The sequence below is a fragment of the Malania oleifera genome, chromosome 1 (genome assembly GCF_029873635.1).
Source record: "Malania oleifera isolate guangnan ecotype guangnan chromosome 1, ASM2987363v1, whole genome shotgun sequence".
NCBI lineage: Eukaryota > Viridiplantae > Streptophyta > Magnoliopsida > Santalales > Ximeniaceae > Malania > Malania oleifera.
In genome coordinates this window covers 7,873,813-7,945,901 of record NC_080417.1, presented here as the reverse complement: position 1 = coordinate 7,945,901, position 72,089 = coordinate 7,873,813, and the positions used below count along the sequence as shown (strand labels likewise).

The following is a 72,089-nucleotide window of genomic DNA, read 5'->3' as shown; positions in this document are numbered from 1 at the left end:
TGACGAAATCCATGGATATATGGTCCTACTCCTACTCAGGGATGTAAAGTGGCTACAACTGCCCTGTCGGCCTATGCTGCTCAGCCTTAACCTACTGGCACATCATGCACTACTGCACAAATTCGGTAATCTCCGTCTTCATGCCACTCCACCAGAAATACTCTCACAAATCCCTATACATATTAGTACTGCTAGGATGAACCGTGTATAGAGATCTGTGAGCCTTCTTTAGAATCGTTCTTCTGATATCCATATCTACAAGCACACGCAACCTAGAACAAAACCTCAGAGCCTCGTCATAAAAAATGTTAAACTCCTCTCCTTGACCATCTTGTACTTTGGCTATTACCTCTGCTAAATCTGGGTCCTTTTCCTGAGCAGCTTTAATCTTTTCATATAGCGTAGGCTACACAACCAGACTGGAAATAAATTCCTGGTGACCATCCTCCACTAACTCCACCCCGAGCCTTTCCAAGTCCATATGAATTGGGTGTTGAATTACTGCTGCTAACTACATTGTACCTCTTGATTTACAACTCAGCGCATCAACCACCATATTTGCTTTACCTGGGTGGTAACTGATGGTGCAATCATAATCCTTGATGAGCTCTAACCTTCTCCTTTGCCGTATATTCAACTCTTTTTGCGTGAAGAAGTACTTTAAACTTTTATGGTTAGAGAATATCTCGCATCTCTCACCGTACAAGTAATGCCTCCAAATCTTTAGTACATGTACCACTGCAACCAATTCCAGATCATGGGTAGGGTAGTTCTTTTCATAACCTTTCAACTGGCATAAGCTACAACCCTACCATGCTGCATCAACACACAGCCAAGCCCTTTCAAAAACACGTCACTGTAAATTACATAACCATCACCTCCAGATGGATTGTCAGCACTGGTGCAGTGACAAGCTTCTGCTTTAATTCTTGGAAGCTCTGCTCGTATTCATCATACCATACAAATCTAGCATTCTTCTTGGTCAGTCGCGTCAAAGGCCCTAATAGTCTTGAGAATCCCTCTACAAACCGATAGTAATATCCCGCTAGTCCTAAGAAACTCCTAATCTCCTGAACATTCCTTGGCCTTTCCTAATTCACCACTACCTATATTTTATTGGGATCCATTGAAATTCCATTCCCTGATATAACATGCCCAGAAATGCAATTTTCCCTAACCAGAATTCACATTTACTAAACTTGGCATACAATTCCTTTTCCCAGAGTGTAACAACCTCAAAATTCTCACCACTTATTTTTTTTTAAATATAAATTTCTCTGATATCCCTACTATGGAAAACTCAGGCCTTAAGGGCACTGGGGTATTACTGTATACAATATCATACCTATGCAATAGAAACATAAATCACACAACCACATATACCATACAATATTAGAACTCAGTATTTCCATCACATAGTAAAATCTATCTCAAAAATACAAAACTAAACGCCATCTTACCCTGCAACTAGGGTAACCAAGGAATCTTTATCTGCGAGCTTGATCTGCTCGCCTAACTGGCTCACCTGAAAAATGTTAGAATAATAAGGTGAGACGACGTTTAGTAAGTGGAAATATGCTATTACTAGTGTGTGGCGACTAAGTTACATATACTTTAAATAACATCTGAGTTGTAATAAAGGATAAATCTATAAAGCATATCTTACATTTTTTGCAGTTTAAAACATAACTGTATCACATGAGTTTTCTATTTTTCATACTGCTAATATCGTACTATATTATCAAATACTATAAAACTGTATACATATACATAACTGTGCTTTATCCCTAAAACTCTGTATGTTATGATTTGACCCCTCATGACAGGATTATGCGGCCCGTAGGCGGAACTTTACCTGGTCGGCCCTCTAGGAAAGTCACTATACTCTACACTACCTCAGTCTGGTCATACTACATACTCTTCTAGGCGCGGGACTGGCTGCTACCTCATCAAACTGGCCCCCTCAACCCAGCGAATTAGGGAGCTGCATACTCTCCGAGCACAGTTGTCGGTACCCACACACTATTTGAGATATGTGGTTGCACTCTATTTGTATTAGCAATGGTACCGTGCTCTGTATTCTGTATTTGTATCTGTATCTATCTGTAATCTTTTCATAAGGATTTGATACTATATATATACATATATACTCTTTTACTTTTTTCATCATGTTTTCAAAATAACCATAACACTATAATTCTATACTATAAATACTGTATATCTGAACAACTATAGCATCTTGATGCTATACTATATAATCTATTTGTATACTCTGTCTGTATAATATATCTGTTTACTCTGAGTGTTATAGCATTTAGGAAAACATAGCTTTCTATATACAATGTATATACTGATCTGAATAAACATTTGTATACTGTTATATATATCTGTTTGTGTAATTATCTAAATAAAAACTATATATGTATACATATTCTGTCTGTATAAAATCTGTAAATATCTAACTATATCTGCATAACTTGATATACTGAAAAACTGTATAAAATTCCATATCAGATAATATCTACTTAGGCCACACATACTTTAAAAATTCATATTCTGTATAATAACTGGTATACATGCATATATATATATATGTAAAATTTTTGATAACGTAAGTAAATCTCCTAGCATAGCATATTTCCCTTACCTAGTTTCTGAAAAGCCCTCACTGAACTCTGGCCCTACACCCGCGGGGTTCTCCACTCAACATCCTAAAAATGACACCCTCTAGAACAAAATATTAATATTTTCCTGCATATAACAATTTTTATAACTGTAGCGAAAGCATATTCTAAATAAAACACCTTACTATGAATTTGGGATGAATTCCAAACCAACTTCACCAACGATTAGCTCCAGCAGACTTGCAGAGAACTTCGTCAGGAGCGTCGTGGTGACCTCAAATCTTCAATCCAGCGAGAAACGAGGTCGGGATTGAAGAGAGAAGGGGAGAGAGGCGTAGAGAGAGAAATAGAGGGTTTCCTACACAAGTTTCAAGTGAAAAATCCGGGTTTTCACTATTGACGAGTCCTTAAGGAATTTCGTCGATGAACTTCCTCCCTCGTTGACGAATTTCAGACTACCCCAAAAACCTCTCTCGGTATTTTCTCGTCGACGAAACCTGTCCTCATCGACGAGCTCCTCTTATATACTCGTCGACGAATCCCCTGTGTTCGTCGACGAGAACCCTTCTAATTTTTTTCGGTTATTACACTGAGCATCGAAAGTACTAGTCGTAAATGTGTCTCATGCTCCTCAAAACTCCCTGAGTAGATTAGTATATCATCAATAAAAACCACAACGAACTGATCTAGATATTGATGAAACACATAATTCATTAAATCCATAAATATTGCTGGTACATTAGTCAACCTGAACGACATCACCAAAAACTCGTAGTGCCCGTATCTGGTTCGAAATGTTGTCTTAGAGATATCTTCTGCTTTAACCTTCACTTGATGATAGCCTGATCTGAGATTGATCTTATAATAGACCTGTGTACCCTGAAGTTGATCAAATAAATCATCTATACGGGGTAGAGGATATTTGTTCTTAATGGTTACCTTGTTTATCTCCCTGTAATCTATGTGCATCCTCATAGACCCGTCTTTCTTCTTTACAAATAACATTGGTGCTCCCCAGGACGATACACTGGGTCTAATAAACCTTTTATTCAATAGATCTTGTAACTGGTCCTTTAATTCTTCCAATTCAATTGGAGCCATTTGGTAAGGAGCCTTAGAGATCGAGACTGTCCCCGGAGGTAAATATATAGCAAAATCTACCTCGCGATCGGGAGGCAACCCAAGTAACTCTTTTGGAAAAACATTTGAAAATTCCCTTACCACTAGTGTCCTATTAAGTTTCGATTCATTTTCTGACACTTCCTTTACAAAAGTCATAAACCCCTGACCTCCATCTAAGAGTAGTCTGCTTGCTTGCATGGCTGACACTAACTGTGGCAAGGCATGCACACTTGAACCAACAAATACATATTCTTGCTCACCCGGAGGTCTAAAAATTACTTCTTTCTGATGACAGTCAATACTGGCGTGATTAGCTTCTAGCCAATCTATGCCCAATATTACATCAAACCCCTGCATGTCTAATATCATAAGATCGGCTGGTAGTACTTTCACTTGAATAGCTATTGGAAAATTCCTAAGTACCTTCCTAGATCTCACAGTAGATCCAATTAGCATGGCTGCACCCAACTCAACATCTAACAACTGTGCTTCAATCCCAACTAACTTAGCATACCCCAATAAGATAAAAGAATGGGTGGCACCTGTGTCAAATAAAACAACATCTTGATATGGAAAAGCAATAAAGATACCTGTAACAACATCTCCAGCTGCCTCAGCGTCTCCTAGCATCAACACATAAACCCTCGCCAAAGCTACATTCCTATGCTAGCCTCCCCGGGGTGCCTGGTAACCTCCCTGGTAGGGTCTAGGAGCTAGGGCCTAGATCGGAGGTCTTAGGCATGCTCGTGCCATGTGACCAGGTCTCCCAAACTGATAACAGAAGTCTCTCCCAGCCCGACACTCTCCTAGATGTCGCCTCCCACACATCTGACATACAGGGTAGGTCTGCACACCCAGATTCTCATAAGGTCCAGTCATCTGCCTCTAACCTCCCCTATAACGATCTCCTCTCCATGAGCCCCGGCTAGAACCTGCCTAAAAACCCTGAGGCGTGAGCCTCTTTCTCTAACTCTGAGCTTCGATGCCTCTCTACATGCTACTCTCAATAACTGCAACCCTATCCACAACTTCTGTGAATGTCTGAGCCCAAAAATCGACAACCTGTTCAAATAGGTTATGTCTTAGACCTTCTTCAAACTTCCTCGCCTTTTTCTCTTCTTCTAGTGCCAAATGTAGGGAAAACCGAGACAACTCAATAAATCGAGTTGCGTACTGTGATCCTATCATCTGCCCCTGAACTAAGTGCATAAACTCAACTGTCTTTACACTCCGAATGATAGCAGGGAAATATCGCTCGAAGAATAGTTCCTTGAATCGACTCCATGTCACTAGCACTGGATTCGACCTCTGCTCTTCAATCAACTTCACTGATCTTCACCGGTGTTTTGCTTCTCCTGTCAGTTTGAACGTCGCAAATACTACATTCTATTCGTTTGTACATGGATGCACTGCCAATGTCTCCTCAATGTCCTGGACCCAATTTTTAGCCACAATCAAGTCAGAACCTCCAGAAAAAGATGGGGGCTTCATCCGTGTAAACTTCTCAATCGTACAACTACGCTCTTCCAAGCTCCTTGCCATCTCATCCATCACCTGCTAGGTGACGTTAGGCAATACAGCATCAGTATCTCCACCTCCCATACTAGAAGGTCCTGCTCCATCACCCCCAGCATTTGTACCACTACTCCCTGGGTCCATCCTGAAAAGAAAAAGAACACTATTAAATGACCCTATCTCTTGTATAGATCTAATTTATTTCATTCAACTAAAATCTCATATTCACTATTAACTATCCTCCCTGATCTAAATTCAAGATCCAATCCTATAACCTAGACACACGACCCGATAATAGTTTATAGGCTTTCCTGAAATCGTCACCCAAGGATAAACACAAAAACCACCATGGAAATCTTGTACCCAGACTACAGAACAAAACCTCAAATTCTTTCCTATACTCTGGTATTGCTTCCGATATACTCTAGAGTATACAGAACCTAGCAACCTAGGCTCTGATACCAAACTGTAATGACCTGATATTTCATGCATTTTTTTTTTACATATAAATAACTGTAAAATTCCTCTACTTGGATACCTTCTAATAAACCAAACCATCATCATGGTCAGATAGGGACCATGGAAACTCGAACCCAATAAACTACCTAAATAACGGGAAGCAAAATACATACAACCATATCAATATACACAATACCAAAATGTCACAATATTTTTCAAAATACGTATACACAACTATTCCCAAAATACCCTCATTCGGACCTAGGGACTACTAAAAAATGACTTCCCAAAATACTCACCTTACAGACAGGGCAGTACTGCAGTCCTTTGTATCTGCGAGCCTGATCTACTCACCTAACTAGAACACCTGAAAAATGTTAAATCACTGGAATGAGACAACACTCAGTAAGACGAAATATGCTACTAGTAGTGTGTGGCAGGTGAGTTTATGTATTTGTAAAAACTGATTTAGAAATACCATAAATAGCTGAGACTGAGAAAACACGTATAAATAATGTGGAGTATAGCTCATACCTATGTTATTTAACATAAATTGTTTTTCTAAATTTTCTATTCATAATACTTCTAATATATATAGATATATATTCAGATTTACAGAAACCGTAGACATACCTATACAATAACTGAGAAAAGTTCTCTGGATGGATAACTAAAAGTCATGATTTAACCCCTCATGATAGGGTTGTGCGGCCTAAGGGCACGGGCGGGACCTATCATGGCTGGCTGACCAATATAAGTTAACTGAACTCTGAAAGTCATATCGGTCTCCTCAACCCTAACTGATGGGGAGTCTGTCCCCAACATAGGCACGATCGACTGCTGAATATCCACATACTATTTGAGTTATGTGGTTGCACTCTGAACTGAATATAGCTACAGTACCATACTCTGCTGTCTGAATCTAGTCCATAAGGGTCTGATACCATATACATATGTAATTACTATATCTATATTACTATTTTACCATGATTTTGAAATAACCAAAATATTGTAAAACTGACATGATTGTAATAACCCCAAAAAGGGATATAGAAGATTAGTGTAGTGATTCCCAAAAAAAAAAAAAAAATTAATTAATTAATTAATCAGATTTAAAAAAAAAAGAAAAAAAAAGTAATTAAAATTTATTTTTATTTTTATTAATAAAATATATTATTATTAATACTAGTTAAATATATTATTATTATTATTATTATTATTATTATTATTATTATTATAACTCTTCCGAAGCTTCTAGCTTCAGGAGATTTGAATTTTTTTTTTTTTTAGTTGTTTTCTTTTTCTTCTCCTTCTTCTTCTTTCTTCCTGTTACGTGCAAACACACTCTCTCTCCCCTCTCATTCCCTCTCACTCTCTCCTCGATTTCGTGGTGGATTTTCGCCTGATCGAAAATCAGAAGATACCGCTGGACTCTATTCTCCACTGCCGTCATTTCTACCGGAGCGGATTGGTGGTAGGAGCGGCATATACGTATCCCCTGGGATAAGTCAATTTTTCCTTTTTTTCTTTAATTTCTTGCAAATTATAAGCTTGATTGACGAACGAATACCACCACAAGAATATAGGGATGATTCTCTACAAGTATAGTTGAACGGAATTCTCGTGAGGTCGTCGTGGGCAAAACCCCAAATTTGGGGTACAGGGGTTATTAAGGGGCTTATTTTTAATTAATTAATATTAATTTAGAAATGCTAAAATATTGAGCATCTAAGGTTAAAGTAGGATTTCTGAAATTTAGGACTCAGGTGAGCATCGCGGGTGTAATATTGGACCAGCGGGCAAAATTCAAAAAATTAAGTGGGGGTGTTAAATATTAGTTTAAATGTTAATTTGGGGTGTATGGAGCATAGGGAAGGCTAGATGGGTAGTATTTTGAAAAATTAGGTTAATTAATCTAGAAAAAATGTAAATTGTAGGAGTTGAGTTTCGGGCACCAAGGACGTAGGATCTGGGTGTTAACAAGACTCTCAATAAGCCAGGTAAGGGGAATAAATTATAGCAGTATTTTTAGAATTACTATTTAAATTAATATGTGAAAATGTGCTTATGGTATTTTGTCTAGAAATTATTACGATATAAATATCAGATAAATTGTGTGGCATTTGAGTAATTTTAAATTGTGATATTTTGGAATGTGAAAATAATATGTTATGAATATTAGATGAAAACTGTGGGGCACATGACATTTTTTGAAAAATGTGAAATATAACGATGGGTATTTTCTGAGAAAATATTGAAATGAGAATGATTGATGTGATTAGTGAAAAATAATGAAATGTGATATGTATATGCGAGTGGAAATTATTTGCATGAGAAATGAGTTTGTACAAATTACTAGTATGAGTATTTTGGGAAAATGTAAAAATACGTGAAATATGATATATATTATTACGAGATGATGAAATGTGCACAGAAAATGATGAGAATATTTATGTTAAACTGAATTGTGATATACTGAAAAATGATTGATGAATTTCAATATCGCATAATGATTGCAGGTATATGGTAGTGAACCCTGACGGATGGTTGTGATATTGAGCACGATACCGCTGCTAGTGGTTTTAGTGCAACCACACGGACTCTTGGAGCGTGTGGCGTGACAGTCGACTGTGCCATTTTGTAGGGTTGTGGGCCCTTTAAGTCCGGATCAGGGTTATAGGTTGACCAGTCGTGCTACAGATACGATATGTGATATGATATTTGATCTAACCAGGTCGGCCAACAGCGGTTAGATCTAGCCTTCAGGTTGTACAACCTTGACCATGGGGGGAAGCATAACATGGATAGAAAGATCCTCAGGGTGGCCATGAGTTACAGACACGATGTTGGTATTTGATACCAAGGATACTCATGAGCCAAAAAATAAAAATGGAAACAGAAAGTGAAAGAATGATAAAATTGGCTAAAATGAGAAATGAAAGAAATAATGGAAATTGAAAAACAGAGAATGATAAAATTGAGAAATGAAACCGTATGAGTTAATAATATAAATATATAAGGCAAAGTGAAACTTTCTGCCTGAGGGCTTACTGAGTAAGGTGAGTGTCCTGATAGGTATTAGATGTGGTCATACGTGGTTGCATAATGTGTTAGGGCAGAGGGAAGCTACCTGTATGGGCGAGTAATCTTCCCTATTCTCAGTAACTTCGCGGTAAATATGTGTTGGAAATTATTGAATTTGAGAAATGGTTTTAAAGCTTATAAAATCTTGTACTGTATATCTATATGATTATGAGAATGTGTATATCAGTGTATTTTCTCAGATGAAACGATGGTTTGAAAAGTAAAATGTGTTATAACTGATCTCATATGGCCACACACTGTAATAATTTATTCCTTCTTACTGAGATGTGTCTCACCCAAATTATCTAAATTTTTCAAGGAACAGGGATAGACCAAGTGATAAAGCTCCGTGACCATTGGGAGTTGAGACCCTGACACACAGGGCGAGTTCTAGACTAAGGGAGGTGTAATTCCCCTAGTGTTGAGTAGTTTTTGAGTTTGTGATAATGATGTATAAATATGTATGTTAGTACTCTGGATATTGTATTCTGGATGATATAAATACACTGTCTTCCGCTATTAGGTTTTATAAATAAAATGACTTTTTACCCGGTACCCAATGCAGGTCGAGTCGTATGAATGATAGTAGGATTGTTGTCATGGCTGATTTGTGGATGTTGTGGATGACGAGTGATTATTTATTTATTATAAAGAAGAAAAAAATTGTACGAAAATCGGGGCATCATAGTTTGGTATCAGAGCCTAGGTTGTTAGGTTCTGTAGACTTTAGTAGATAGCGGAATATAATACCAAAGTATATAAGTGGATTTTGAGGGAAATAGGAGATGGGTAGATTGAAATGTGAGTTAGTGGTTGTTTGAGGATGAGGTGAAAATTTAGGATTCTATCTTGCAGCCTAGAGACAGGCATATCGGGGTTGTTTCTTTGTTTTTCCTGGGGTGACGATTTCAGGAAAACCATGGATACTACCGCTGGGTCTTATTTCTGAGTGGTAGGACTAAATCTTAAAGGGGGATTAAGGATGTGGATAGAAAAGTAATTTATAAGTTATTATAGTGTATGGGTTGTGTGATAGTGATTGTATACTGAGATTAGCTGTTTCCTTTGCAAGATGGATCCGCGGAACAATAACACGAATGCGGGAGGTGATGGAGTAGGACCTTCCAGTATAGGTGGTGCAGACGCTGACGCAGTGTTACGTAGCGTCACTCAGTAGGTGATGGCTGAGATGGCCAAGAGCTCGGGGGAGCGAAGTTGCACGATCGAGTAGTTCACATGTATGCGACCCCCATCTTTTGCTGGAGGAGTGGACCCACTGGTAGCAAAGAACTGAGTTAAAGACATAGAGGATATACTAGCAGTCCTCTCATGTACAAATGAGTAAAGGGTGTTATTTGTTACATTTAAATTGACCGGGGAAGCAAAGCACTGGTGGAGGTCAATGAGATTACTTGAGGAGCAGAGGCCTGACCCTGTAACGATGACGAGGAGTCTCTTTAAGGAGATTTTCTTCGAGCAGTACTTTCCCACAACGGTCAAGAGTGCAAAGGCATCAGAGTTTCTATATCTAACACAGGGGTCTATGACGGTGCAGCAGTACGCAGCGAGGTTTGTTGAGTTGTCCCGGTTCGCCCCGTATATGGTGCCAGATAAGGAAAGGAAGACGAGGAAATTTGAGGAGGGTCTTAGACATAAATTGAATGAGTAGGCTGTAGGTTTCTGAGCTCAGACTTTCTCAGAGATAATGGACAGAGTTGTGGTGATTGAGAGTAGCATATAGAGAGGTGCAGCAGCCTAGAGCTAGAGGAAGAGGCCTGCGCCTTCTGATTTTTAGGTAGGGCCCAGTCGAGGGCCGTGGAGGAGATATGATAGTAGAGGGGGACGATGACAGGGAGGAGGAGATCAAGCAGTACAGAGCAGATAGGTGCCCTCTCTTTGTCCCAGATGTTTGAGGACGCACCTAGGAGAGTGTCGAGCGAGGAAGGTTGTCTGCTATCAGTGCCATCGACCTGGACATATCGCAAGGAACTGTCAGGCACCACCAATGGTAGCGGCTACTTCTTAACCATATAGAGGAGGCTATCAGGCACCTCGAGGTGTACAACAGAGGAATACAGCACCGGCACAAGTGTATGCACTGATGCCAAGAGATGCTGAGGTGGCAAGAGATGAGGTGACAGGTACGGTTTCAATACTGTCATTTAAAGCTACTGTCTTGTTTGATTCTGGAGCGACTCATTCTTTTATCACTCGGAAATATGTTAAATTGTGTGGGCTTGAGCCTCAGTAGTTAGATATTTGTTTGTGTTGGCCTAACAAGGTCTTTCAATCAGTTTTGGTGATAACAAACAAAGGACAATTTAACTTGGAAAGGTTGAGTTTTTGTGTTTCAGGAAGTATGGATCAAGTGAAGATCAAGTATGGATCAAGTGTGGGTCATCAAGGAAGATAAACTAACAAATAATCCAAAGAGAAACTAAGGCATTTGCAAATAAAGCTAGCTCAAACAAATATCCAAAGAACTTCAAAAGCAAAGAATGAGAATGATCTCAAGCATGACATATAAAGTCTGAGGAAACATATTGTAAGTATTTCAAAGCTAAATATCGTTTGAAATATGTTTTGAAGCTTTCCCAAGAGATTATGAGGACCTAAAGACCTATTTAGGATTATTGAAACAAGTTTTGTAAAAATCAGAATAAGAGTGCAAATCATTTTTAATGGAAAATATTCGTAAAAAATAGTTTTTTGTCTATTCAGATGACTGAACTCACTGTTCAGATGTCTGAAGAATTACTTCAGACATTTGAAGAATAAGCTTAGATGTCTGAAGATTTTCTGGGACAAAACTAAAATAGGCAGTAGCTGTTCAAACGTTTGAACTCGACACTTCAGACATCTAAACTCAACACTTCAGACGTCTAAACCCACTCTTCAGTCATCTGACCCTGTGTCCAGTTCATTTTTTAAAGGGTTTCAAGAACTTCAGATGACTGAACTCGACTCTTCAGTCATCTGAACACTGTTCATCGGGTAAATTTTTTAAAATCTAATATTTTATAAAATAGTTGTTTGAGCTTCAAATTTTCTAACAACTTGGGAAACTCTCTAAGGAAACTTTTGCAACAAGGAAACTTGTTTGAAAGCCTATAAATACATGGTTTTTGTAAATCAAATAACACCAAGCATTGAAAATCTCTCATAAGCTCTCTTGCTCTCAAAGTCTCACCTTGATCAATCTCTTGCAAACTGAAAGTGCTGTGATTCTGATATTGTTGTTCATCAATTCCTGAAGTTAGATTACTGATTTTTCATCTGGAGAAATGGAATTTGGTAAAATCCTTGTTAAGCTTCAAAAGTTTATTTCTTTCTTAATATTTATATTTTGAAGTACATAGTTTCAATTTGTACTTAACCTGCTCTTTGTGTGAGCCTATCTTGTACACCAGCTTCTTGTTATTTTTCTTGTAGATTTTGGACGATTTTAGGCTGTTGGATCGTTGACCAAACAAGGGTATATTGTTTGGAGAAGGTGGGCTTTAGCCTTGGCCAAGGAGTGATTGTAAACATGCGTTGTTCAACCCGGTAACGGAACTACTATAGTGGAACCCTTCGGTATTTTGCCAAGGGGAGGACGTAGGCTGTGTTGAAGCCGAACCTCGTAAAATCCTTGTGTCTTTCTCTCTTCTTTACTTCCTATTTTCTGTACAAGCTGTTGTTGTGTGATTTGAAGTGTAGGTTGCAAGTTCTAAAGTTAGAAATAAATAAAGACTCTTGATATTTAGAAAATACGTTTTGATTAACTGTTTGCGGAAACCCAAAAGGGAGTACGTTGGTTAATCTGCGGAAATCTTGATCAAGAGAAGTGCATACGAAGAGGTTATCTAAAGAAGGCTGTGAACATCTATAGGGAAATTGAGAAAAGTACTAAGATTCTTGCTTGAGTGGTTGAATTGTTTAAGTTTAATTGATTGGCTTGTGAATTTAAATTTCAGTATTTTTAAGTGTGATTATTAGTTATTTACTATGTTTTTCTTGGTGTCATAAGTAAAGCTTAAAAAATATTAAAATTAAAAAGAATCCAATTCACCCCCCCTCCCTTCTCTCTTGGGAAGCTATTCCTAATTTCAATTGGTATCAGAGTTAATTTCTAGAAATTCCTAACAAGAAACTATAAAAAGATCAAATGGCAAAAATTGGAGTAGCACCCTTCAGTGAAGGCCAATCCTCAACCCGTCTACCAATCTTTTGTGGACACAATTATACCTTTTGGAAAAAGAGAATGGAAATATATCTCCAACACATGGATTGGAAAGCATGGGAAGTTATGGATGGAAACCTTATTCCCACTAAGATAGTTGATGGAAAACAGATTCCAAAAGAAAAGAAAGATATGACCAACTTAGATTATAAAATGCTTCAAATAAATGCAAGCGCTATAAATGCGTTATACTGTGCATTAGATGCTAATGAATTTAACAGAGTCATGGCTTGCAAAACAGCTAAGGAGATCTGGGACAAATTAGAAGTAACTTATAAAGGAACAATAGATGTTAGAGACAATAAGATAGACATGTTAACAAGTGAATATAAAGCATTCAAGATGAATTCTGATGAAACAATATCAAGCATGTACACCAGATTTATCCACATAATAAATTCCTTCAGCGCCTTATGGAAAACTTATACTACCTACGAAATGATCAAAAAAATTCTAAGAGGCCTTCCCTCCATATGAGAACCAAAGGTTACAGCTATCACAGAAGGTAGAAACCTCAAGGCCACTTCTTTAGATGAACTTATAGGCTCACTTCTTACCTATGAAATGGCCTTAAAAGAAAGAAATCCTGAACCAAAGCATAAAAGATCCATTGCACTAAAAGCATCTAGTCACAGCACTAGTGAAAAGGAAAGTGAAACAAGTGACTTTAATCAAGATGAATTAGCATTCATTACTAAGAGACTAGACAAATTCTACCGAAGGAATAAAAGGTTTTCTAGAAAGTACAATGAAAAGAAACCCGAAAAAGGAGAGACAAGTAGGATAGAAAATAAAGGTAAGAATGAACCACCAATATGCTATCATTGCAAGAAATCAGGGCATATCAAACCAGACTGTCCATTGCTCAAGAAAGACAAGAAGAAAAAGAAGGAAGCTATGAAGGCTACTTGAAATGACTCTAGCTCTAGCGAAATAGAAAACGAAACAAGTGGACAAGAGATGGCAAATATGTGCTTCATGGCGAATGACGAAGAGGTAAATTCTTACTACTCTTCAACCGAATCTCAAAATGAGTCTTGTGATGAGTCGTGTGATAGTTTGTCTTCTTATAAGGAATTACAAGCTAAGTTATTCTCACTACATAAAAGATTCATAAAAAATTCTAAGAGAAATATAACTTTGAAAGATCAAAATAAAGAACTAGTGAAGCAACTTGAATCATTCAAAGCTTTTGAAGAAGAAAAAATTTCTTATATTAAGAAGTTGGAAGAAGAAATAAATATAGCAACACAAGAGTTAGGTAAAACTCATAAAGATAATTTGAATAAAAAGGATCTAGAAATAAATGAACTCAAAAAGGCAGTTGAGGATAAAGAAAAGATTATCTATAACTTTACCAAAGGTAAAGAAAATTTTGAAAAGATGATTGAATAGCAAAGACTTCATGGGAACAAAGAAGAAATAGGCTACAATAGTAAAGCAAATAAAAGGAATAAAAAGTTATATATGGGATACTTTGTTAAGGAAGTTAAGTACTATGCTAACACTTCATCAACAACAAATATGAACACACCACTTGCTATATGTGTGAGACAAAAGGTCATGTAATGTTTAATTGCACATTAAAAAGAAAGTATGTTAAAGTTCAAGGAGAATGGAAAGCCAATATTGGAACAAATAACAAAATAAAGAAAGTCAAAAGAATTTAGGTTCCAAAAACTAACACATAGTATCCTTCATTGTAGGTTTGTTTTAGGACTACAACGTTAACAAATAAATGGTACTTGGACAGCGGGTGCTCAAGGCACATGACCGGTGACAAGACCAAGTTCACTACATTAAAACAAAAGGATGGGGGATATGTCACCTTCGACGACAATGCCAAAGGTAAAATCATTGGCATCGGAAAAATTGGTAAAGAACCTTCACTCACTATAGATAATGTGCTATTAGTAGAAGGATTAAAACATAATTTTTTAAGTATTAGTCAATTAAGTGACAAAGGATTCGAAATAATCTTTACGAAAGAAAAATGTGTTATCCAAAATCCTAAGAACAAAGAAACTCTATTTATAGCTCATAGAATAAAAAATGTCTATTGCATAAATCTTGAGAAAGTAGTAAATCAAAACATAACTTGTTTGACAGCAATGAATGAAGTAAGTTGGTTATGGCATAGGAAACTAGGACATGCAAGCATGAACCTACTATCCAAATTATTAAAGAAAAATCTTGTAAAAGGTCTACCAAATGCTAAATTCATAAAAGACAAGATGTGTTATGCATGTCAAAAGGGAAAACAAGTAAAAACAAGTTTCAAAAAAAAAAAAAAAAAACATATCCACCAAAAGACCCCTAGAACTCTTGCACCTAAACTTATTCGGTCCAACTAGAACCTTAAGCTTAGGAGGCAAACAATATGCTTTTGTAATAGTAGATGATTATTCAAGATTTAATTGGGTAATATTTCTAGCAAACAAAGATGAAGCTTGTAACCTATTAATAACCTTATGCAAGAAATTACAAAATGAGAAAGGCTATAATGTAACAAGCTTTAGAAATGACCAAGGTAGAGAGTTTAAAAACAAAGAAGTTGATAAATTTTGTAATGAATATGGAATAAATCATAATTTTTCAGCACCTAGAACTCCTCAACAAAATGGAGTTATAGAAAGAAAAAATAGAACTCTACAAGAAATGGCAAGAACAATGCTGAATGAGAATAATCTGCCCAAATACTTTTGGGCAGAAGCTGTAAATACAGCATGCTATATTGTAAATAAGGTATCAATAAGATCAAAAATAGATAAAACATCATATGAATTTTGGAAATGTAGAAAACCTAATATTTCCTACTTTCATATATTTGGATGCAAATGTTTTATCCTTAACACTAAAGATGATTTAGGAAAGTTTGATGAAAAGTTGGATGAAGGTATCTTCCTAGGCTACTCTACAAATAGTAAAGCTTATAGGGTTTATAATAAAAGAACTTTTACCATTATGGATTCAATACACATAAAATTTGATGAATCAAATAATCATGACATTAAAGATAAGAAAGATGAAAAAGAAGATACTCCACAAAAAGAAGAAGACTTTGAAGTAAAAGAAGAAAATAATAATGACACTCCAAATGAAAACCTTACAGAAAATCTGAAACTTCCTAAAGAATGGAAATATGATAAAAATCACCCAAAAGAACAAATTCTTGGTGAAACATCAAGAGGAATAACCACTAGAGCCTCTTTAAAAAATATTTGCAACCATTATACCTTTTTATCTCAAGATGAACCCAAAAATATTGAAGAAGCCTTAAATGATGACTCTTGGATTATAGCTATGCAGGAGGAACTAAATCAATTTGAAAGGAGTCAAGTGTGGGAACTTATACCTAAACCCAAAGATAAATCAATCATAGGAACTAAATAGGTGTTTAGAAATAAAAATGATGAAAATGGAGTAGTTGTAAGAAATAAAGCTAGGCTAGTAGCACAAGGGTATAATCAAGAAGAAGGAATTTATTACAATGAGACCTTTGCTCCTGTGGCAAGAATGGAAGCAATTAGGATGCTTCTAGCTTATGCAGCCTATAAGGATTTTAAGTTATATCAAATGGATGTAAAAAGTGCATTCTTAAATGGATATAAAAATGAAGAAGTGTATGTCAAACAACCTCTAGGTTTTGAAAATTCTAAAAATCCAAACCATGTATTCAAATTGACAAAAGCTCTTTATGGTTTGAAACAAGCTTCAAGAGCTTGGTATGAGAGGTTAAGTAAATTTCTACTTAAAAATGAATTCACAAGAGAAATGGTTGATAGTACTTTATTCATTAAATCCAAAAACAAAGATATGTTAATAGTTCAAATATATGTGGACGATATTATATTTGGAGCTACAAATGAAGATCTATACAAGGACTTTGCCACGTGTATGCAAAAAGAATTTGAAATGACTATGATGGGGGAGCTAAATTATTTTCTAGGATTACAAATTAAACAAGCTAAAAACGGAACATTTATAAAATAAACTAAATACATCAAAGACATGCTTAAAAAGTTTGATATGAACCAAAGTAAACCCATAGGAACTCCTATGAGTACATCCACAAGCCTTGATAGAGATGAAAAAGGAAAACAAGTAGACATAACACACCATAGAGGAATTATTGGTAGTTTACTATATTTAACTGCTAATAGGTCTGATATTATATTTAGTGTGTGTATGTGTGCTAGATTTCAATCAGCACCCAAGGAATCCCACCTAACAGCCGTTAAGAGAATTCTTAGGTACTTGGTCAGATCACTTGATCTAGGTTTATGGTATCCAAAGGACACTGATTTTAATATGATAAGTTACTCCGATGCTGATTATGCCGGATGTAAGATTGATAGAAAAAGTACAAGTGGCACATGTCACTTTCTATGACAATCCTTAGTATCATGGTTCTCAAAGAAACAAAATTCTATAACCTTATCAACTGCCGAAGCTGAATATGTGGTAACCAGAAGTTGTTGTGCACAAATCTTATAGATGAAACAACAATTAAAAGACTTTAATCTAGATTATAAGACAATACCAATAAAGTGTGATAATACAAGTGTCATAAATATATCTTAAAACCCAATTTCACACTCAAGAACTAAACATATAGACATAAGACATTATTTTTTGAGATATCATGTTCAAAAAGAGGATATAATTCTTGAATTTATAAATACAAGTGATCAATGGGCTGACATATTTACAAAACTCCTAAGTGAAGAAAGATTTATACATATTAGGAGAGAACTTGGGCTAATCCATAGCAGAGAAGTATATTAAAATACATAAATAAATAAAATTTTCAGCACTTCGGTCGTCTGAACTCCTCACCCCAGATGACTGAACACTTTAGCAAACAGGTTCAGATGACTGAACCTGGGACTTCAGACATCTGGGAGGCCACTGCCTCATCAAATTCTGAACTTTAAAATCTTCAGACGACTGAGGTTATCTTCAGTCATCTAAAGTCGCAGTGTTTAAATATAACTAACAAACTAAACCCTAATTTCAGACTTCTGAAGTTGATTGCTCCACTCATCTGAACACCTTCCTTTCCATCGTTTCTTATTTTCACTTCAATCCAAAGCTTCTATCCTTCAAAGATTCAATCCGCGAAAACTAGGGCATCTCATTCTCATACCCTCATGCCTCGAATCAAGCAAATTGCCAACAAAGGTTCTTCATCGAGGAAAGATGCTCAAAACCTTGACAAGTGGCTTGTGGCTCCTCGAGCTCGAATTTGTTATCGTACTTCACTCAGTACAGTAGAACCAATCTTAGGTAAAATTCTGGATGTTTCATTCTTCAATACTGAGTTTCCAGATATCCTTCCTTTATTTCATGTCATTGGTTGGTTTGATTTCATCACTTAACAACCCAAAGGATGTTTTCCCCATCTTGTCAAAATTTTCTATGCTAATATGACAAATGAAAATGCGATTATTTCTTCGAAAGTTAAAGGAAAGAAAATTTTGCTAAATTCTAAAATATTGTCTCCAATTTTTAAAATTACTCTTGGTGATTTTAACTGTCCCATGTTTACTCAATCTTGGATTCTAGAACAATGATTCACTCCTGAAACTTTTCTTCCAATGATCATGGAAAATGAACCTATCTATTTTGGGCATCCTCCGTTATACAAACAATTAAGCTTAAAAGGCCAAATTCTACACAAACTCATTTCAAACAATATCCTACCTAAACAAGGCTCTTTTGATCATCTTTCCTATATTGAATGTTTTGTTCTTTGGTGTCTTCTTAAAGGAAAGAAACTAGACTTGGCTAGTTTAATCATTAGATGGATGTGGACCAAACTAGAATCTTCTCAAGTTGTTCTTCCTTATGGAGGAATTCTTACTCTTCTCTTTAATCATCTTCATGTTACCAATAGTTCTGAATTCTTCATAAAAAGAACCCAATATGATCTTTTCAATGAGACTTCCCTAAAGCAAATGAGGTATGACAAGGAGAGTTTAGGATGGTACTTGAAGTCAAAAAGGACTCAACATGCAACATCAGCCTTAGCAACAGCCTCAGGTTCAGCCTCAGCCTCAGCCTCAGCACCAGTATCAGCAGCAACACAATCTTCTTCTACACAGGACCTTGGTTCATCTCATGACACACCTTCATGGTTCTTATCCTTCCAAAAGGATTTCTCCAGATTTTCATCTAAAGTACGCATTGTACTTCAAAACATTAAATAAAAAGTCACATCACTTGATAAGCGGGTCACTCATATAGAACAATATCAGGCCAAATCTTTTAAAGGAAGTGATCCCATGGATATTAGCTCAACTCCTCAAAGTGGACATGATGATTCTGATAATGATGCTACTGAAAATGAAGGAGATTCTGAAGGAGAAGGTAACCAAGAAGATGAAACCAATACTGAAGAAGAAGGAACCCAAGAAGAAGAAGAAGAAGAAGAGTAAGGAGATGGCTCTGAAGAAGAAGATTAGGATAGTTAGAAACTACCTAGCCTAGGTCACTATGAAACTTTTTGTCTGTAATAAAGTATCAGGACTTATGTACCTCAAATGTCTATAATCATGATACTATACAGCTTTTTGTGTTACATTTCTTCTATTTGTAAGAATGACTTCTTGATGGATTTTTCATAATCTTATTACTCTTTTTGACTAATGACAAAGGGGGAGAGAGTGTTCTAAGTAAAGATAATAAGCAATATTAGCAGTATCAGCAATAGCAGTAATATCTTACCATTTGGATAAAACATGGATTCATATGAACACATTATGTACATGGATTTTTGATGAACTACATGGCTATCTACATGGTTCCTTGGTTTGCTTATAAATGCCTATAGTAAGGGGGAGTGCTTTATATCACATAAAACCTTTATCTTTACTCCTTGTTTGTCATCATAAAAAAGGGAGAGATTGTTGGCCTAACAAGGTCTTTCAATTAGTTTTGGTGATAACAAACAAAGGACAATTTAACTTGGAAAGGTTGAGCTTTTGTGTTTCAGGAAGTATGGATCAAGTGAAGATCAAGTATGGATCAAGTGTGGGTCATCAAGGAAGATAAACTAACAAATGATCCAAGAGAAACTAAGGCATTTGCAAATAAAGCTAACTCAAGCAAATATTCAAAGAACTGCAAAAGCAAAGAATGAGAATGATCTCAAGCATGGTATATAAAGTCTTAGGAAACATATTGTAAGTATTTCAAATCTAAATATCGTTTGAAATATGTTTTGAAGCTTTCCCAAGAGATTATGAGGACCTAAAGACCTATTTAGGATTATTGAAACAAGTTTGGTAAAAATCAGAATAAGAAAGCAAATCATTTTTAATGGAAAATATTTTTAAAAAACAGCTTTTTGTCTGTTCAGATGACTGAACTCACTGTTCAGATGTTTGAAGAATTACTTCAGATGTTTGAAGAATTACTTCAGATGTGTGAAGAATAAGCTCAGATGTCTGAAGATTTTCTGGGACAAAATTGAAACAGGCAGTAGCTGTTCAGACGTTTGAACTCGACACTTCAGACATCTGAACTTGAAACTTCAAACATCCGAACCCACTATTCAGTCATCTGACCCTGTGTCTAGTTCATTTTTTAAAGGGTTTCAAGAACTTCAGATGACTGAAGTCGACTCTTCAGTCATCTGAACACTGTTCAACGGGCAAATTTTTTAAAATCTAATATTTTATAAAATAGTTGTTTGAGTTTCAAATTTTCTAACAACTTGGGAAACTCTATAAGGAAACTTTTGCAACAAAGAAACTTGTTTGAAAGCCTATAAATACATGGTTTTTGTAAATCAAATAACACCAAGTATTGAAAATCTCTCATAAGCTCTCTTGCTCTCAAAGTCTTACCTTGATCAATCTCTTGCAAACTAAAAGCGATGTGATTTTGATATTCTTGTTCATCAATACTTGAAGTTAGATTACTGATTTTTCATCTGGAGAAAAGGAATTTGGTGAAATCCTTGTTAAGCTTCAAAAGTGTATTTCTTTCTTGATATTTATCTTTTGAAGTACATAGTTTCAATTTGTACTAACCTGCTCTTTGTGTGAGCCTATCTTGTACACCAGCTTCTTGTTATTTCTCTTATAGATTTTGGACGATTCCAAGTTATTGGATCATTGACCAAACAAGGGTGTATTGTTTGGAGAAGGCAGGCTCTAGCCTTGGCCAAGGAGTGATTGTAAACAGGCGTTGTTCCACCCGATAACGAAACTGCTATAGTGGAACCCTTCGGTATTTTCCCAAGGGCGAGGATGTAGACTATGTTGAAGCCGAACCTTGTAAAAACCTTGTGTCTTTCTCTCTTCTTTACTTCCTATTTTCTGTACAAGCTGTTGTTATGTGATTTAAAGTGCAGGTTGTAGGTTCAAAAGTTAGAAATAAACAAAGACTCTTGATATTTAGATTGTACGCTTTGATTAACTGTGTGCGGAAACCCAAAAGGGAGTACGTTGGTTAATCTGCGGAAATCTTGATCAAGAGAAGTGCATACGAAGAGGTTATCTAAAGAAGGTTGTGAACATCTACAGGGAAATTGACAGAAGTACTAAGATTCTTGCTTGAGTGGTTGAATTGTTTAAGTTTAATTAATTGGCTTGTGAATTTAAATTTCAGTATTTTTAAGTGTGATTATTAGTTATTTATTGTTTTTTTCTTGGTGTCATAAGCAAGACTTAAAAAATATTAAAATTAAAAAGAATCCAATTCACCCCTCTCTTGGGAAGTTATTCCTAATTTCAATTGCTATCAGAGCTAAGTTATAGAAATTCCTAACAAGAAACTATAAAATGATCAAATGGCAAATATTGGAGTAGCACCCTTCGGTGAAGGCCAATCCTCAACCCGTCCACCAATCTTTTATGGACACAATTATACCTTTTGGAAAAAGAGAATGGAAATATATCTCCAACACATGGATTGGAAAGCATAGGAAGTTGTTATGGATGGAAACCTTATTTCCACTAAGATAGTTGATGGAAAACAGATTCCAAGAGAAAAGAAAGATATGACTGACTTAGATTATAAAATGCTTCAAATAATGCAAGCGCTATAAATGCGTTATACTGTGCATTAGATGCTAATGAATTTAACAGAGTCATGACTTGCAAAACAACTAAGGAGATCTGGGACGAATTAGAAGTAACTTATGAAGGAACAGTTGATGTTAGAGACAATAGGATAGACATGCTAACAAGCGAATATGAAGCATTCAAGATGAATTCTGATGAAACAATATCAAGTATGCACACTAGATTTACCCACATAATAAATTCCTTCAGTGCCTTAGGGAAAACTTGTACTACCTATGAAATGATCAGAAAAATTCTAAGAGGTCTTCCCTCTATATGGGAACCAAAGGCTACAACTATCATAGAAGGTAGAAACCTCAAGACCACTTCTTTAGATAAACTTATAGGCTCACTACTATTTCTGTTTCCATTTCTCTTCCTCTCTATTATTTAAATTCCATTATTATTCGAGTTGTCACATTTTTCCCACTTTATAAAATTTCATCCTCAAAATTTACTATCCATATAATTCATCATCCCTTAATAGGCATGTTGGCCTAACAAGGCTTACAATTCTTATTTTGAAGATAACAAATCATGATGTGTTTAATATGGTTTAAGTGAAAATTTTTCAGGAAAAAGGCAAAACTTAAAGGTAATGACAAAGCTCAAAAGGATGATAAAGTTTATGGATCAAAAAAGGTCTTGAAGAGCATGGGGATTAAAGATAATTTGATGAAAGCTCAAAGAAAAGATAAGAAACTCAAAGATGATGGAAGAACAAAGACTTACTTGAAGATCAAAGGAATAAAGTTTTAAGGATGTTTATATGTAACTACTTCAAGTTAATTTCAAGTATAAACTGAATTGAAACTCTCATAAAATCAAAAGAAACTTAGAAATATATTTTTAGAAAAACCCTAATGTATGTTTTTCAAATCAAAGAAAAGAAGGGCTTTAAAAAGAAAAGTTTTTTAGTAAAACAGAAGGGCCAGGTGACTGTCTTTATGTGGCAGGCGACTGCCCAAATTTAATGAAGAATTCTCAAAGAGGCAGTAGGGTGCCAGGCGACTGCCTGAACATAGCCAGGTGCCTGGGTGGTCATGTCAGGCGACTACTTGGGTTCTGGCAGGCGACTGCCAGTGTTCTATGTTTTAAGTTTCTTATATGACAGGTGACTGCCAAGTCATTGTAGGCAACTGCCACTCGAATGTTGGCTTAAAAACTTCCAAGAAAATTCCAGAAATCAAAGTTTTCTAAAAAGTTCTCAAACTCTCTTGTGTTCATTCAACTTCAAATACTGAATTGTTGCTGATTCAAACTCCGAAGTAAAGCCTTCAAAGTCTGAATCTTTCAATATTTGGAAGATATTTGGTGATCTAAAATCAGTATTGAGTTTCAATCCTTTTATATTTGATTTATTTTGAAGTATACTTGTGCTGAATGTTGTACTAACCTACTCTACTGTGAGAGTATTTTCTTGTACACAAACTCTTCTTTATCTTGATTCTTGTTTATAGACGATTCAAGGCTGTAGAATCGTTGGACCAAACGAGGGAATTTCATTTGGAGAGGCAGGCTCTAGCCTAAAGGAAGGAGTGATTGTCGGTATTGTTCCACCCGTCAACGGAACTGAACTAGTGAATACTTTGGTGGTTTGCCAAAGGCGAGGACATAGATTAGGTATAAGCCGAACCTCGTAAAACCTTGTGTCTCTTTTTAAATTGTTAATTCTGAGTGTATGGTTGTTAAATAAACCAGAGGATAATTTGTTTTGGCTTGATCAACATTGATTGCGGAAACCAAAAGTGATTGCGTTGGTTGATCATCCTAAACTTATTAATCTGAAAGTTTGTTTAAAAACTAAACACTAAGAAGAATTGTGAGTTTGGAATAAACACAGGGCTTACATAAATTCAGCATGTTTTACAATTTATTACAAGGCTATTGATCCAAAGATCAAGATTTTGATTATCTTGTTGATTGGTTGTGATTGAATTGATTTTGTATTTACTTTTTGTGATTGTTAAAAAAACAAAGTATTAAAATTAAAATATTTTAAAAATCCAATTCACCCCCCACTTGAGAAGCTATCATAATTTCAAGACCAAATGGTCAACTTATTTTATTACTTACCCTCACTTATGGTAGAGGAATACCGTGGTTACATTTCAAGTCCTAGGAGATTACATATACCAAAAGAAAATTCCCCCAAAACTAAAATACCACTTACTAACTAGAGCATTACATGTACCTGCAAAAGAAACATTACATATTTATTTACATTTCCTAATCATATCTGAACTTCCTAGAATAGTTGCGGGTATTTTTGTCTGATCTACTCCTCGAGCTCCCAAGAAGCCTCTTCTATTGCCTGATTCCTCCATAGAACTTTTACCAAAGGAATTTTTTTATTACGTAATTCCTATTCTTTTCTGTCCAGAATCTGCACTGGTACCTCCTCATAGACTAACAAATCACTGAGTTCTAACTCACCATAAATGATAATATGAGAAGGATCTGGGACGTATTTCCTCAACATAGATACATGGAATACATCGTTCATCCTAGATAGTGTAGGAGGCAAAGCTAGCCTGTAGGCCACCAGCCCCACTTTCTCTAAACTCTCAAATGGACCGATAAACATAGGGCTAAGTTTACCCTTCCTAGCAAACCTCATAACTCCTTTTAATGGAGCCATCTTCAAAAATACGTGATCACCCACATCGAACTCCAAATTCCTGTGGCGATTGTCGGCATAACTCTTCTGTCGGCTCTGAACTGCACTGATTCTATGCCTGATAAGCCTAACCTTATCATACGCCTGTTGTACCAGATCTGGCCCCATAACTCGCCGCTCATCCATATCGTCCCAATACAAAGGAGATCGACATCTCCTACCGTACAGTGCCTCAAACGGTGTCATGCCAATACTGGACTGGTAACTGTTATTATATGCGAACTCTACCAGCAGCATGAACTAAGTCCAACTACCCCCATAATCTAAAACACATGCTCGGAGTATATCTTCTAGTATCTGTATCGTCCTCTTAGTCTGCCCGTCTGACTGAGGATGGAATGTCGTGCTAAACGATAGCTGAGACCCTAAAGCTTCCTACAAGCTTCTTTAGAACTATGACGTGAAATGCGGGTCTCGATCTGACACTATGGATACTGGCATCCCATGAGAATGAACTATCTCCTGGACGTAAATCTCTTCTGATCGGCTGAGGGGATAGCTGATCTTGATAGGAAGGAAATGGGCAGTCTTAGTTAACTGATCTACTATCACCTAAATCGCATTCTGGCCATGCGATGTCGACGACAGCCCTAACAAGAAGTCCATGGATATATAATTCCACTTCCACTCTAGAATAAATAATGGTTGCAACTGACCCGCTAGCCTTTGGTGCTCAGCTTTAACCTTCTGGCACGTCAAGCACTGGGCAATCTCTTTCTTCATACCACTCCACCAGTAAAACTCTCGCAGATCTCTACACATTTTCGTACTACCGTGATGAACCGTATACAAAGATCTATGAGCCTCCTCCAAAATAATCCTCCTAATGTTAGTATCAATAGGAACACATAATCTAGAATGGAACCGTAAAGCTCCATCATCTGAAATGCAGAATTCCTCCCCCTGACCACTTTGCACCTTGTCCATCACCTCTACTAATTCTGTGTCTTCTTTCTGGGCAGCTTTAATTTTCTCCTGCTGAGTAGGCTGTACCACTAGGCTGGCGATACATACTGGAGTATTACTCTCTATCAATTCAATACCGAGTCTCTCTAGATCCATCATGATCAGATGCTGGATCTCCATAGTCATCAATGCTGATTCCCTAGACTTCCTACTCAGTGCATCAGCTACCACATTTACTTTCCTTGGATGGTAACTGATAGTGCAATCAAAATCCTTAATAAGCTCCAACCATCTCCTTTGTGTCATATTCAATTCCTTTTGGGTGAATAAATACTTTAAGCTCTTGTGGTCGGAGAAAATCTCACACTGCTCGCCGTATAGGTAATGCCCCCAAATTTTCAATGTGTGTACCACTGCAGCCAATTCAAGATTATGGGTAGGGTAGTACTTTTCATATTCTTTCAACTATCTAGACGCATACGCCGCTACCCTGCCATGTTGCATCAATACACAGCCAAGTCCCCTTAAGGATGCATCACTGTGGATAGTATACCCCTCACCCTCAAATGGGATTATCAGTACTAGAGCTGTGACTAGCCTTTGATTCAATTCCTGAAAACTCTGCTTGCAACTGTCGTCTCATTTAAATCTGGCATTCTTCCTAGTCAATCGTGTCAGAGGCCCTGATAAAGCTGAGAATCCCTTGATAAAACGACGGTAATATCCGGCTAACCCCACGAAACTTCTGATCTCCTGTACGTTCCTTGGTCTAGTCCAATTCACTACCGCCTCAATCTTACTAGGATCCATATAAATTCCATCTCCTAAGATAACGTGCCCCAAAAACACAACTTTCTCGAGCCAAAAGTCACATTTACTGAATTTTGCATACAGCTTCTTTTCCCTGAGCATCTGCAAAACCTGCCTCAAATGTATCTCGTGCTCCTCAAAAATCCTCGAGTAGACCAGTACGTCATCAATAAAAATGAATGGAAGATCCAATTCATCAAGTCCATAAATATCGCAGGAGCATTCATCAGACCAAATGGCATAACAAGAAACTTGTAATGCCCATACCTGGTCCTAAAAGTCGTCTTTAATACATCTTCTACCCTCACCTTTACTTGATGGTAACCTGATCTGAGGTCGATCTTAGAATATACTCATGTACCCTAGAGCTGGTCAAACAGGTCATCTATACGGGGTAAAGGATACTTGTTCTTGATAGTCACTTTATTAATCTCCCTATAATCTATACACATCCTCATAAACTTGTCATTCTTTTTCACGAACAGCATTGGAGCTCCCCACGGAGATACACTAGGTCGTATGAAGCCCTTATCAAGCAAATCCTGCAACTGATCTTTTAGTTCTGCCAACTCTGTTGGCGCCATTCGGTACAGTGCTTTAGAAATCGGCGCTGTACTTAGAAGTAGATCAATAGGAAAATCTACCTCACGATCAGGTGGCAAACCTAGTAATTCATATAGGAACACATCTGTAAATTCTTTCACCATAGGCGTATTGATAAGATTCAATTCATTTTCTAACATTTCCTTCACAAAAGCCACAAATCCCTGACAGCCACTCTAGGGTAGCCTCCTCTCCTAAATAGCTGAGACCATCTGAGGTAACGATTGCACTCGTGATCCTGTAAATCTAAATTCTGGTTTCCCTAAAGGTTTGAATAACACTTCTTTTGCACAATAGTCTATAATAGCAGAATTAGCTGCTAGCCAATCCATGCCGAAGATGATGTCAAACCCGTGCATATACAGTACCACCAAATCAGCAGATAAAATTCTCCTCTAAACATCAACTGGACAACCATAAAGCATCCTACTACATCTCACTGCAGACCTAGTCGGTGTAGCCACTAATAACTCGACATCTAGTGATTGTGTTTCAACCCCTCACAATTTAACACATCCCGAGGATACAAACGAGTGTGTGGCACTAGAATCAAAAAGTGCAATAACTTTAAATGAAAACATATTAACTGTACCTGTCACCACGTCGCCGGTCGCCTCAGCATCGCCCGACATCAAAGCGAAAACCCTGGCTAGGGCCATATTCCTCTGCTGGCCTCCACGTGGCACCTGGTAGCCTCCTCGAACAGGTTTAAGAGCAAGAGCAGGAGCTACACCAATTTGAGTCCAACAATCCCTCATCATATGCCCCGACTCCCCACAACGATACCAGACGCCTCGCTCAGCATGGAACTCACCCAGTTGCCTCTTCCCACAAGTCGAGCAAGCTGGAGATAGTTGTGTACCCTAGAAACTGCGATTCCCAGTCTCTTGTCTCCTATCTCTGTAATAGCCACCTCTCTTCCACGAACCATGGCTGACTCTATACTGGGAACCGGAAGGTGCAGACCTCTTCTTCTACCTCTGCTCCTCAGCCTCCAATCGCTCCCCAATCTCTACTATAGTGGCTCTATCCACTAGCTCAGCAAAATCTTGTAGCTTGAGAATCGACACTTGCTTATAGATTTCTCTCCTCAAACCTCTCTCAAACAGTCGTACCTTCTTTGTTTCATCTGGTATAATATACGGGGCGAAGCGGGATAACTCGATAAACCTTACCGCGTACTGTTGTACGGTTTGCTGTCCCTGCTTCAGATTTAGGAACTTCTCAATCTTCGCTTCCCTGGACGAGGCTGGAAAATACCTGTCGAAGAATGTCTCCTTAAACCGCTCCCATGTCATCTCCACAAGTACCATCCTCTGCTGCTCTAAAAGTTTCACCGCCGACCACCATCTCTTGGCCTCTCTAGTCAGTCGGTAGGTAGCAAACAGCACCCTCTGCTCCTCAGAACACTGCAGCACCGCAAATAATTTCTCTATCTCCTACACCCAGTTTTTAGCGACTACAAGATCTGTCCCTCCTGAGAAAGCCTGAGAATTCATCTTTATGAATTTCTTTATCGAGCTACCGTGACCTGCCGACAAACCACCTTGTTCCCTCGAACTTCTGGCAATTTCTGCTATAACCTGCTGTGCCACGCTGCGTAAGACAGCATCCGAGTCACTACCCACAGCGCCTAAGGGTCCAGCACCCTCACTCCCACTAGCGTGGGCACTACTTCCACCAGGGTCCATCATGAAAAACAAGTAACTTAACTCAGAACCCCTTCACTATACATATCATCGAACTCCTATAATATATTCTCCTAATTAATTCACCTCTTCTGGTCTTAATTCAAGGCTCAATCCTGCAACCTAGATACCCAACCTAACGATAGTTTACCATGACTTTCCTGAAATCATCATCCCAGGAAAATCACACAAACCACCACGGAAGTCTTGCATCTAGACTACAAAACCAGACCTCAAATCTCCTTATCCTATACTCTGGTATTATTACTGCTGCACTCTAGAGTCTACAGAACTCAGTAAACTTGGCTCTGATACCAAACTGTAACGACCTGCTTAACTTATCAAATAATAAGCATATTTAAATATATGATCAACCCACCCCCTGGGCATTGGGGATAGACCAGTCATAAACAGCGGAAACCTAAGCAACAGTAAGTATAAAATTACATTCATCCAACCATAAAACATAATACCAGAGTCTATTTACACCAAAATAGCATACATATATTTTCAATCTCCCATAACATTCCAAATACAACTAGGATCTTACAACAAAACAATCCTGATCCTAGAACAAAATCTTACCCTCCTAGTAGGGTAACTCAACAAACTCAATGGCGGTCACAACCCGTCGATCTCTCAGGGTCTCCTAAAAAATTAATTAAATTCAAGGGTGAGACACTTTTCAGTAAGGAAAAATAAACTAAATACAGTTGTATGGTAATATGAATATTTAATACAATTATACATGTACAGTACATTTCATATATCTGTAAACATTCATCATAACATACTAAATAATCATATACTTTCATATTTGCTAATAAATCATATCATTCATAAGACGTTTGTTATAGATGATAATACTGAAAATATACACAGAATGAATAGCTAGTTGATATCATGTATTATCCCCCATGACGGGTTGTGCAGCCTGAAGGCTGGACCCGACAATAGCTAGCCGACCACTGCCGATTCAAAAACGTCTATAAGTATGATGGGCCCGCCACACCCTCGTCCGCACTGCCAGGTGGACATCTACAACTCTACACTGAACACCACATCGACTATCCATCTCTCACCCCCCCCCCCTCATGGGGTGGTTAGCACAAGTCTAAACATAGATATTTGATCTATACAGCTACAGTACCGAGCTCCTGAAACTGAACTAAACTAACATCCGGGTTCTGATAACATATAATACATGATATTATAGCATTTTTCATAATTTCATAAATACGGCCTCGCGCAAAACATTTCATAAATATATGGCCTCGCACCGAAATCATACGTAAAACACGGCCTTGCGCCTGCTATCAATCACGGCCTTGCGCTGAATATCTCATACATATCATTCTGAATAAATAAATCAATTATTATGCATTTCAAAACCATAATGTACTGTATTTTCATAATCCCTGAAAACTTGCTTATTTCATAAAATTTGTCACATCATAATATTTTTCATGAAAAATAACATTCATGCCACACAAAGCTGAGTAATTTCGTACATATCATTCTAAAATCACATTTTATGTAAAACAACAGAATTTTCCCAATAACATATATTTTCTCTATAATATTCAAATATAATATATATTCTCTGAAAATTACTTTGCTAATAATAATAATAATAATAATAATAATAATAATAATAATACATGTGGAAAAATAACTGCTTTAGTTCCCCTATGTATTCCTGGACTCACACCCGTAGGATTTCCTGATTAATACCCTGAAAATGAAAACTTTCAGTACTAAAATTCAGTATTTTCATGTGAATATCATTTCCTTCAACTATGGACAAACCAAATTTCGAATAAAAAGTCTTACCTCAACTCAAGGATGAATTCCAACTTGCTTCCACCAACAATCCGCTCCGACAGATTTGGAGAAAACTTCCCAAGGAGCGTCGTGGTGGCCTTAGATCGTCAATCCGGCGAACGAAGGAGCCGAAATCGAAGAGACAGGAGAGAGAAACTGTAGGGAGAGAGAGGGAGTGATTTTTTTCTAAGTTTCTGCGTTAAAAATCTGAGTTTTACTATTTATAGGACCGGATTCATCGACGAGACACGTCACCTCGTCGACGAGTCCTGTAGAAAGTTCATCAACGAACCTGTACCTTCGTCGATAAATTTCAGACTTCCAAAAATTCTCTCTCGGTATCTTCTCGTCGACGAAACTTGGCTTCTTCGACGAGACCTTCTTACATCCTCGTCAACGAATCCCTTATGTTCGTCGACGAGGGTCTGACTAATTTTCTTGGTTATTTCTCCCAAAATGCAATGTCGTCAACGAATGCTCTGCTGCCTCCTTTTGTTTCTGTTTCCATTTCCCTTCCTCTCTATTATTTAAATATCATTATTATTCGGGTTGCACACTTTAGCCACCTTCTTTGCCTCATATTTAGCTCTTTATGGGTAAATAAATATTTTAAACTTTTGTGATCCGTGAAGATTTCGCATTTCCCACCATATAGATAATGCCTCCAGATCTTGAAAGTGTACACCACTGCAACTAACTCCAAATCATATATAGGACAATTTTTCTCATATTCTTTAAACTATCTACAAGCATATCCAATAACTCTGTCGTGTTACATCAACACACATCCAAGACCCTTCAAAGATGCATCACTGTATATCACAAACCCGTCCTCCACTAATGGAATAGCTACTACCGGAGTTGAAATCAACCGCCGCTTTAACTCCTAAAAACTCTGCTCACAATCATCGGTCCAATCAAACTTCACATTTTTTCTCGTAAGTCATGTTAATAGACCCGATAAGCTGGAGAAACCATTTACAAAGCGTCGATAGTAGCCTGCCAACCCTAGAAAACTCCTAACCTCCTGGACATTTCCTAGCCTTTCCCAACTCACCACTCTCTCTATTTCACTTGGATCAACTGATACACCTGCCTTAGAGATCACATAGCCGAGAAAAGAAACATGCCTTAACCAAAACTCACATTTCTTGAATTTTGCGTACAATTTTGTTTCTCCCAATATCTGCAACACCAGCCTCAAATGATGCTTATGCTCCTCAAAACTTCTCGAGTAGACCAATATATCATCAATGAATACAACCAAAAACTGATCCAAATACTGATGGAACACCTGGTTCATTAAATCCATAAATACTGCTGGTGCATTAGTCAACTCAAATGGCATTACTAGGAACTCATAATGCTTATATCTCGTTCGAAATGTTGTTTTCAAAATGTCTTCTGCCCTAACTTTCACCTAGTGATAACCCGACCACAGGTCAATTTTAGAATAAACCTAGGTCCCCTGGAGTTGATCAAACAAATCATCAATCCTAGGGAGAGAATATTTATTCTTGACTGTCAATTTGTTTATCTCCCTATGTAATCGATACACAAGCTCATGGTCCCGTCTTTCTTCTTCATGAATAGAACTGGTGCTCCCCATGGCGACACACTAGGCTTGATAAATCCTTTATCCAGTAATTCCTATAACTGGTCTTTCAATTCTTTAAGTTCAACCGAAGTCATACGATATGGTGCTTTAGATACCAGTGCTGACCCTGACAACAGTTCTACAGTAAATTCAATCTCTCGGTCAGGTGGTAAGCCAGACAATTCATCTGGAAAAACATATGAAAATTCACGCACTACTAATATATCAGCTTGTTTTAGTTCTTCTTTTGGAGATTCCTTTATATATGCAACATATCCCTAACAACCACCCTGTAACAGCCTCCTCACCTGAATAGCTGACACAAGCTGTGGTGAGGCACACACACGTGAACCCACAAATTTATATTCTTGCTCACCCGGGGGGTCTGAAAATTACTTCTTTTTTATGGCAATCTATATTGGCGTGATTAATTGCTAGCCAATCCATACCCAGTATTACATCAAACCCCTGTATATCTAGGACCACGAGATCAGTTGGTAGTACTTTGTCTTGAATGCTTACTAGAAAGTTTCGAAGCACCTTCCTACATCTTACCATAGATCCCGTCGACGTACCCACAGACAACTTTACATCAAATAGCTGTGTTTCTACCCAAGTTACTCTAACATACCCCGCTAATATAAAGGAATGGGTGGCACCCGTGTCAAAAAAAATAATAACTTTATATGGTAAAGTAATAAGGGTACTTGTGACTACGTCTGTAGCCGTCTCGACGTCATCCAGCGTCAACGCATAGACCCTCGCTGGTGCAGTGTTCCTTTGCTGACCTCCACGGGGCGCCTAGTAACCAACCCGAACTAATTTGGGAGCTAGTGCACAATTCGATGGCATCTAACATGTACGAGCCATATGACCAGGTCTCCCACAGCGGTAGCAAACATTCTCCCCCAGCCGGCACTCACCTGGATGTCTCCGTCCACACATAAAGCAAGTGGTGTGAGGCTATCCACCCTGAAATCTACTGTGCTCTACCATCTTCCTCTGACCCCCACCAGATCTACCTCCTCTCCAAGGGCCTCGGCTGGACCCCACCTAAAAACTCAAGGGTGCGGTCCTCTTCTTCTAGCTCTATATCTCAGTCTCTCATGGCAAACTCTCTTCTACTATTATGGCCTTGTCAACCAACTCTGAGAAGTCTTGTATCCTCAACACCGCCACCTGTCTATAAATATCCTGCTTCAAGTTCCTCTCGAACATTCTGGTCTTCTTAACTTCATCTAGAACAATATAAGGGGAGAAACGCGATAATTCGATAAATTTTGCCGCGTACTATTGGACTGTCATCGAACCCTAGGACAAGCTCGGAACTCCTGTACCCTAGCCTCCCTGACCGAGGCAGGATAGTATCTATCAAATAATATGTCCCTAAATCGAGCTCAGGTCATCAACACTGGAATACTCTCTGCTCCTCCAATAATCTAGTGGTCGTCCACCATCTCTCGACCTCCCCTATCAGCTTGTACGTAGCATAAAGGACCCTCTGCTCATTTGTGTAGTGAAGTATCGTCAAAATCTTCTCTATCTCTTGTACCCAATTCTATGCAACTGCAAGATCAACCGCTTTTGAAAATGCTCGTGGATTCATCTTCATAAATTTCTCTATCGTACACCCCTGAGCTGGAGATGGACCTCCCCCCTGGAGCTCCGAGCAATTTCAACCATAACTTGCTGAGCAACACTGCGTAGCACAGCATCTAAATCCCCACCTCCTACACCAGAAGGCCCAGCTCTATCATCCCCACTAGCGTGAGCGCTACTGCCTCCTGGATCCATCCTGCAATATTACCAAATTATTTTAAATATCTGAATCCTACAATACTATACTAAAATACCCCTAACCTCTCATTACTAATTTAAGGTCGAGTCCTACCGTATGAAAATAGAAATCATCAATAGTTTACTATGGTTTTCCTGGAATCGTCACCCCAAGAAAATCATAGAAACCACTCCAAAATTCTACCTCCAAACCACAGAACAAAACCCTATATTCTCTTCCTAATTTCCTAATATTAACTTCACCAATACCATGTTCAACTCTTCTTAAGATTTCATTCCTAAATTCTGGTATTGTTTTTCGTTGTACTCTAAAGTCTACAAAACCTAACAACCTAAGCTCTGATACCAAAACTGTGACGACCCAAAAATTATACCATTTTTTTCTTAAATAAAAACACTTAAACTACTCTGATATCCCTGTTATAGCATCTCAGGCCTCAAATGGGCACTGAGGTATTCCCATACATAATAGACACACCTATGTAGCGAAAAACATAAGTCATACAACCATATATATACATACAATACCAGAATTCAGTTTTTTCAAACCATAGTTACATTTTTACATCCCTCACCAATATCATCTATACCAAACACAACGCTCTATACACACTTATCATATAGACAGGGCAATCAAGAGGTCACTCTATCTGCGAAACTGATCTGCTCGCCTAGCTAGCTTACCTAAAAGATGTTAAAGTAATGGAGATGAGACGACACTCAGTAAGTGGAAATATGCTATTACTAGTGTGTGATGACCAAGTTGCATGACTATTATAATAACATCTGAAATTGTATAAAATGGTAAATCTATACAAAGTATATCATACATTCATCGTACTTTAAAATATAACTGTATCATCTGATTTTCTACTTTTCATACTTCTAATATCATACTATATTTATCAAACACTGTAAATCTATGTACATATACATAATTGTGTTTTTCCCTGAAAATTTGTATGTCATGATTTAACCCCTTATGACAGGGTTGTGCGGCCCGTAGGCGGGACTTAACTTTGGTTGGCAAGTCACTAAACTCTACCCTTCCTCAGTCCAGCCAAATTGCATCCACTCCTAAGCACAGAACTGGAAAAACTACCTCGTCAAATCGGGCCCCCTCAACCTAGAGTTCTGGGGAGTCTGCAAGCTCTTTGAGCGCGGTTGACGGTACCCACATACTATCTGAGATATGTGATTACACTTTGATCTGTAAATAGCAACGGTACCATGCTCTGTTATCTATATCTGTCTGTAATATTTCATTAGGGATCTGATATAATATATATATATATATATATATATATATATATTACTATAATTTTTCTACTATTTTCATCATATTTCCAAGATAACCATAACACTGTAAATCTGAACTGTATATACTGTGATATCTGTATCACATATCTATAGTATCTGACTATAATAATTGTATATCTGTTTGTATAATCTATAAATTTGAGTGTTATGGTTTTAGGAAACATGGTATTCTGTAATTACTGTGATATAATGATTTGAATAAAAACTGTGATACTTGTTTGATAAATATCTGTCTCGTAAATATCTGTCTATATCTGTATATACTGTAAATCATGATATGCTAGGAAAAACTATATAAATTCAATATCAGGTAAACATCCACTCAGGCCACACAATTATTAAAACTCATAATCTGTAAAACTCGATAATAAACTGGTATAAATATAAATATACATAAAATTTCTAATATCTTTGCTAAAATTTCCTAGCATAGCATATTTCCCTTACTTAGTTTATAAAAAATCCTTTTTCCTATATCTGGTCCCACACCCGCAAGGTTCCCCACTCAACACCCTGGAAACAACATCTCTAAGAACAAAACATCAGTATTTCTCCATGTACTATATTTGTTATAACTATGGGAAAGGCAAATACTAAATAAAATGCTTTGCCCTAAAATTGGGATGGAATTCAAGTCAGCCTCACCAACGATCCACTCCAGCAGACCTGAAGAGAACTTTCCCAAGAACGACGTGGTGGCCTCGGATCATAGAACTGGTGAGAATCCGGGTCGAAAACTTAGAGAGAAAGGGGAGGGGACGAAATGAGGAGAGAGAGAGTGATTTGTGCAAGAATTTCAGTTGAAAAAATCAAAATTTAGGCTATTTATACATTGGCCTTCGTCGACGAGGTCAAGAAGGAAGTTCATCGACGAATGCCTACTCCTCGTCGACGAAATTCAAAACTGAAAAATAGTCTCTCAGTATCTTCTTATTGACGAGACACGCCCCCGTCGACGAGACCCTCATGTGTGCTCGTCGACGAATCCCCTGTGTTCATCGACGACACTTTATTTAATTTTTCTCCTTTTCTCTCCTCCTCCTATTATTAAATCATGGAAATTATCCGAGTCTCTACATCTAGGGAACCCGAGTGTATTCTAAGATTGACCTCAGATCAAACTACCATCAGGTGAAAGTAAGAGCAGAAGACGTCTCGACTTCAACTTTAAAGACCAAATATGGGCATTATAAATTCCTCGTTATGTCGTTTGGTCTAACGAATGCTCCTACAATATTCATGGATTTGATGAATAGGATCTTCCACCAATATTTAGACCAGTTTGTTATTATTTTTATTAATGATGTACTGGTCTATTCAAGAAGTTATGAGGAGCATGAGATGCATTTGAGGCAGATTTTGCAGATGCTCAAGGAAAATGAGTTGTATGTCAAGTTCAGCAAATGTGAATTCTGGCTTGAGAAGGTTGTGTTTTTAGGACACGTTATTTCAGGGGATGGAATTTCTGTGGATCCTAGTAAAATTGATGCGATAGTGAATTGGGCTAGACCAAAGAACGTCCAGGGGATCAAGAGTTTCTTAGGGCTGGCTGGTTATTACTGTCATTTTGTTAAGAGATTCTCAGCGTTATCAAGACCTCTAATACGTCTGACAAGAAAGAATACCAGATTTGAATGGGATGACAGTTGTGAACAAAGTTTTCAAGAGCTGAAGCAAAGGCTTGTCATGGCACTAGTGCTGGTTATTCCGTCAGGGGGTGAGGGTTATACTATTTACAGTGATGCGTCCTTAAAGAGACTTGGTTGTGTATTGATGCAGCATGATAGGGTGGTAACGTATACTTTTAAACAGTTGAAAGAATATGAAAAGAACTACCCTACCCATGATCTTGAATTGGCTATAGTAGTACATCCATTGAAGATTTGGAGGCATTACCTGTATGGTGAGCGATGCAAAATCTTCTCCGACCATAAGAGTCTAAAGTATTTTTTCACTCAGAAGGAACTGAATATAAGGCAGAGAAGATGGTTGGAGCTTATTAAAGATTTTGATTGTACTATCAGTTACCACCCAAGAAAAGAAAACGTGGTAGCTGATGCGTTGAGCAGGAAGTCTGTGAGATTAGTACTGATAGCTATGGAGATTCAGTATCCGATCATAATGGATCTAGAGAGACTCAACATAAAGTTGGTCGAGGGTGGTCCTCCGATATGTATTGCCAATTTAGTGGTACAGCCTACTCTACAGGAAAGGATTAAAGTTACTCAAAAAAAGGATTCAGAATTAGCAGAGGTAATGGTCAGAGTACAGAGTGGTCAAGGAGAAGAGTTTAGTATCACAGATGATAGGGTTTTGTGGTTCTGTTCTAGATTATGTGTTCCTGCTGATACTGATATAAGGAAGACCATCTTAGAAGAGACTCACAGATCTTTATACACAATACATCCCGACATCACGAAAATGTATAGGGATCTACGAGAGTCTTATTGATGGAGTGGTATGAAGAAGGAGATTGTTGAATATGTAGCACAGTGTTTGACGTGCTAAAAGGTAAAAGTTGAGCACCAAAGGTCGGCAGGCCAATTGCAGCCACTTTTTATCCCAAAGTGGAAATGAGATCATATATTTATGGATTTTGTTTCAGGGCTTCCGTCAGCATTGCATGGCTAGAATCCAATTTGGGTGATAGTAGATCGTTTGACTCAAACCACCCATTTCCTCCCCATCAAGATCAGCTACTCTCTTAACAGACTATCATAGATTTATATTTAGGAGATAGTTCATTCTCACAGTGTGCTTGTGTCTATAGTGTCAGATCGGGACCCGTGTTTCACATCACATTTTTGGAGGAGCTTGTAGGAGGCTCTAGAGTCTCAATTATCATTTAGCACGACATTCCATCCTCAGTCAAACGAGCAAACTGAGAGGACAATTCAGATATTAGAAGATATGCTTCGAGCATGCGTACTGGACTTTAGTGGTAATTGGACCCAGTTTATGCCACTGGTGGAATTTGCATACAATAACAGTTACCAAGCCAACATTAGCATGACACCGTTTGAGGCACTCTATGGTAGGAGATGTCGTTCTCCTTTATATTGGGATGAGACTAGTGAGCGGCGTGTTGTGGGGCCAGAGTTAGTTCAACAAGCGTATGGTAAGGTTCAGCTCATCAGAGATAGAATCAAAGCAGCTCAGAGCCGACAGAAGAGTTATGCCAATAATCGCTGCAGAAAATTGGAGTTTGATATCGGTGATCATATGTTTTTGAAAATAGTTCCTTTAAAAGGGATTATAAACTTACTTGAGGTTCATTGGCCCGTTTGAGATTCTAGAGAAAGTGAGACCAGTTGCCTACAGGTTAGCTTTACCACCTGTGTTGTCCAGGATACATGACGTATTCCACGTTTCCATGCTGAGGAAATACGTCTCAGACTCTTCTTATATGATCAATTATGGTGAATTAGAGATTAGTGATTCACTAGTTTATGAAGAAGTACCAATACAGATTCTGGAGAGGAAATAACAAGAATTGCGTAATAAGAAGATTCCTCTAGTAATGGTTTTGTGAAGAAATCACGCAATAGAAGAAGCTTCCTAAGAGCTCGAGGAACAGATAAGAAAAAAATACCCGCAATTGTTCCACAAGGTGCAAATATAATTAGGTAAAGTGTAAATAATTATGAAATGTTTCTTTTGCAAGTTAGTTAGTATAGGTAGTAGTTTAGTTAGTAAGTAGCCTTTTGGTTTTCGGAGAATTTTTATTTTGTATATGTAATCTCCTAGAACTCTGAATGTAACCACGGTTTTCCTCCGTCATAAGTAAAGGTAAGTAATAAAATAAGTAGACTATTTTCTTTAAGGGATGGTGAATCGTATAGATAGTAAATTTCGAGGACGAAATTTTTATAAGGAGAGGAGAATGTAGTGACCCAAAGAATTATGATATTTAAATAATAAAAGATGGAGAAAATGGGAATTGTAAAAGGGGTCACAACAGGTCCTCGTCGACAAACACTTCACGTTCATTGACGAAGTGGCTTATTGGGATCGTCGACGGGGACATGTGTCTCGTCAACGAGAAGATACCGAGAGGCTATTTTTTCAGTTTTGAATTTTGTCGACAAGAAATAGTGTTCGTCGACAAACTTCCTTCGTGGCCTCGTCAACGAAGTGACGTGTCTCATCAATGAAGGCTAGTGTATTCTCTCTCTCTCTCTCTCTCTCTCTCGTTCATCCCTTCCCCCTTCTTTCTAAGTTTCTGAGCCAGATTCTTACTGGTTCGACGATCTGAGCCACCACAACACTCTTGGGAAAGATCTCTTCAAGTCTGTTGGAGTGGATCGTTGGTGGGGATAACTTGGATTTCATCCCAAGTTTAGGGTAAGGCTTTTTATTCGGTATTTGGCTTTCCTGTAGTTGTAGGAAATGTAGTAATCGAAGAAATACTGAAATTCTGTTCTAGAAGATGTTGTTTTCAAGGTGTTGAACAGGGAGCCCTGTAGGTGACAAACTGATTATTTTAGAGACTTTCCAGAAGTCGAGTAAGGAGATATACTAAGTCAATTTCTTTTTCATGAAAATATATTTATTATTTTACAGCAATTAATCTCAGAAAGATAAGTATATCATAGTATTATGTCTGGGAAATACTACTGTGAATAAGGATATGATTTAAATATGAATAATACCTATTTAGTGTGGTATGAGTAAATTTACCATGGAATAATATGTTTACAAAATAAGTATGTTTTACTGCTTTCAGGAAAATGTTAAAATGATACAAGTTTTTATATGATATATCGGTGTATGAGCCGAGAGTTTACTATAAAATACTGGCGTACGGGCCGAAAGTTTTATAATATGCAGTACCGGCGTATGGGCCGTGATCTATAAAATATGAAATGTCGGCATAGGGGCCATAGATTTTACGATATGTTATGAAAAATTATATGATGATATTAACTTGACAGTTATTATTATGAATAGTCATGTATCATTATTTAGGAATATGTTATATGTTATCAGAACATGATTGGCTTGATTTAGGCTTTCACGATGCACAGTACCATTTCTATATGATCACGATCATGATATGTTAGTGCTATCGCTTGCCATACGGGGCAGTGGGAGATTAGCAGTCGATGTGGTTTATTGTAGTGCTGACGTCCCTAGTGTACGGACCAGGAGAGGCAGACCCATCGTACTTACAGAATTTTGCTTTTGATTCAACAATGGTCGGCCAGCCATTGTCAGGTCCCACCTTCGGGTCGCACAACCAAGTCATATGGGGGTAAGACATGACACCAACCAGCTAACCATCCAAGATGTTTTTCTATGTGCAGTTTATATGAGATGATTTATACGTATGGATATTCAATATGTTATACCATGTTATGATTATATATGTTTTCCAAATATGATACAGATAGATTTATCAAGTATGTTTATGAACTATTATATGTATAACACGAAAATACTCATGTTGTCACACACTAATATTAGCTTATTTCCCTTACTGAAAGGTATCTCACCCCAAATTATATAAACATTTCAGGAGTCCTAAATAGAAGAGCAGATAAAGCTCCGCAGCGCTAGAGTTTGATAGTCCTACCTTACCTGAAGGGTAAGACTTTTTGTTAGGGTCGAATGAATTTTGGGAGGTGACCCTAGGACCCTTTTTTGGATATTTTGGGATGTGTATAATTATATGACGAGTGTAGTAAACTCTTGTATTGTGTTGGTTGATAGTTTGGCATGTATATGATTTTATGTTTCCTGCTGCATAGGCTTTCGTATTGTATTTCAGGTGTACTCTTGGTACCGTGGGTCCAGGTAGATTATGATATGTCAGGATTATTATATTGTTATGGAAAGGAAAAAAATTAATTAAAATAAGCAAGTTGTTACAAGTCGAGTCTGGATCAACCGGTATGGATTCGAGTCGGGTACAGTCCGGGTCTGGAGTGAGTTACTAGGTCTGGTTGAAGCGGTCGGGTGAGGGAGACGCGTGGAGCGCATGCGAGAGAGTGGCCGGCAGGTCGCCGGCGCATGAAGACACGAACGACTCCGGAATGGCGTGTGTGGTGCCGTCTAGGCTCCTTTCGAGCTTCGGTTTGCACCATTGGCTTCGTCTCGACAAGATGAAAGTGATGGTGGCTCAAAATTCAATTTCAAGACACTAGATGGGGCTCTGTTTTCGATGAATTTCTCCAATCTGGCGTTTCTGTTCCGAACCAGACTCTGATATCACTTGTTAAGAATCTGTGAGCAAAAAAAAACACACACCAAAAAAATAGATGACACCAGAAATTACGTGGTTCGGTCTAGATTGACCTACGTACACGAAACACACCACAATCCACTATGAAATCGGGAGAAAAATACAAACTCTCAAACAGCTCTCTACACTCTTCCTCACTCTCTTTTCTACATTCTACCTCTCTTCTTTTGTACTTTTTTCACTCGCACACACCTCTCTATGTATAGATGGCTGGAGGAATTACATTAAATGGTGATTGAGAAATTACAATAAATCGGCAGACACAGCTCAACGCAGCTCCAGCTTGCACCAGCTTGCATGCGGCAGCAGCTCACACACGCGTCTCTTGGCTCCAAATACTCAAACAATAAATACATACTTGAGAGATTAAATTCTTCTTTTTTTTTTTTTATACCCACGTTTCACGTTGGATCCATTTAAGCCCAAAAAAAAAAAAACCACAGTTTGATCAATTGAGAAAAGAAGGTTTACCCGCCGGTCGAATGTAGATACATTAAGTGACAATAATATAAGAAACACCATGTGGCAGTGCAAGCAAAACCAAATTTTAATATATGTTGTAGATAGACTGGGTCAGTGCATGTCAATTGTGATAGTGGGACGTTGCTTGGGCCCTTTCTTGTGAAATCTAACTTGTTAGCATGATTGAACAATTGCGTTCATGATTCAACGAACACAGCATGAGGGTGACTGATGAAGTTCCCATGTTGTGGGGAGAGCATATCTACCACTAAGATAACCCAAAACGCCACCCAACAGCTCATTGAACTCAACCTTTTCCTCGCAGACCTCAGTCGCTCGCACCGTTTCTCCGATGCCCTCCACCTGTTCGCCCAAATTCACTCTTCCCACCGGCCCAAACCCGATCAGTACACCCTCTCAAGCGCCATCACTGCCTCCGCCAACCTCCGCGACGTCGCTGCTGGAACGCAGCTCCACGCCCATGCCGTCCGAGCAGGTTTCAGAGCCTACCCCCATGTTGGAAATACTCTACTTTCCCTCTACGCGAAATCGGAAGACTTGGTTTCTGTGAAAAGGGTCTTCGGTGAAATCGAGGATCCAGATGTCTACTCATGGACAACTCTGTTCTCGGCTTGTACGAAGTTGGGGCAAGCCGGTTTTGCGTGTCAGCTGTTCGATCAAATGCCGCACAGGAATGTTGCAGTGTGGAATGCCATCATCACGGGGTGCGCAGAGAATGGGCAGGCAGATATTGCCTTCGGTTTGTTTTCGGAGATGCACCGGTCCGGCGTTAGACATGATAATTACACTTTTGCTAGTGTTCTGAGCTTGTGCTCTCTGGAGCTAGTGGACTTCGGGAGGCAGGTGCATTCACTGGTCATCAGAACTGGGTTTCTTGCTAGAGCTTCCGTGATTAATGCTCAGCTTACAATGTATTTCAACTGTAGGAATGTTGCAGATGCGTGTGCGGTGTTTGAGGAAGCAGAAGCTGCCGTGCACGATCAGATTTCTTTTAATGCAATGATAGCAGGCTTGGTGAGCGTGGGGAGAGATGAAGAGGCCTGGATCATGTTCAGAGAGATGCAGGAAGCTCGCCTTAAACCTACTGAACTGACTTTTGTGAGCCTCATGAGCTCATGTTCATCTGCAAGAGTTGGGCATCAAGTGCATGCCCAAGCTATTAAGATGGGTTACAAAGAGTGTACGTCGGTGTGCAATGCGGCAATGAACATGTACTCCAGTTCCGGGGATTTACATGCAGCTCACCTGGTTTTTGATAGATTGGAAGAAAGGGATGTTGTCTCGTGGAACACTATACTCACAAGCTACTCTCAAGGGAATTATTATCAATTAGCAATCTTGGCCTACCTGCAAATGCGACAGGCAGGTATTCAGCCAGATGAGTTTACCATTGGAAGTCTCTTAGCAGGCTCTGAATCCCTACAGTTTGTTGAAATGATCCAAGCTTTTGTCTTCAAAAATGGGCTCATCTTGAAAATCCAAGTTTCCAATGCATTGGTTTCTGCATTCTCTAAGCATCATCAAATCAGGCAGGCCTATGAAATATTCTGTACCATGCCATCAAGAAATTTGATATCCTGGAATACAATTATTTCTGGTTTACTGTCAAATGGATACCCAATGCAGAGCTTAGAGCAATTTTCGCACCTGCTAATGTCAGAATTCAAGCCGAATGTGTATAGCTTAAGCCTGGTTTTGAGCATATGTGCCAGCATTTCAGCCTTGGGATATGGAAAACAGGTTCATTGCTACATTGTTAGAAGTGGGTATTTTTCAGAGACATCTATAGGCAATGCTCTTATTACAGTGTATGCAAAATGTGGATTATTAGATTGGTCCTCAAGAGTTTTCAGTGGGATGATTGAAAGAGACACAATCTCTTGGAATGCCCTGATTTCTGCTTACGCACAGCATGGAGAAGGAAAGGAAGCTGTCCATTGTTTTGAGGCACTGCAAGATTCACGTGTGGTCAGGCCAGATGAAGCCACTTTCACCGCAGTTCTTTCAGCATGCAGCCGTGCTGGTTTAATTGATGATGGTATGCAAATTTTTATTTCCATGGTTAATAAGTATGGCTTTAAGCCCGGAGCTGATCATATATCTTGCATTGTTGACCTCCTAAGTCGAGCTGGGTATCTTGAGGAGGCAGAGAAACTAATAAACAGAGAGCATGTTGAAGCAGATTCCGGAATCTGGTGGGCATTGTTCAGTGCTTGCGCATCTCAGGGCGACTTAAGGTTAGGAAGAATTGTTGCCAGGTTTCTTCTTGAAACTGAACAAAATAATCCAACAGTTTATGTGCAATTGTCAAACATTTATGCGGCTGCAGGACAATGGGAAGAAGCCGCTGATGTGAGGGAATTGATGAAGAGAAATGGGGTAGTGAAACAACCTGGCTGCAGTTGGATAAGGTCATATAACTTATAAGACCATGTATGCTAGCAGGTTGGCCATGTAAAAGCTCGTGCTTCTGATATAATCTGGGTATCAATGTTAAGGATATGGCTTGAGACATCTCGAGTACAAGGATTCCACATATCAATATTCGCATCTGATGACTGATGATGTGCTCTGCTAGCTAGACCCAAGCCATGTGGGTGCATGAAGGATTGAGAGAGGAGAAGCAAAAAGAAAGATATTTACTACGCTTTTGGTTGGTAAGAATGGATGCATCCATAAAAAATGGGATAGAATTGAAAAAGATGAAATTAAATTTATCTCATCATGTTCTTCCCTTGAATTTTCATTCTATTTTATTTAGTTCCACAAACCTAACACAATGTTGCATCATCTACAAAATGAATTGTAAGAAAAATGAAAAAAAAAAAAATTAAATGAAAGACATGTGAAAACCAAATAAAAATTTAGATTTTATTCTATTCTTACCAAAGGTTGCTCCACCAAGCGTATCACTTGTCTGATACAAGTCTAGGTTTGCAGGGCAATAGATTAAGAGAAAAGATTAGGTCATTGTCCTCCCCCTCCACTTCCCACCTAATGAAATTAGTTCATTTAAATTATGTGAACCAATTTGTGGGCCATGCGGACCCTACCAGCACCATGAACCAATTTCATTGGCGGCTTGGTCCTGCCCCTCTACGTTCCCAACCTCCGAAATTAGGACCTAATTTTTCACGTAGGAAAAGATTATGAACTAATTTCAGTGTTTATGGTGATTTGGTTATGGCAACAACATTCTTTTTCTTTAAGTTTCAGATTGATTACGTTTTGCCAAATTACCATGTACTTGGAATCTCTCTCTCAATAAATATCTGGAAGTACCTCTCAAAATCAAAGCAACAAACTACAAGCTCGTTTCTCACAATCAAAGCATTCAAGCTTCAAAACTGTTGTCCTCCATGCAAATTTCAACAAAACAAATGCTGTATTGAAATCTGCCCATGTTAACTTGAAATGGGTATGCATTCAAATAAGCACATTACTAATGTGAATATCATGAAGAAAGGAGAAATTTTCACTCGAGATATATTTCAAGTGGGAACTTGTGTCGAATTACATATTTGCAGTTCTTAAATATCAGACTTACATATTTGCAGTTCTTAGATATCCATCGTTCACATACCTCGACAACTGTTTCTAGCCATCTAAAAACTAATGTGGCTGTATGTAGTTTACCATAGAGAGTAATGGGTGCAATCATCATTAGCTTTTAGATGGGCGGTTGCCGCTAGAACCTTACAAGCTTATCTCGACAACAACAATCCCACACACCTTAAGACCTCAATTCACAGGAGGAGCCCTATAATATGCTGGTACGGTTGCCGGAAAGAACATTTGCCTCACCCCTTCCGCCTTTATGATTGGAAAAATGATACCCGAGGCACCCTGGAACAAGAATACATCAATGAGCACAGTACAGCAGAAATCTCATTCCATCTATATAAGTTTGTGTTAGTGTTTTTCTATCTTCTTGCTCTTGGGATATCATTTAGCCTAAATTTCAAGGAACTTCAGTAAGTGCTCTTTCTTGCTTTTAGGAAAGTTAAACATGCCACTTTCGTTTCCAAAAGCAAGATTAACATTGAAATTTTAAAAAGAACAAATTGTATTAATATATTTTGAATTTGAGATTGACTAGAGATCATTACACATCAGCAACCCCAAATCAAACAAGAAACACTAAATGCTTATTAAAAGGCATGAATAATGTATTTTACAACTCCTGCAAAAAGGCAAAGCCAGGGCATTACTTTTATGAATTACTATGCTCAAGAAAAAGCCAAAACAAAAAAAGAAAAGAAAACAGTTAATAAAAAACCAAAAACAAACAAATAACAATGATTAACAAGAACAGACTGAAATGAGCAGCAGCATAAAAATTAAAAAAAAAAAAATGGAGGCAACTTGCACAGATACATTATCAAACAGCTTGCCAGATTCAGCAGAAATCACATTTGAGATTTCTTTAGTAAGAAGGCCCAAAAACCCAGTGTCACAGGAATTAAAAAGTGGTAACCATCATTGATGCGAAGGCAATCGACCAAGGAACAGAAGGCAAGCAGGATGTTAGCACAAACCTGCATTCTAGACACATCAATTTAGAAAGATGAGTACATACCGAAATCAATCTAGCTCCAATCCAAAGGCGTTTAGGCGAAGGAAATGGCAGTAACAGACGTCCAACACCATATATAGCCACGGAGAAAAAATGGAAAACTAAGCTCAGCGGGCGAGGGTTTAGTCCAGAAAGTAAAGCCACTGGTCCTGTCGCACAAACCCCTCCAAGGCTTAAATAATCAAAACACGCTTGACGCATCTCCTTCCTTGCAGGATCTGGGGATGCACAAAACACCTTATATAGGGCACCTGCCAAAGTATTTATGGTAGATGCCACTGGCTGCACAACAAAGGATTACCAGTTAATGGATATACTCAAAAACTAACACAACTAAGTTAATGCAATGAGAAAAAACATCCCTAATTTTTTGCTGGTGAAAAATCAAAGCAACTCAAAGCATACATATTTTTGTTTTGTGTTTGCATTGGAAGAGTTTTAGGAGCAATGGATTCAAGTAAAAGGTTAAGAATGTGAATTTCTTCTTTGTGGCATAATACTAGCCCAATTTATGGAGGCGAATATTGAAAATTACAAAAATCAGTTCAATTCACTTTATTCCATTCTTGTATATACTGTTTAGACATGCGGACAAGGGTCAATAAGCATACCAATCAACTAAATTACCTTTACTGCACATTTGGAACATATGAATGGATGAAAAAAGGGGGGAAATGGAGTCAATTTCATCACTTAATTTTGTCATGTGCTCCATTCAAATTTTCATTCCATTCCTCTTCTATCCCCTTCCATTTCCACAAACCAAACATGATATTAGTTTTTTCTCTAATTCCATATTAATTTCGTTTCTCAAGGATAGTAACAATGGCATATAAATTCAGCTTACCTATCAGAAGGTGTAAAAGGATTTAAGTTCAAATTTTAGTTGCTGAAACAAAAATGCAAAATCAAAGGAACTCAAATTACACATATTACTCTATGTATTTGCATTAGAAGAGTTTTAGGGGTGTTGGTTTTAGTAAAACATTAGGATTGTGAATTTTGTTGCCCATGGGATAACCAAGGGTCATATACTGTTTAGCAAAAGGAAAAATTCAATAACCAGACAAATCAATTGAATTATCTTTCATTTTTTCTCTAGATCTCTTACTAATTTTAATTTTCAAGTATAGTAATACTGCCACATAAATTCAGCTTACCTTTCGCAAGGTGTAAAAGGATTCAAGATACTGGCACAAAGAAGCTGCGTCATTCAGGTCATGCAGTGGTTTAAGAAGATCCCGTAACACAACAGTATCAGACAAAGCAACAGTCATTCCTCCACCAGTAAGAGGATGGCGCATGTTGAAAGCATCACCCATCAATAAGGCTCCAGGAGTTGGATGAGGATCAGCTGGCATACTCCTATTTGGCATGGTTCTGATATTTCCTCTATCAATTGCAGATATAAAAGCATCATGAAGCTCATGTGGAATCTGTAACAAGTACTCATTGATTAATCCGAAGTAAATGTAAAAAGCAGACAATTTAAGTTTATCAAAGCCTAGAGTGCATGAATGGAGATACCAAAGCCAAAGTAAAAATAAAAAGGAGGAAGCAACTGCACATGCAAATGGACTTTCTGTCATATTTCAATAATTAAAAATCATATGGTGTAAGTGGTATATACCTGAGGTGCCACCACAGTCTTCAAATACTTTGCCATTTCACCATTAGCAATTGAAGGTACTTTTGGACCAGGAACATCTACCAAACAGCGAACTTCAGTACTGCTGATAGGATAAAACAAGACAGGCGAAGGATCTCCTAAAATAACATGCCCATGATTTGCAAATGGCAGTTCACAGTTCTCCAAGACCAAGCCAACAAAACAAGAAGGCACATCTACCTGAAACAAAGTAAATTGTGTCTGTCTTGTGAGATAATGTGAAGAAAAAACAACCACTAACTTCTAACAATGCAGGGAAGAAGAGAAGGGTAAACAACACAGCAGACCTGCTTGCAATTGGCTATTTACAAATAATTTTAACCAAATTTACCAAATAAGAAGACCATTATTTCCCAGGCAAGGTAATAGTTTCACCTTGGGGTTGCAAAGAGAACGACGCAAATTTGAGAAGCAACCATCACAGACAATTGTCAAAGGAGCATATGCTTTAACTTCTTGACCAGTTTTAGTTTTGTACTGAACTCCCTTAATAGTCCCATTTTCTTCAAGCAGAGAGGTTACTGTTCCTTGCTCCATCCATACGCTAAACATAAAATTGAATACAAAAGGGAGCAAGAAAAAATAATTACCATACATAAAAAATGAAAAACAAACAAAAAAAAAAAGAATGTACAACAATCTGGAACATTCAACACAATGATAATGCTAACTATGGTAAACCAATATGCACCAAGGCAGAAAGAAAGCATTATCCAACAGTAATAATTAAATCAATCAAAAAGAGAATATTGGATGGAAACAGTTGTTTGTCACAAACCAGAACACAAAGGCATTTGCAACCATTAAAAAATTGAAAAGCACCCTAAATCAGTTTTAGTAAGACCATCATAAGTTTTGTGGGCGAGATTAATTATGACCTGTTATGAATTTGCAGAAGCAGAAGTGTTTGAACTTCCATACCAAATACACAAGCATGTAAACATTAACAATGTGATTAGGAGATCAAGCAGCAGGAGTTTGTACTTTGATCCAGTCAACTTTCAAAAAATGGAGGAAAAACAAAATTTCCAATCATTTATTTGTTGTATACAAAATTAATATGGTATACACATAAAACAATAACAAAGAAAAATATATTGCCAATAATGAGTGAAAGAAAGAATACTTGGGCAGAGTGGAAGCTTTTTCTCTCATCCTTTGTATGAAACGCCCATTGTGGAAGCTCCTCCCTGCCACATCTGAATGAAATTTTTCTAAGGGATAAGAAAGTCTAGCATTTTTCCCATCCTTGAAAAGAGCATATCCAAGGACCCGCTGGGCATCAATTTCTTGCACACAATCTGCAGTCCAAATGCATGTATGTTACATTTTAATAACAAAATTGAGAATAAGAGTAGCCCGGAAGTCCATTAGTCCAATGGAAACTACTTATTGACTGTAAAAATTCATTCACAACCACATTAGAGCGGTCCAAATATTATCATTATATTAGAATATCAAATGCTACGAATTCATGCTAACTTCGATGCATACCCTCGAGGCCCAGTTCAATAAGTTTGAGGTACCCCCCTGGCTGTAGCAGTTCACCTACAATCCTATCTGGTTCTGTCAAGTCCCGTTCAATGACATGAACTTGTCGTCCCTCCTGCAACCAGTAGCAAAACATAAGGTCCACGAAGAAGGCATTTCCAGTAAAATCTCAGGAACCACATAATAATTGGCAGTCAATGCCCTCTTCAGATCTGCTACAACATTTTAAAAGAACAAAGAAATTCACGATAGCAAGTAATTTGTATAATTCCAGTTCACATGACTGAAGAAGAATAGATCTGATCACAGAATAAGCAAGTGAAATGCTTCCACAAACCACCTCATAGTTACCAGAAAACACAAATGCCCTAGCATGCCACATATTGATTCAAACAGTCCAAAACATGGTACATTTTCAGTCCGGAGCACTAAATCTAACGATCCCAAGTCTTAATTCAATATTTTTCACATAGCATATTGTTTTATTAGTTAGAGTGGAGAATTATTGCATTTTAATTCCATTTTCAGTCATTACTAATCTATATCACAAAAGAAAATCTCTTCTAGATTTTGAAACACTTCAACATCCTCCCCAGAATATGCAAGTGCCATTACCATGTAAATTGGCAGAAAAGAATTTGTGTAGCCAACCCCACCTAGTGGAACTGCTTGGTCCGTTGTTGTTGCCATTGCATATTTCTCACCAATATATCTAAACAAGTATATGTAATATACCTCACGGTCCATGTTTTAGAGCATGTACCACACAGTACATACCACAATTCTGTTCCAACGTTCCACATTCTTGGTAACATTGACCCAACTAGAGCTAACCACATGGTTTACAATCCCACTTCTAACATCCTCATTATTCATTGGATCATAAATGGCAAATCCGCATCATATCAGAGAGATCCAAATGTTACCTAAAATTCTTAACTTACTAATCAGAGGAACTACTGAAGCAACTCTTAACTTCCTCTAACAAAGAATCCACCCCAGAACTCCGATCATCGGAGTAACCCAGAAATCTTTTCATGGTAATAAGCAATAATTGAGTCCAAATACATCCCCACTACGGAAATAAATGGATATGTATTAAAGAAATCAGGTCAGTATCACAAGGAACTTCATGTTTTTTTGGTGGGTGAAGTAAAACGAAGACGCTAGAGAAACAGAGCAAAAATAATATTAAAAAGAAAAACACAAAAAGTCAAAAACTCTTCTACAAGGTCGCAGAAAATTAGTAAATTAAAGAATTGCCGGAAAATCTCCATAACAAAGACGGCAACATGACCATGACAAAAAAAGTTACAGACGATTCTCAGGAATCAGCAATCGTCGTCAAACTGACACAAAATAATCTAAATAAAATATATTTAAAAACAAAACTCAGAGAGAGAGAGAGAGAGAGAGATGACCTTGCCAAGGGTATGAGCGAGGGCGGAACCGGCGACGCCGGCGCCGACGATGATGACGTCGGTGGCGGAGGCGTTCACCGGCCGGCATTCTCCGTCACCGCTTGGGTCTCTGATCTCAAAATTACCACCTGAGCCGACATTCTCCTCCTTCTTCTTCTCCGTCTTAGTCGTCTTATGGCAGAGAATGTAGAGAAGAGCAAGCCCTAAGAAAAATGCGAGGAGAGCTCCGAGGACGGAGGAATCCATTACGGAGAAACGAGTCTCGTAAAGCGACATAATGGACCCTTATCCTCTCCTCCCTTCGACGGCCCCGCCTCTGCGAAACGACACTTTTTTTCTCCGCCTTGACGCTGGTGCAACGGGGGCGGGAGCGGCGGGGCCGACGACGGACGTGGCGGAGCAGACGAGGACGTGAACAGAGAAATATCAGGAAGAGACGGGGCTTTATATAGAGAGGCCCCAGGCTCCTCTCACCTCCCCATAGGAGAGAGAAAGAGCTTATGGCCATGGAAAAAGCAGGGGATGGGAAAGGGGAACAGTGGGTACTTCTGCAGTGACAATGAACTGCTGTCGTTTTTGGGTTTTCTATATTTACACAATAAGGACTTTATGTACTTGTAATTTAAGAACAGAAATGAAAGCTTATAAAAAGACTTGTCACTCTCCAATTGGACATTTTATTTTTAAAAATTACTTCTTATGTGGGTTTCATAAAAATAAAATATTTTTGTAAGTTGTTTAATTAGAATGTAAATTCAGTTTATTCTTCCATAAGATTTTTATAGTTAAGTGAAGTTATATTCATCCGGAAGAATAAAGTTTATATTATAATATTTAGGTGTAAAAATTTTAAATATATATATATATACATTATTTAAAGGCTTATAACTATATCTGGGCAAATGATCATAATTGTTGTATTTGAAATTTAAATTGAAACATTGATTGACAACTATTTCATTATATTTTTTAGAATTTAATTATTAATTTTTTAAAAAAATTGAATATAAAGTTTTAATTAATTTTGTATAAACCACATGTTAAGTACACTAAATTACCAACTAATTAATCACAAATAAATATTTAGATATTTATATTTATATATTTGACTTTACTTTTCCCTTTAAACTCAATTTTAATTAGTGAAATGTGTAATAAATGGTTATGAAGATTTCTTTCTTATTTCTCGTATTACAATATAAACAACTTTGACAAAGAAAAGTCATTTTTTTTTTTTTTCACGTTATGGATTAGTTAAAACTTTTACATTTTATTATGATAGACGATACATTTTTTTTCTAAATAACCAAATATTTACATTATAATAATTATATTAATTCTTAAGAACAAATATAGGGCCAATTATCAAAAGTGAAAATTAAAACCAACTATATTTAAAACAAATTATTTTTATTGTGACTAGTTAACTACTTTATATATATAGCAACAAGTAGGCACTATATCTCAAATATATTTATTATATATCCTTATCTTTTTACTTTAGTGATGGACAAATTGACCAAGAGTATTCAAAAAGAGATTTTATGATGTATGTTATTTATAGATGATATTGTATTAATTGATGAAATTAGGGACGGAGTAGAGGTTGAGTTAGAATTATGGAGAGAAGTTTTGGAATCTAGAGGCTTTAGGATAAGTAAAAATCAGACAGAATATATGAAATATGATTTTAGTAATGTTAATTAGGAGAAATATTAGAGACAAAGTTAAAATTGATGATGAAGAAATAAACAGCACTTGTTGATTTCGATATCTTGGATTTATAATGCAAGTTGAAGGAGAAAGTGAAGATGATGTAATGCATAGAATTAAAGCAGGTTAGATAAAATGAAGAAGTGCTTCAAGTGTGATTTGTGATCGTAGATTACCCTTAAAATTAAAAGGAAAGTTTTATAGGACAGTTATAAGACCAGACATGCTATATGGATCGGAATTGAGCGACGAAGAAACAAAATATCAAAAAATAAAAGTTGTCGAGATGAGAATGTTTAGATAGATAAGTGGTATAACATTGAAAGTAAATTAATGAATGAACATATGCACGATAAGTTAGGTGTAGCTCTTAATTATAGAAGATAAGATAAGGGAGGGATGACTCAAATGATATAGACACTTGCAACATAGGTCACATAATGCCTCAGTGAAGAAGAGTGAGTTAGTTACTGTGAGTGATAGTAGAAGGGATAGGGGTAGACATAAAATAACTTGGAAAGAGATAGTGAATAAGGATTTAATATTTCTGAATCTGTCAAAAGAAATAATTCATAATCGCATAAATTAACAGAAAATGATTCATATAGTCGGCTCCATCTAGTGAGACTTAAGACTTAGTTTTATTGTTATTTATTTTATATAGATTAAATTAATATTAATGAACAGTTGATATAGCTATAAAAATCCAAAAGACATTATTAGTTATGTGTTGGTAATTGAGAGCTCAATTAAAGCATGCATGCATGCATGTGGGGTAGCGCGTTTAATTAAATTTAGGCTTATATATATACACACACACATGTACAATAATGAGCTGCTTAAAAATATATCTTTCATATTAAAATTATTATTTTTTATTACAATATATACAATAATATTCTTTAATTATATGCATATTTTACTATTATTTTGTTAAAGATCATATAAATTTTTTACTTTTATTCTACTTAGCATTTTTGTTTGGAACTTGAAAAATATTAAAATAAAATCTATAACAAAATTTAATTTTTCTTGTTTAGTAATTAGGAAAAATGAGAAAGAAAATAAAAATACACTAAATTAATAGATAAAAATTTGATTGCCCGCACAGCATATTTGTTCTTTCTTAATTTTAATCATTTAAACTTTTTCTCTTCCATATAAAATTCTTATCCAACTGTACTGTATATATTTAATGTAATTATATATTAAATATTAAAAAAATTAGCAATGAGTCACTGATTATGTTAGCCCGAAGAAATCAAGTCACTAATTAAATTGTGAACTGATTAATTTATGATCGAACTCATCGAAGCAAATTAAGTATTCATTTTTAAAATTATTGTTTGAATTGAAAGTATTATGATTTATATAAGGAATGGGATTTGGTGAGGACTCGGGCACACGTGACGTGAATTTCCATCTTTGTGGAAACAATAATTCTACTAGATAAGCTCCACGCTGGCATGAAATGGCACCACACATGGACAAGTTTTGTTTCCAGGAATGCAGAAATGTTACGTGTCGCGTTTCAAATGGTGGACAGCGCTTGGCGAGTTGGCGGCACGTAAGCCATGAGTTTAAGCTTGCAAGTTGCCAGTGGTTGTCTTCATTTCAGCCACGCGTTCCGCGAGGTGAGCGTGTTGGCTGCAATATAAATTTAGAAAAATCATTTTGACCTCTTTGGCCTTTTCTTTCTTCTGCTTCGTCTTCTTCGCCTTCGTCTTCGTCTTCCACTTATTTTATTTTATTTTATTTTTTATCATCTGAAACTCAAGCATGAGACCTGCGTAGGCAACGCGCAAGCCATTCCTAAATTTAGAGATTTAACATTTAATAATTCATGAATTGATGCACAAATTTTATATTCAAACTAGTTTATATAAATTTATAAGAAGGACGAGACAGATAGTTAATTCAAACAAAATGGGCAAGTCAAATATGACAAAAGTAGTGAAGCAACAATTTTGTATGACTTATTAGTTTATATATATTGTAATTGAAGAATTTAACATGTTAACAATGATGTATAATTTATTATTTTATTTAATATTTTTTTTAGAAAATAAAATAGATTATGAGAGAAATGTGCTCGTGGAGTGTCCGACAAACAAGTTTTAAAAAATAAATATTATGGTAATTAAATATTTTACAAGACAGTTATTTATGAAAATTTTCACTTTCCACTGAAGATTGATGGAAATAAACCTATAAAAGAATATAATGATTTTTATAGAAATTACAAAGCTTCATTTGGCACTTAGAAAACATAGTAGAAAGGAAAAAAAGATTCTGATATGCCATAAATATATCAGTTTATAAAAGGAAGTCAAAATCCAACAATCACTAGTCAAGTCAAATTCTCTAGCAGAAGCAATTAGTTATAATACAAAAATGAAGGGAAAGACCCACACTAGCGCCTTAAACGCCTAGAGTGATCCACACTGGCGCTTTAAACTTCCGAAGTGATCTACGCCCCTGCGTCATAATGTCGAATCACCCCAAGAGTCAAACCTCGCCATTATAAAGAAGGGTGATGCAAACAAGTCAAGGTAACTTACTCTTAACCCAATCTTACTGTTGCATTCAACCTCTTGGAAGCATTCCCATACTTAGGCATCGGAGTGACCCTCCCGGAGTACACCCCAGGTTCTCCAAGTCTTCTTTGTTTTCATCCTTTTTCAGGTCATCGGAAGTCGGAGAGCAACGTCGCTAGTCATCACCATTTTATCTCGCAACAATTGACGTCGTCTGTGGGAACCACTTCTAAGAGGTACTCATCTTACTTCTGACCTCCGATTCTCAAAAAACGATGATAACCCAGGACTCAAGCTCTGGCCCTACTGCTAATCACCCCAGTCCATTAATTCCACGCCTTGAGTTCATTCAGGGGTAACTAGGGAGGAATTTCTCGCCTTCCAAAGGAGAATAGAAACCTCCTAGAAGAAGATGAAGGATATGTTCAACCTACTCTTACAGCAAAAGGGTCAAGAAAAACATGTTTCACGCCAACAATAGGTTAGCTCAACTCATCTAAGAAAACAGAGAATTTGAAGGAGAGTGGAGAAAAAACCAACCTCACTAAAAAGGTGGAAGACGCGAACAACGCAGGAGTCAATGAGCAAAGATCGAATGAGTTAGAGGAAAAGACAAAAAAGATAAATCAAATAGAGAAGATGATGAAAGAGGGTCGAACCAACCCCTCTTACGGGGAAATCTCTTTAAAATCCTTAGAGCCGTTGTTCAACAAAGAAGTAATGGAAGTCCCGCTGCCCAGTAAGTTCAAAATGCCCACTTTTGAAACGTATGAGGGTTTGACTGACCCGGTCGATCATTTGGACAACTTTAAGGTGTTGATGCAATTGCAGGGCTCACCTGAGGTCATCATGTGTTGGGCATTTGTAGTCACCCTTAAAGGTAGTGCCAAAGATTGGTACCAAACCCTACGGCCTAGATTGATCGGCTCCTTCTCTGAGATGGAATAGCAGTTTACCAGTCATTTCATCAGAAGTCGTAGAATCGTCAAAAATTTGGCTCATTTGATAAACTTAATTCAAGGAGAACGGGAGACACTGAAAAAGTTTATGCACTGCTTCATCACCGCGACTGTGGAGATCCACAACTCGGACAATGAAGTGGTGTTGGCAGCCCTGACCACGACCCTTAAGCCGGGAAACTTCCTATCTTCTCTAGGAAAGAGACCCCCAGCTGACATGGGGGAGCTGATGGCAAGAGCGCAAAAGTATATTAATCTGGAAGAGATAAGGGACACAAGAAGGGAGCGAACTTATCTAAAGAGAAAGAGTTCGAGGGAAACGGGGGAGGCCTCTAAAATAGGGAAGGGGCAAGAGAGTAACAAGTTGTAAAGCAACCCTAGGGGGTTAGGACATACAAGTAAGTTTCGGTCCTACACTCCCCTAGATGTCTGGTATACCAATGCCCTAGGGGGTTTTGACCTAATCTAGCACACCCAAGGAAATTGTTCCATAAAATTGCATCTCTGTCAGTTATGTACTCGAACATTTTGTGTGCCTTTATTAAATTATCAAATTTTACATACATACCTATAAATGCATTCTCTCTCACGCTATTCAATTTCAGCCCAACAAATGAGCATAGCTCATTAGGCGAGATCGACCCAACTGACGAGCAAAGCTCGTGAGGCTAGAAGACTACCCAACAAGTGAGCACAACTCATTAGGCAAAATCAGCCCAACTGACGAGCAAACCTCATGAGACCAAAAGACTGTCCAACAAATGAGCATAGCTCATCAGGCGAAATCGGCCCAACTATGGAGCAAAGCTCGTGAGGCCAGAAGATTGCCCAACAAATGAGCATAGCTCATCATGTGACACCCTTATTTTCATACCATTTTTTTAATAATAATTAACACATATATCACATATCGGCCATGTCAACCACTGATACCATAATATACCCGACCGAAAAGTGGGTACCAGGTATACAATCATACTCATATATACAACCTTAACAGCGGAAGCCATATATATATACATACCACAACGAATACACATACAAGAGTACTATCATCCATATAAACAAGTCAACCACAAAACTCTAGGGGAATCAAACCTCCCTAACTCAAAATACTCACCCTAACTACTCAGGGTGTAACGTCCCTCAATAAAATACAACATAATAAATTAAATGGTTAACCCGAACCCGTGGGTAACGGGGACACCTGTCATACACAGCGGAAAACCTACGCAGCAGTAAACATAAAAATCCATACATCCATCCATAAAACATAATACTAGAGCTTTTATAACATTATAATACTGTACTTCTGTACATATCAATATACATCAAAATATCTCTAGGGTCACACAAAATAACTCTAACCCTAGTACAAAATCTTACCCTTCTCACGGGTAATCTCACTAACTCAATAACGGCCTTGACCTGCCGGTCTCTCAGGGGCTCCTGAAAAATTTAATAATGTTGGAGGTGAGACACTTCTCAGTAAAGGAAAATAAACTAAATACAACTGTGTGGCAACATGAACATTTAATGCAATCATACATATACAATACATTTCATATTTCCGTACACATTCATCGTCGTAAAATAAATCATCATATACTTTCATATTCACTAGTAAATCATATCATACGTAGTGCATCTGTTATACTGATAATACTGAAAATACTGAAAACTCTCCTATGATGAATAGTTAGCTAATGTCATGTATTACCCCCCATGATGGGTTGTGCAGCCCGAAGGCGGGACCCGATAATGGCTAGTCGACCACTGCCGAATCAAATATGTCTGTAAGTACGATGGGCCCGCCACACCCTGGTCCGGACTGCCAGGTGGATATCCACACTCTACTGAAAGCCACATCGACTATCCATCTCCCATCCTCTCGTGGGACAGTTAGCACTAATCCGAAGTAGATATCTAATCTACACATATAGCTACGGTACCGAGCCCTGAACTGAACTAAACTAACATCCTGACTGTAATAACATATAATACATGAACATACATAATATTATCACGGTCTCGTGCCGAAAACATAGATATGGCCTCGTTCCAAAATCATTGTAAATACGGCCTCGCTCTGATAACATAGTAATACGGCCTTGTGCCAATAATATAAGTATGGTCTCGCGCCAAAACATAAATACGGCCTCGTGCCGATAACATAAAGTATATGGTCTTGTGCCAACATCATTTCAGGTATTTATATTATGAAAATAACTCATTTATCATATATTCGTCAAACTCAATATAACATAACTCGTTTTTCAAAATACCTGAAAATATGCTTTAATCGTAAAATCTTTCATATCATGATTCACTTCATATAAAAATAATGTTCATGCCACACATATGTCATTTAAAGTCATATTTCATATTCTAAAATCATCATTTCTGACATCTCATACATACATATATATTTTCATCATAATAACAGTATTTTCCAAACATACATTTCATATGTAATATACAAAGATATCATAAGCTTTTCTAAAAATAAATGTACTCATAATTAATAATAAATGCTTATAGTACTTCAAAAAAAATACCACGGATGCTTCACACTTATTTTCTTTATGCAAAAAATGGCAATTTAATCCTTTAGCTATCACTTTACAAGTATTAAAAAGAAAAAAGAAAAAGAACAAAGTCTGCACTTTACTGTATAAATTAAAAGAGTAAAATTATCCTACATATTATATGAAAAACCAAATGAGAAGTGTGTAAGATATTTTTAAAGTGTGAATGGTATCTCCCATTGTGATTCGTCTGACCTTCGGATGGCGCTGCCACCTAGTTATGCAAGGCACGTGTCCCCCCAACTAATTCAATCATATTTCAATGTAATGGATTGGGGACCTTTAGATTGATGTTTAATGAAGGCGTTGGGCTGAGTGAGGGAGAGAGAGAGTGACAAGTGAGAGAATTAATGAAGCTGCCAAGGGAAGCGAAAGCAAAAGCAAAAGCAAAAGCGAAAGCCGAACGCCATGTAGTTTACTAAACCACGTGCATCCAAAATGACCTATTCCATCACCATAAAAAATAGTTATGTCCACTACCCGTACTATCGCAGTTCTCGGAGCCTTGGAGACAGATCCAAAATGTTGTTTACGTCGGTGCCGCAATTAAATTCCCTAATTACTATTTATTGATTAATTTTTAAATTATTCTTAAGTTAATCAACTAATAGTCTTAATATACTTTCACCAGAGTTGAAATCGAGAGTTTAGTAATACAAAAAAAAAAAATCAGCACTTTATATACACCCGTTCTATGAACAGTATCTAATTAGTCATGAATTATCCCTAAATTGAATATAATAGTAATTAACTTTTTTTAAATAAATAAATACATAATTTATAATAAAAATGAAAATCAAATTGTAATTAAGAATATCTAGTAAGCCCTCCAAATAAGGGGATTTTGTTAGATAAACCCCTCTTCGGAATGGATATAGGTGAGATCTAAAATATCTTTTTATCCTTTGTTAAATCATTGAAATGCACGCACGCAAATAAATTAAGTAAAATTATCAAATTTTAGGAAAATGAATTAAAAATATTCCTAGATTTTTCCAAAATTTTTTAGAAATTTTATGAAAATTTTCAACATTTTTCTAAACTTTTTTTTTTTAGATTTTAAAGACTTTTTCTCATTTTATTTTTTGGTATTTTATTTTTCCATTTTTAAAATATTTAGTTAAAATAACTCAAATATTTTTTTCTAACTTCAAAAATATTTTTTCTAATTTTTTATTATTTTTTAAAAATTTTAACATTTAAAAATCATTAAAAATAAAAAATAAAATTAAATTAAATAAATAAATAAAAACCAGTGGTTTAGGAAAGCAGACTGATTCAGCTAGCCTGAACTGGATCAACCGGTTCAATTTAGTGGGCCATGTGTCCACCCACAGTGGTGACACGTGTCATTTTTTAAATTTATTATATTTTTTGTTTCACTATAGTAGGGTGACATCAGCATGACGTCACCCCTGCCATGTGGCATCACCCGACTTTCCTTTTTTTTTTTTTTTTACAATTTCGACAACAAGATGATGTTAGCATGATGTCACCCTGCCACATGACATCTCCTAAGTGGTTCAAGATACTTGACATGATTGCTGACGTAGCAGCAATCCAATCGTCTAGAGAAAACTACAGATTAGACGGTTCAAATCAAATAATGTCGTACTTTTAAAACTTGCCCCCTATTGCAACACGTGTCACCATAAGGATGGTGACATGCGTCCCACTTCTTCCATATATAAAACAATTTTTTCTCCCTCTCTCTCTCTCTCTCTCTCTCTCTCTCTCTCCCCCCTAATTTTTCCTGTCTCTCCTTCTCTCTCCTCCTCTCTTCCTCTATGTTAGAGGTGGCAAAATGGGTTCACGGCTGCATCTGAGCGGGTTGTAAATGGGTCGGGTCATAAATGGGTAGAGGCTAAATGGGTCACAACCATGTAAATTCTAACCTGCCTGTTTAATAAACGAGTAGGTCATGGGTTACTCATTTAAAAAAATAATTATATATTTTAATTTTTTAAAGACAAGTACTCCTTATTTTATTTATTAAATCTTAGAAAAACATAAAATATAAAATAAAAAAAATAAAAACAAAAATAAAATAATTTGTTTGCACATCTGAGTAAGACTAAGAGAGCCGAGAGACTCAAAGAGGAAGAGTGGAAGACTGTAGATAGTGAACCAAGACTTGAGAGGGATAATGAGAGTAAGAGGGAGGGGGAGACTAAGGATGAGATCGTGAGAGGGAGACTAAGGCTGAGAGTGAGAGGGACTGTAGAGACCCGGATAATTTTCATAATTTAATAATAGGAGAAGGAGAGCAAAGGAATTTAAAATTGGAAAATTAAACAGGGTCTCATCGACGAACATAGGGGTTTCGTCGACGAGCATGCATGAGGGGCTCATCGATGGGGGTGTGTCTCGTCAACGAGAAGATACCGAAAGGATATATTTCGGCTCTGAATTTCGTCGACGAGGATAAGCATTCGTCAACGAATATCCTTCTTGACCTCATCGACGAAGTGACGTGGCTCGTCGACGAAGGCCAGTATATAAATAGCTTAAACCTCATTTTTTTCAGCTGAAATTTTTTGCACAAAATCCTCTCTCTCTCTCTCTCTCTCTCTCTCTCTCTCTCTCTCTCTCTCTCTCTCTCTCTCTCTCTCTCTCTCTCTCCTGTTCCTCTCTTCCACCTTCTCTCTAAGTTTTCAGACTGGATTCTTGCCGGTTCGACAATCCGAGGTCACCACGACACTCCTAAGGAAGTTCTTTACAAGTCTGCCGGAGTGGATCATTGGTGGGGCTGCCTTGGATTTCATCTCAAATTTAAGGTAAGACATTTTATTCAATATTTGGCTTTACCGTAGTTATAAGAAATGTAGCATACAAAGAAATACTGAATTTTTTGTTCTGGGGGATGTTGTTTTCAGGGTGTTGAACGGGGAACCCTATAGGTGTAGGACCAGTTATACTAGGGGCTTTCCAATAGTCAAGTAAGAGAAATATACCATGTTAGGAATCTTAGAATGTATGTTAGAAGATTATGTTTGTGTATATATATCAGCTTATTGACCAGTTTTCCATAATATTATTGTTATTAGTAATACAATAGAATTAAAGAAATTAAGCATGAGATTTTGATTACTCAAATGTGTGGCATGAGTTTATTGCAGTATAGTATAATGATTAAACAATTTTACAGAAATCCAGTTATACAGTATATTAGCAAAAAGTATGAGTTGTAGCATTTTTTCAGAATGACATGATTTCTAAAACCATAATACTCGGACAGATATTATAGATATTTCAGATAGATAATACAGATATTTTAGACCGATTTTACAGATGTTACAGATATTTTAGAAAGATATTATTGATACTTCAGTTAGATATTTCATATATTTTAGTTCAAATTTATAGTGTTATGGTCATTTTGAAATCATGTTAAAACAGTAAGATAAGTATATATATAAGTATATATATAAATATATTAGTATTACATAGTATCAGATCCCTCAGGAAATTTTAGACAGATACAGACAGGAGAGCATGGTACCGTTGCTATTTCAAATAAAGTGCAACCACATAACTCAGATAGTATGTGGATTCCGTCTAACTATGCCAGGAGAGATTGCAGTCTCCCCAACAAGTTGGGTTGAGCTGGCTGGTTAGACGAGATAGATTTGGAGATTGCCCGGAGAGATTGCAGTGGGCTAGATTGGCGGATGATAGAGATATAGATTGACTTGCCTGGTAGGCCAACCAGAGTAAGTCCAGCCTACAGGTCGTATAACCTTATCATGAGGGGTTAAATCGTGACATACATATCCTAGGGTATTATCTCAGAAGTTCCTATGTATAGATATATCTTAGAGGAGCAGTTATATTACAATATTAGAAGTATGTATGAATAGAAAATTCAGATGCACAGTTGTATTTTAAAGTATATTACGAGAGCTTTGTACAACATACTAGCATATTTATTTTATAGCATCTGTATTATATCTATATATTAAATGTGTAACTCAGCCGCTACAAACTAGTAATAGCATATTTCCTCTTACCGAACATTGTCTCATCCCAGTGACTTACTATTTTTCAGGAGATCTAGCTAGGCAAGCGGATCAGGCTCGCGGGTAGAGGACTGCTTACGCTGCCCTTATTGGAAGGGTATGTGTACTTTGGTACCAGTGGTTTGGGGTAAATTCCAGGTTTTGGTGAGGTCATTGGGTATTTTGTGATATATGTGTGTATGCATTTTGGAATTCACAGTTTCCTTGTGTACACTGTTGTTTAGGAATGAATGGAGTACAGAGTTTCCTCGTTGCTCTTTTGGGCCTGAAATGTTTTCAGAAGTATTACATGCAGATTGAACTTATGTTATATGTTTTATATATATTAAGGAAAAAAATGATATAAGTAGTCGGTTGTTACAGGGACACTGAGAGTGAAACGGACTGAGGCGACTGGCTAGAGGATTTGTAGAGGCCCGAGAGGAGAGTAGCGGCAAGAAGCTATAGGATTTGCCATTTGCAATGCTTGACCACTTGACTCTTTAGAAATGGTGAAGACGTGTGGCAACTGTTGACTAAGAGTGAGAGCTGAGACTCGAGAGGAAGAGCAGCGGCGAGAGGTGAGCATGCTGAGCAGAATGGGCAAGGGCGCATGGGCACGACCGTACGATAATGGAGTTATGGAGTGGAGAGTGGAGATTGTGATCTGTGGAGTTAGGGCCAAACACCTGTGGAGGAGACAAGGACTCGAGGAGTGGATCGCAGATTTGCAACAGTCAGCAGCAGGAGGCAGCCTGCCAGTCGCAGCCCACAAGAATTAGGATTAGGGTTTTATTATTTTATGTTTTATTTTAATAGGGTAGTAGTTGGGTAGGGTTAGTGGGTTTATATATATAGCAGCCAAATAAATAGGTCACTAGTCGGGTGACCCTACCCGAACTCGTGTTGACCCATATATAAATGGGCGAGTCATGGGTTGGCCCATTTATAAACGAGTTGGCTTCCATAAAACCAAACTCGTTTTACCCATCGGGTTTGGACCTGTTTTGCCACCCCTACTCTCTTGTCTTCTCCCTTCCTATCTCCTCTCCCTGTTTTCTCTTCTTTCCCTCTATCTTTTCTCTTCCTCTCTCCTCTCTCTGTCTTCTCTTCTCTTTTTAATTTCTTTCTCTTTTCTCTAATTTCTTTTTTCATGTTTGTTCTCTTCACCTTCTTATTCTCATTTTTTTAAGGATTTTTCACATTCTATTTCCATTTTCTTTTTTTTGCATGTCACAACTAAACAAGGAGAATAGAAGGCTTCGTGTTTCTAGATTTAAGCTTGGATCAAATACTCTTAGATAAGTTTCTTCACACGACTTTCATTTCCTTTGCTTTCCCTCATTTTCTCATGAACCAAACAAGGTCAATTGACCTGAATTGACCTGGGTTGAGTTAAGGGATGAGTTAAGCTGGTTCAAATGTTTAGGCTACGGCTTGAGTTAAGTTTGTTTGGGCTAGGGGTTGAATTAGTGAGTCTGAGCTTGGGTTCAAGTTAGGTCTGTTTGGGCTAGGGCTTGAGTAACTTGGGCTTTGGGCTTGGAGTGTCTGGGCTCGACCTATGATTGTTTTAGGGAACTTAGGCTTTGGGCTTTGATCTGAATATTTGGGTCTGGCCCATGATTGTTTTATGGAACTTGAGCTTTGGGCTCTGATTCAATTATTTGGCCTTGAATTTTTTTATTTTAAAACAAATTTGGGCTTGGCCCCTTTTACACTCTAAAACTGCACCTTGGGCCCAAACTGTGTCTTAGCCCATTTGGGATTTGGGTTGAGAAAAAGAAAGGTTTAATGGACCCAGGTCCAAATTGGACCTGGGTCTTGGGTAGCTCAAATGGGCCGGGTCAACTTGGTTTGGTGGATCAGGTCAACATATTTGGTTTAATGGGTTGAATCCGCAGATCGGATTCAGTTTATCAGATCATTTTCAAAATATTTTCATATTACTGAATTTAAGCATGATAAACAGAACCAAAAAAAAAAAAGCAAAAACAAAACCAACCTTTAATCTTCAGGATCTTTCAATCTTTTGGCTTTCCTTTTGATTCTGTTTGAGATTATTAACCCTAAATTGTAACTTTTAGCAACTCTCAAGCTCCAAATCCTAGCTATGAAATTATTCAATCTCAACTTCTCGAGAACTCTCTACTCTTCACTCTCAATTGCTCGTATGCTAGTCTCTTTGTGGATGTATCCTTGTGTAAATCTATCATCCATGTCCTCTCCTCACTTCATAGACCTCTATTTATAGGTTTGAAGGGGTAATTTAAATTAAAGTTGATTAACCAATCAATTTTTGATTGCTCAATCAAATTATAAAGCAAATTACCAATTTGATCAATCAAAATTTCAATTTTTAAATTAACTTGCTAGTCACCTTTATTTCTGATTTCTGCATGTCTAATTTTTCTTTTCTTTCTTCACAGGCTCAAATTATAGACTCAAGATTGCTGGCCTACCTCTCGCTTTTTTTTTTTTCTCTTCCTTTTTAATTGTATTTTTTTTTTATGTAAAATTTGTTTCCCTATATTTCTTATTATTTGTTTATCTTTTATATATATATATATATATATATATATATATATATATATATATATATATATATTCCTATTTTTCATGAAAGAATAAATATTGTTTATTTTTGTTATATAAGCCCGAACCATTTTGGGTGTCTATACTTACTCTCCTCCCTTCACTTTTTTTCACGTTTTTTTATTTTTTAATTTTTGAAGGTGGGTGTGGATGTGGTTTAATTAATTAATTAATTTATTTTTGTGCATCCTACTATGGATTCATAAGAGTTTTTCCAAATTTAATTTAATTTTAATTAAAAATATTTAAGAAAAGTTTGGGTGGAACTTTATTTCCAAGATTGATGCGTCCATAAAGACGTTGGATGGTCTAGCGTTTTTTAAACAAAAGACGTTGAACCATCTAGAGTCTTTTATTAAAAGATGCTACATCAAGTAGCGTTTTTAATTAAAAAACATTATTTGGACTAACGCTTTTTGCATGGCCCATGCATGCGCCACTCGACCTTCAAAAATTGAAATATTTTCATTATATTAGGGATTTTTGAAATTAACAGTAATTAATACCCAAACAACAAATTAAGTCAAATTCTAGATAATAGTTTTGGTATACAAACTGAATGATTAATTTTATGTTTGCACACCAATACATTGAAGTTGCCTACAAAGATTGTAGTGAGATTTATGCTTTTATCATTTCAACTAATGTGTACTCTCCAAACATATTGGAAGTGAATCGTGTTATGGGCAAAAAATTAAAAGAAGAATCTTTCAATTAAATGTAAGAAGATTGTAAGGCCCATCTAGTTGTTAAAAATAATTTTAAAAAAATTTATCACAAATTCTAAATTTGATATTGTATATATTATGATAAAATATAGTATATTAAAATCTACACAATTTCAAATCTTAGTAAAATTGTTGACTGTTTGAATCTGATCCATGTTTTGATATTGAAAAAACACTTGTATCTCATGTGTGCATTTAGTGTTTGAACATGTTTATATCTCAGCACTCACATGAGGTAAAGGAGAAATGGAAGCCCGAATGACTCTAAGAACAAATTGTCCAGCGTATTCCATGAAGAACCAAAAGAGTAAAAGAAGAAGAAGACATTTATTGTTTTATCTTGTAATGCATTTATTTTTATTTATGGTCTGTAATAATGCATGCATTTGCATGCTATGACCTAATGCTCAGGATAAACCACAAATAGACCTTAGGAGACCAAACCGTTCAAAGATAAACCTTTTTTCTTAAATGCCAAAATCACTCAAAGGTTTTCAAAATAATTTAAGGTAAAAAATAGGGCCAAAATCATGTTTTAATTAGCCTCGGTTGACTGACCATTGAGTGTTCAAATCAACTCAGTTAATCGATGTAGAGACCCGAAGAATTATAGTAATTAAATAACTAAATAAAATAGAGGAAAAAGAAATTATAAAAAGGGACTCACAAGGTCTTGTCGACGAGCATATTTCCCGGGCTCGTCGATGTGGACACGTGTCTCGTCAATGAGAACTTACCGAGAGGGGATAAGCAGAGCTTGAATTTCGTTGACGAGAGATTCGAGTTTGTCGACGAACTCCTTTCATGGACTCGTCAACGAGGTGACATGTCTCATCGACGAATCCACATTTTATAAATAGGTCTAACTCGAGTTCTAGCGAGAAATTAAGGTAGAAAATCCCTTCTCTCTCTAAAACATGTCCTTCTCCCCTTCTCTCTATGATTCCGACTTCGTTCTTCGCCGGTTCGATGATCAAAAGCCGCCACGCTACTCTTGGGAAGATTCTCTTTAAGTTTGCTAGAGTATATTGTTGGTTAGGCCAACTTGGTTACCGTCCCAAAACCAGGGTAAGTTGATTATTTGGGTATTTTTAGTATTACCAGACTTATCTGAGTTTAGATTCTATGTTGTATGGGAATATACTTGTAGAGACCCAAAGAATTATAGTAATTAAATAATAAAAGAAAGGAGAGAAAAAGATTTTTCAAAAGGGATTTCAGTAGGGTCACATTGACGAGCAAAGAAGTGTTCATCAACGAGCAGAGCTTTTCGGCTCGCCAATGGGAACTCGTGCCTCATCAACGAGAAATTAAAGAGAGAGCTTCTTTGAGAGCTTGAAACTCATCGATGATAAGAAGGTGTTCGTCGACGATACCACTTGGACTCGTCGATGAGGCCACATGGACAAACAATTCTATAAAAGGTCAAGAATCCATTTCTTTCTGCGAGAAACATGCAGGAAACCTCTTTCTCTCTCTCTCTCTCTCTCTCTTACTTCGTCCCATCCCCCTTCTTTCTGAAATACGGCCTCATTTCACACTGGGTCGATGAAGTAGGATTTTCGAAATTTAAGTGGGGGTGTTAAATAATAGTTTAAATATTAATTTGAAGTATATGGAGCCTAGGGAAGGCTAGATGAGTATTATTTTGGAGAAATAGATTAATTCATCTGGGAAAAATGTAAATTGTAGGAGTTAAATTTCGGGTGCCAAAGGCGTGAGATTTTGGGTTCTAGCGAGACTCTCAGTAAGCCAGGTAAGGGGAATAAAGTATAACAGTTTTTTATGAAAATTATAGGTTGAGAAATATGTGAAAATGGCGTATGTTATTTTACCTGAAATTTATTATGATACAAATATCAGATGAAATTTGTGTGGCATGTGATTTATATTGAGAAATGTTTAAACCGACTTAGATGATTTACCCTGTGAAATATGTGATACTGATATGTGTTTTAATATAAGAATTGAAATGTGGTAAAATGATGAAAGAAAATGTGCAAGAAATGTATTTTCTAAGAAAATGAAGAATGGTGAAATATGGAAATGTGTTTTGAGAAATATTGAGTAATTGTGAAATAATATATGTATATAATAGTATGAGATGAGATGAATTATGAACTGAGAAAATATCATTTAAATGATGAAATGTGTTGAGAATACTGATATTGAAATGTGAGTATGTGAAATGAAAATATTACAATGTTAATTCTGCAATATGAAAATTAGAAATGTGGAAATACGTGAAATATGAATGATAAAATGCCAATACCGCATAATGATTGCGGGTATGTGGTGGTAAACCCTGTTGGATGGTTATGATATTGAGCATGGTACTGTTACTAGTGGTGTTAGTGCAACCACACGGACTCTTAAAACGTGTGGCATGACAGTCGACTGTGCCATTGTGTAGGGTTGTTGGGCCCCCTGAGTCCGAATCAGGGTTATAGACCGGCCAGTCGTACTACAGACGCGATATGTGATATGATATTTGATCTAACCGGGTCGGCTAATCGTGTTTAAATCCAGCCTTCGAGCCGACAACCTTAACCATGGGGGGAAGCATGGTGTGTATAGAAAGATCCTCAGGGTGGCCATGAGTTACAGACGTGATGTTGGTATTTTATACCGAGGATACTCATGAGCCAAAAAAATGAAAAGTGAAAGAATGATAAAATTGGCTAAAATGAGAAATGAAAGAAAGAATGGAAATTGAGAAATAAAGAAAGATAAAATTGAGAAATAGAACTGCGTGAGTTAATAATATAAATAATTGAGGCGAAGTGAAACTCTCCATCTGAGGGCTTACTGAGTAAGGTGGGTGCCCCGATAGGAATCAGATGTGGCCATACCCGGATGCATAACGTGTTAGGGCAGAGGGAAGCTACCTTTATGGGCTGGTAATCTTCCCTATTCTCAAGAACTTCGCAGGTAAAAATGTGTTGGAATGATCGATTTTGAGAAATGATTTTTAAAGCTTATAAAAGCTTGTGTTGTATATCTATACGATTATGAGAATGTGTATATCAGTGTATTTTCTTCAGATGAAATGATGATTTGAAAAGTAAAGTGTATTATAGTTGTACTCACATGGCCACACACTGTAAATAATTTATTCCTTCTTACTGAGATGTGTCTCACCCAATTTATCTAAATTTTTCCAAGGAACAGAGACCAACCGTGTGATAGAGCTCCGTGACAGTAGGGAGCTGGAACCCCGATATACAGGGTGAGTTTGGACTAGGGTTGTATTGTTTTTGGGTATGATATTGTATTATGTATATGTGTATATTGATACTCTAGGTATTGTATTCTAGCTGATATGTATATACTGTCTTCTGCTGTTAGGTTGTATATTGAAATAACTTTTTACCTGGTACCCAATACGGGTCAGGTCGTATAAATGATAGTAGGATAGTTGACGTGGCCGATTTGTGGGTGTTATGGATGAAGTGTAATTATTTATTATTGGAAAAAAAATTGTATGAAAATTGGGGCGTTACAGTTTGGTATCAGAGCCTAGGTTGCTAGGTTCTATAAACTTTAGTAGACAGCGGAATACAATACCAGAGTATAGGAGTGGATTTTGAGGAAAATAGGTGATGGGTAGATTAAAATGTGAGTTTGTCGTTATTTGAGGATGTGGTGATAATTTAGGGTTCGATCTTGTAGCCTAGAGACAGGGGTACTGGGGTTGTTTCTGTGTTTTTCCTAGGGTGACGATTTCAAGAAAATCATGGATACTACCGTTGGGTCTTGTTTCTGAGTGGTAGGACTGAATCTTAAATGGGGATTAAGGGTGTGGAGATAAATGCTCACATAAGAGTAATTTATGAGTTATTGTAATGTATGGGTTGTGTGATAGTGATTGTATGCTGAGATTAGCTGTTTCCTTTGTAGGATGGATCTAGGGAACAGTAACATGAATGCGAGAGGTGATGGAGCAGGACCTTCTAGTATGGGTGGTGCAGACCCTAACACGGTATTGCGTAGCGTCACTCAGTAGGTGATGGCTGAGATGGCTAGGAGCTCGGGGCAGCGGAGCTGCACGATCGAGCAGTTCATGAGTATACGACCTCCGTCTTTCGCTGGAGGAGCGGACCCATTGGTAGTAGAGAACTGGGTTTAGAACATAGAGGACATACTGGCAGTCCTCTCATCTACAGATGAGCAGAGGGTATTATTTGCCACATTTAAATTGACTGGGGAGGCAAAGCGCTGGTGGAGGTCAATGACTCGTTATGAGTTATGCTTCCAAGTGCAGAAGTGTCAAGTCGTATTAAGGATGAGTCCAGGATCATATTCCATAGGAACCATTAAGTATCAAAGTATTTGTGAAAGTTTTGTGAAATCCTGTTGCTGTAAAATGTAGGTTGAAAATATTTTTGGTCTTTTATGATTTTGAAAACAGTAAACAAAGAGGAAGATGTTTGAGTAAACTATCAAAATGAGACTGAAATTTTATCAATTTTCTAAAAATGTAAATTTAATCACGCAACCAAAACTAAACAGATTAACTGAAATAATTTTACTAAACACTCGGGTTACGGGTTCAACATCTGTTTGCTTCCACAGTTTACTAATTTCCTAGCCCTTACTCCTCTTCTTATTAATCCAATTAAGACATTAATAAGATGAATTTTTATTACTAAAGCTCGAGTAAATTGGCCACATCCAAATGGAAGAAAATAAAAACTCTCATTAGGCATCAACCGAATTTTATGTAAATTAGTCGATGAAAATCCTAAATTAAATGAAGGTTTTGATATGCCTAACGTCAACAACAAAACAAGAAATAAGAGCCAGCGATTTATCAACTATGCCTTCAATTTTCGGTTTCAACCAAATAAAAGTTTATCAATAATATCTTAGGAGAACTAATAAACCATGGAAAACAAACGAGATTGACCCACAACCCGAGTTACCGAACTTAGCCACTCATGCTTGCAATCCACAATTTTCGGGTCAAATTAATACTACAGTGGCTCATTGCATCAATAAAATGAAAGACAACAAATTAAAACAACTAATTATTTCAATCTTGAAACATTTAAGATAACAAACTAAAAGATAAAAAATTAAATTAACCTAATAAATCACTGAAATAACAACATAAAAATTAATACTTAAACTCAACATTAACAACTCAAACAAAATCTTTAGACAAACATCAAAGTAAAGAGATAAGTTGAAAGAAAGATTAATAAACTCAACAATACTCTAAATATAAATACTCAATGTCATAATCACTTCAAACTCAACATCAAAACACCTATTCAGTTAATAATAAAGTAAATAATAAGCAACTAAACTATTTATTTAAAGAGAAAGAAAGCCGTAGGTGTGCTCTCACACACAGCAGCAATAGCTACTGTCTTCTGCTCTTTACAGCAACGCGCAAACCCAAAAAAATAGCCCCCAGCTGCTCTCACACACAGCAAGAATAGCTGCTGTCTTCTGCTCCTTGCAGCAGTACGCAAACCCAAAAAAATAGCCCCCAGCCGCTCTCCTCCCTATTTCCTTTCTTGCCCTCCAAATCAATACATGCTCGGCTGCCCTTGTGTGCCCAGCAGTATCCACGGTTCCCAGCGCCTTTTCTTCTTGCACGCACACACGGCTTCACCCCTTTTTTTATGTGCATGGCCGGGTCAATTCAAGGACCCGGCCCACCTTGTATTTTGATTCAAGCCAAACACGGCCCTCTTGCACAATACACACACACACACACATACATACATATATATATGTTCACATTTATATTTTTT

The 72,089-nt window shown here is 37.2% G+C and overlaps 2 protein-coding genes across 3 annotated transcripts; one reads left to right on the top strand and one right to left on the bottom strand.

Moving 5' to 3' along the window:
- The first annotated feature begins 41,135 nt into the window (after window positions 1–41,135).
- Window positions 41,136–44,822, top strand: LOC131166820 (pentatricopeptide repeat-containing protein At3g49740). The gene has a single exon (XM_058125411.1). The coding sequence runs from the start codon at window positions 42,263–42,265 to the stop codon at window positions 44,477–44,479; it is 2,217 nt and encodes a 738-aa protein (XP_057981394.1). The 5' UTR covers window positions 41,136–42,262; the 3' UTR covers window positions 44,480–44,822.
- Window positions 44,823–45,509: 687 nt separating this feature from the next.
- On the bottom strand, window positions 45,510–51,767 carry LOC131166829 (squalene epoxidase 3-like). 2 transcript variants are annotated; one of them, XM_058125430.1, is made up of 8 exons: window positions 51,210–51,767; window positions 49,792–49,903; window positions 49,424–49,598; window positions 48,673–48,841; window positions 48,259–48,477; window positions 47,789–48,064; window positions 46,632–46,910; window positions 45,510–45,898 (listed from the first exon to the last, which is right to left on the bottom strand). In XM_058125430.1, the coding sequence occupies exons 1-8, from the start codon at window positions 51,483–51,485 to the stop codon at window positions 45,794–45,796; spliced, it is 1,611 nt and encodes a 536-aa protein (XP_057981413.1). In that variant the 5' UTR covers window positions 51,486–51,767; the 3' UTR covers window positions 45,510–45,793. The 2 variants fall into 2 exon arrangements, with proteins under 2 accessions (XP_057981413.1, XP_057981404.1); XM_058125421.1 differs by having other exon boundaries at window positions 45,510–46,910; window positions 51,210–51,722.
- Between the last annotated feature and the right edge of the window lie 20,322 nt (window positions 51,768–72,089).

Coding starts and splice junctions, on each gene's coding strand:
- LOC131166820 (XM_058125411.1), top strand. CDS start 42,263: ATGAAGTTCCCATGTTGTGGGGAGAGCATATCTACCACTAAGATAACC.
- LOC131166829 (XM_058125421.1), bottom strand. CDS start 51,485: ATGTCGCTTTACGAGACTCGTTTCTCCGTAATGGATTCCTCCGTCCTC. Junction 48,842..49,423: donor AAAGCTTCCACTCTGCCCAA/GTATTCTTTCTT, acceptor TTTTATGTTTAG/CGTATGGATGGAGCAAGGAA. Junction 48,478..48,672: donor GTTCTCTTTGCAACCCCAAG/GTGAAACTATTA, acceptor ACTTTGTTTCAG/GTAGATGTGCCTTCTTGTTT.